The sequence below is a fragment of the Poecile atricapillus genome, chromosome 16 (assembly GCF_030490865.1).
Source record: "Poecile atricapillus isolate bPoeAtr1 chromosome 16, bPoeAtr1.hap1, whole genome shotgun sequence".
Classification (NCBI taxonomy): domain Eukaryota; kingdom Metazoa; phylum Chordata; class Aves; order Passeriformes; family Paridae; genus Poecile; species Poecile atricapillus.
In genome coordinates, this window is record NC_081264.1 from 1021362 (window position 1) to 1072173 (window position 50812).

Below are 50812 nucleotides of genomic sequence, written 5' to 3' on the forward strand. Positions count from 1 at the left end.
GCTGGAACAGCTGGCACAGGGGCTGAGCTGCACAGCTGGAACAGCTGGAACAGGGCTGAGCTGCACAGCTGGAACAGGGCTGAGCTGCACAGGGCTGAGCTGAACAGCTGGCACAGAGCTGCACAGCTGGAACAGAGCTGAGCTGCACAGGGCTGAGCTGCACAGCTGGAACAGCTGGAACAGGACTGAGCTGCACAGCTGGGACAGCTGGAACAGGGCTGCACAGCTGGCACAGGGCTGAGCTGCACTGCTGGCACAGGGCTGAGCTGCACAGCTGGAACAGCTGGAACAGGGCTGCACAGCTGGCACAGAGCTGAGCTGCACAGCTGGCACAGGGCTGAGCTGCACTGCTGGCACAGGGCTGAGCTGCACAGCTGGAACAGCTGGCACAGGGCTGAGCTGCACAGCTGGCACAGGGCTGAGCTGCACAGCTGGAACAGGGCTGAGCTGCACAGGGCTGAGCTGCACAGGGCTGAGCTGAACAGGGCTGAGCTGCACAGGGCTGAGCTGCACAGCTGGCACAGGGGCTGAGCTGCACAGCTGGCACAGCTGGCACAGAGCTGAGCTGCACAGCTGGCACAGGGGCTGAGCTGCACAGCTGGCACAGAGCTGAGCTGCACAGCTGGCACAGGGGCTGAGCTGCACAGCTGGCACAGAGCTGAGCTGCACAGCTGGCACAGAGCTGCACAGCTGGCACAGGGCTGAGCTGCACAGCTGGCACAGCTGGCACAGGGCTGAGCTGCACAGCTGGCACAGCTGGCAGGCTCTGGGTGCTCTGGGTATGTGCCAGCACAGTAACACTGCCTGTTGCGTTCGGCAGGAGAAATGCAGCACTCAATCTGAATGATCAGCAAGTCTCATTTATTGGTAATTCTAAAACCACTTATATAGCATCAATAATTAGGCTCATACATAGTGCAAAACCAAGCTCATTATTGGATATTTCATTTAAGGCCAACTCCACCTAATTCCACATTCCTGTGATCGTTCATCTATGCTGAATTCACATTCTTCTGATCACAGTGTTCTGTTCTCAGTTAACAGTTATCATCAAGGCCTTCCTGACTTTTGCAACATCTCACACCAACTGTACTCCATTGTCTATTTCTTTCCCAGCTAACTGCTGCATGGGAAAGTGACCTTTGCTCTCTAGCCATTCCTCTATAACTGCCCCTCTGCCCAGCCCTCTAAACAGGAGCCAAGGGAAAGCCAAACCTGGTGACATTTCCATCGTTACAGAGCTCCAGTGGCTGCCAGCTGCAGCCCTGCAAAGTCACTGCAGTCTCAGCACCAGACTCTGGTAGGTTTTCCTTTCACCTTCCCAGGAATGATGTTTCCTCACGTAGTCTTTGGCCCGTGTTGTAATTTCCTTTTCCATAATGGGGTCGTTCATTAAACTCTTGGACAGCATAACAAACTCCTAAAAGAGATGAAGAAAACAATCAGGTAAAATTTCTTTGAAAAAGTCCTAATGATACTGAAATAGCTGGTACCTGTCCAGCTGTGAGCCAATATATGAGGCTGTCCTAAGTCATTTTTCATGGTCAGGTACCATACTTTATTTATAAACAATCATCAATAAAGAATAATTTTATTACTTTACACAGCCCACCAACTAAGACATTAAAAATCAAAGACAATTCCAAGAGTGTTAAGACCAACAAGCAACACATTTAATGACAGAAAAATTTCCTGCCTACCCAATTGCTGGAAGCCCAGGCTGGTTATAAATTAATTGCCTGCTCTGCATGGAGGACAACTGGAATCAGGTGTTTGATCTCAGCTCAGTTAAACTTTTATCTCATTGCTACTGCGACACCTTCAGTGAATTTCATGGTAAGACTAAAAAAGTCCCAAGACAAACACAGTGTCAAGGTAAGAGCAGGTATAGAGCAGGGTTAGCTCAATAAACACCAAAAAAAGTCATATATTCCCTTTAACTTCACTGGCCAAAACACCAGAGCTCAAAGATCACAGCTGCTCCTCTGCCTGCTCCTCGGCCTCTCTCATTTACTTCTAGGCAAAAGAAATTGTGGACTTCAAACATGTGAAAGGAGATTTGATGTCTGAACTAATCTATTCTGAGCAGCTGGTCTAATTTTCTATCAAGAGACGACTTCCAATGCTTGAGCTTGGTTCCAAATGCGCTCAGAGCTGTGCAGAACAGCGCCCTGGCTCAGCTCAGACAAGCAGGCAGCTCTGGTGTCACAGGAAAATGGAGATAATGTGTAACCACACTGCTGGCAGTGAGGATCAGTGCTCAGGGGATGGACAGAGGATGGCAGGAGGAGACACGTTACTGACACAGGCTGTGAGCTGGGGAAGGGAATGGCACAGGTGAGAGCAGAGCTCAGACCAGCACTGGGTGAAGAAGACAGCTGGAGTTGGAAATGGAAATACAGAGTGTCTGAATGTCCCCACAGATATGGAATCCACACTCAGCACAGGATCAGCTCTCCTGCCAGCGAGGGCTGAGCACAGCACAGCCTGTGACTGACCCCTGGGACACAAATTCCCTGCTTGGACTGTCCTGGCAGGACAAAGCAGCAGGAAAATGAAGCAGCCACACACACAGGGCACTTCTGTCTGCAGGCAGGGGAGAGAAAAAGGACATTTCCATAGCCACAAATGAACAATAATCTGAGCTCTGGCCACCAGTTCTGTGTCCTGCTCCCCTCCCACAGCTGCCTGGGGCTGATTTAGCTGGGATTTCAGAATTCCCTTCCCTGGGAGATTCCTGGAGCAGGAGTGGGAGCACCCAGGCTGTGTCTGCCAGAGCCAGCCCAGCTCCACAGACAACACAGGGAAGGTGGGAAATCTCACCTGACTTCTGCTGCCTTCATCCAATTGCCTGGAAAATCACAGTAATAAATACTGTTCACACTGAGCTACATCCCCAACTTTAATTTTATGCTCCTGTGGAGGATTTTATTCAAAGTAATGTTTAAAAATAATTTATGTAAATTATCTAAGAGCAGAAGCAGCGATGTAACATTTCTTGACAGGTAGTCCTATTAGCATTCTTTTAAAATGTGGATATGGGGGACAAAAACTTGGAAACACGTAAATGATAGAAGAAATGAGATCCTTATTCACAGCAACAATACTTAAGGCTGAGGATAATTTCAGGAAAAAATGCCAAACTGAGTCCAAAGCATAAAATTCGAGAAAATGCAGGGGAGAGAGAAAAAGCAAATGGGAAAATGCCAGGAGATGGAGAGCAAGGACTTCTCAGCTTTATCCTGCTGCTTCTCCTAATCCAGTGTGACCACCCACGAGTCACTTGCAATCCCCCTGGAAGCCAGTGGGGAGATTCACTCTGACTTATCTGGGTTTTGCCTCGTGGCCTCGGAGCAGCTGGCTGTGCTTGTTTTCAGGTTGGGATGCTCAGCTTTACATAGCAATAACTTCATTTTTCAGGTGTCTCCCCTAACTACAAGTGACTTGCATTTCAGCTGTGGTTTTGTGGTGAGTCTGGGCTTGCAGCATGCAGACATTCAGAGCTCAGCTCGTTCAGAAAATCCAGCATTTCACTGGGCTGTTCCAGAAGCCTGTGATGATCTATAAAGTAATTACAGGGAGGTAACACCTCTCCAGAAGCTGTTCTGCCCTATTTGTGCAAGTGACATTTGCACAAATTTATATTATTTATATATCTGTTTTGTATATTATACAAATTTATATCTATTATTTGTATTATTTATACACTCCCATATTTTGTTGTAGATGGGAAGGAAGCTCCAGTTTTGGTGAAAGAGGGGTCAAATTCACAAGTTGCCTTCCAATTATAAAACCCAAGGGTGTGACTTTGAGCAGCCCAAATGAGGGAGGTGATATAAGGGTTATATAATGTATAAGATATAATATATAATAATATATATAATATATATAAGATATAATGCTGGCTCACAGCTCAGGGCCATCCCTGTTTCTAATAAACCTTTATTCCCTCACAGGAGTGGGTATAATTAATTTACAGGTGGCAGCAGAACACAATGAAAAAGTTGAGCAGTCACAACCCAGAAAAATTGGAGAAGATCATCTCCTGCACATCCAGAAGCTCCCTCACATCTGCCCTTTCCATGGGAAGGACTCCACCACAAACACAGGCATTTTCCTACTGCAACATCCATAATAATACAGTTTTCTCCTGGTAAATTGACCAATCATCCTTAAAGAGAATGTCAACTCCTCTGTATAGTACCGAGAATAAATCCTGTATAATATTTTGCAGAGACACAGGAACACAGGTATCCAGGAGATAAAGCTGGAAAATGAGTGCACTGAGGAAAAAAAGAATGAATAATTCCTCAATTACCACGAGAGCTGCACTGGTGCCACAGCTCACACATAATGAAAATAAGATGCATGGTTAATCTATTATTTATATAATGAAAGTCAGCCTGCAATTAAAGCATTTCACAGCAGCTTCAGCAGACAGAATGTGATCCTAAAGGGACAGATGTGACCCCAGGGGGACAGGCCAGGTGTGGAGGCAGTGCCAGGTACCTGGAGACAGAGCCCAGCTGGGCCTGGGTGCTCCCAGTGCTGCTGGGGACTGAACTGGGGCTGCTGGGGACTGAACTGGGACTGCTGGGGACTGAACTGGGACTGCTGGGGACTGAACTGGGGCTGCTGGGGACTGAACTGGGACTGCTGGGGACTGAACTGGGACTGCTGGGGACTGAACTGGGACTGCTGGGGACTGAACTGGGGGTGATGGGGACTGAACTGGGGGTGATGGGGACTGAACTGGGACTGCTGGGGACTGAACTGGGGTGATGGGGACTGAACTGGGACTGCTGGGGACTGAACTGGGGGTGATGGGGACTGAACTGGGGCTGCTGGGGACTGAACTGGGGGTGATGGGGACTGAACTGGGGGTGATGGGGACTGAACTGGGACTGCTGGGGACTGAACTGGGGGTGATGGGGACTGAACTGGGGTGATGGGCTCTGAACTGGGGCTGCTGGGGACTGAACTGGGACTGCTGGGGACTGAACTGGGGGTGATGGGGACTGAACTGGGGGTGATGGGCTCTGAACTGGGACTGCTGGGGACTGAACTGGGACTGCTGGGGACTGAACTGGGGGTGATGGGGACTGAACTGGGGGTGATGGGGACTGAACTGGGACTGCTGGGGACTGAACTGGGGTGATGGGGACTGAACTGGGGCTGCTGTGGACTGAACTGGGGTGATGGGCTCTGAACTGGGGCTGCTGGGGACTGAACTGGGACTGCTGGGGACTGAACTGGGACTGCTGGGGACTGAACTGGGACTGCTGGGCTCTGAACTGGGACTGCTGGGGACTGAACTGGGACTGCTGGGCTCTGAACTGGGACTGCTGGGGACTGAACTGGGGTGATGGGGACTGAACTGGGGCTGCTGGGGACTGAACTGGGACTGCTGGGGACTGAACTGGGACTGCTGGGGACTGAACTGGGACTGCTGGGGACTGAACTGGGGTGATGGGATCTGAACTGGGACTGCTGGGGACTGAACTGGGGTGATGGGCTCTGAACTGGGACTGCTGGGCTCTGAACTGGGATGATGGGCTCTGAACTGGGGGTGCTGGGCTCTGAACTGGGGTGATGAGTTCTGAACTGGGGATGCTCAGCTGGCCCTGTGTGCTCCCCAGTGCTGCTGGGGACTGAACTGGGACTGCTGGGGACTGAACTGGGGGTGATGGGGACTGAACTGGGGGTGATGGGCTCTGAACTGGGGGTGCTGGGCTCTGAACTGGGGGTGCTGGCACTCCACAGGCTCAGAACTGCTCTGCCCAGGGATGCTCAGAGCCCTGGGCTGTCCCTGTGGTGGGGAGGAAGGCTCTGTGTGGCACAGCAGAGGAGGAGGAAGGCTCTGTGTGGCACAGCAGAGGAGGAGGAAGGCTCTGTGTGGCACAGCAGAGGAGGAGGAAGGCTCTGTGTGGCACAGCAGAGGAGGAGGAAGGCTCTGTGTGGCACAGCAGAGGAGGAGGAAGGCTCTGTGTGGCACAGCAGAGGAGGAGGAAGGCTCTGCATGGCACAGCAGAGGAGGAGGAAGGCTCTGTGTGGCACAGCAGAGGAGGAGGAAGGCTCTGCGTGGCACAGCAGAGGAGGAGGAAGGCTCTGCATGGCACAGCAGAGGAGGAGGAAGGCTCTGTGTGGCACAGCAGAGGAGGAGGAAGGCTCTGTGTGGCACAGCAGAGGAGGAGGAAGGCTCTGTGTGGCACAGCAGAGGAGGAGGAAGGCTCTGTGTGGCACAGCAGAGGAGGAGGAAGGCTCTGCATGGCACAGCAGAGGAGGAGGAAGGCTCTGTGTGGCACAGCAGAGGAGGAGGAAGGCTCTGTGTGGCACAGCAGAGGAGGAGGAAGGCTCTGCATGGCACAGCAGAGGAGGAGGAAGGCTCTGTGTGGCACAGCAGAGGAGGAGGAAGGCTCTGCATGGCACAGCAGAGGAGGAGGAAGGCTCTGTGTGGCACAGCAGAGGAGGAGGAAGGCTCTGTGTGGCACAGCAGAGGAGGAGGAAGGCTCTGCGTGGCACAGCAGAGGAGGAGGAAGGCTCTGTGTGGCACAGCAGAGGAGGAGGAAGGCTCTGCGTGGCACAGCAGAGGAGGAGGAAGGCTCTGTGTGGCACAGCAGAGGAGGAGGAAGGCTCTGTGTGGCACAGCAGAGGAGGAGGAAGGCTCTGTGTGGCACAGCAGAGGAGGAGGAAGGCTCTGTGTGGCACAGCAGAGGAGGAGGAAGGCTCTGTGTGGCACAGCAGAGGAGGAGGAAGGCTCTGTGTGGCACAGCAGAGGAGGAGGAAGGCTCTGCATGGCACAGCAGAGGAGGAGGAAGGCTCTGTGTGGCACAGCAGAGGAGGAGGAAGGCTCTGTGTGGCACAGCAGAGGAGGAGGAAGGCTCTGTGTGGCACAGCAGAGGAGGAGGAAGGCTCTGTGTGGCACAGCAGAGGAGGAGGAAGGCTCTGCGTGGCACAGCAGAGGAGGAGGAAGGCTCTGCGTGGCACAGCAGAGGAGGAGGAAGGCTCTGTGTGGCACAGCAGAGGAGGAGGAAGGCTCTGTGTGGCACAGCAGAGGAGGAGGAAGGCTCTGTGTGGCACAGCAGAGGAGGAGGAAGGCTCTGTGTGGCACAGCAGAGGAGGAGGAAGGCTCTGCATGGCACAGCAGAGGAGGAAGGCTCTGTGTGGCACAGCAGAGGAAGAGGAAGGCTCTGTGTGGCACAGCAGAGGAGGAGGAAGGCTCTGTGTGGCACAGCAGAGGAGGAGGAAGGCTCTGTGTGGCACAGCAGAGGAGGAGGAAGGCTCTGTGTGGCACAGCAGAGGAGGAGGAAGGCTCTGTGTGGCACAGCAGAGGAGGAGGAAGGCTCTGCATGGCACAGCAGAGGAGGAGGAAGGCTCTGCATGGCACAGCAGAGGAGGAGGAAGGCTCTGTGTGGCACAGCAGAGGAGGAGGAAGGCTCTGTGTGGCACAGCAGAGGAGGAGGAAGGCTCTGCATGGCACAGCAGAGGAGGAAGGCTCTGTGTGGCACAGCAGAGGAAGAGGAAGGCTCTGTGTGGCACAGCAGAGGAGGAGGAGGAAGGCTCTGTGTGGCACAGCAGAGGAGGAGGAAGGCTCTGTGTAGCACAGCAGAGGAGGAGGAAGGCTCTGTGTGGCACAGCAGAGGAGGAGGAAGGCTCTGTGTGGCACAGCAGAGGAGGAGGAAGGCTCTGTGTGGCACAGCAGAGGAGGAGGAGGAAGGCTCTGCATGGCACAGCAGAGGAGGAGGAAGGCTCTGTGTGGCACAGGAGAGGAGGAGGAAGGCTCTGTGTGGCACAGCAGAGGAGGAGGAAGGCTCTGTGTGGCACAGCAGTGCTGCCCAGCTCAGCTCCCTCCACCTCTGTCCCTCTCTCAATGCCTTTGAGGTTTATTTAGTGCTTTTCTCTTTATTTAGGTCCTTCTGTGAGCTTTTGAAGGTACAATTTTCAAACTCAGCCTGCTGAATAACTCTTTGTGTCTTCCCTTTCAACACAGTTTTGCATTATTTATTGCCCCGTTTTTATCTCGTACTTTTTTTACTTCAGGTCCCATTAACTCAGTGTCAAATATTCCATAAACTTGCAAATTCAAGCAGCAGGATCAACCCATGATTTCAAAGTAATGTGCACAGTAATGTGCACAAATGATGGAGTGTCTGGAACAAAACGTTCCAGGGCTTTCACTCCCACATTAACCATTTCCATGGGACTGCTGGCTCCAGGGACTGCCAGGGCTTTTGTTATTCCCAGCCAAGTGCAAATGGTTAAGGATGGTTACGATTAAACACAACATTTCCCACTTTCCTGGAAGCCACACAAGCTCGCTTCCAGCAAGAATGAGAGAAGAAAGCCAACAGCCCTCACCATCTAAAACAATTCTCATTGCATAATGGTCAATTAATATCCCTCTAATTGGGCTTTCAAAGGACAGCAGGCACGACTGTCCAAAGATCAGAAAGAAAATGAGCAATTCTTTCTACTCCTGAGTGATTCTCCAGCCAGAATCCTCCAAACCCAGCAAGGAAAACTCCTTTTCTCACCCACCAAACTCTCCTCATCTCTGGTGCTCCAGATTCTTCCAGCCACAGACACTTTCCCAAGCACCTAGACACAGTTCTGATCTTTTTGTAGATTAAAGGCATTTTCCTCCCTAACCTGATGCACAGCAGAAAAGATATTTAAGACGTTGAAGTAATCAAAGTAAAAAAAAAAAAAAAACAACAAATCTCTTACCAGAACGTGTTTGCCAGAAACACAACAGGATGCATTAATCACACAGTGCACAAGGTAAATAAATAAAATACATTCTCTACTTTGCAAAATTATCAAATGGTGTATTCTAGTATGTGTTTTTAATCTTGAGTTGGGTAAAACTCTGAGGGAATCTTTTTCTGAGTCATTTTCCACGGCAGACATGCATATGTAACAGCAAAGCCCTAAGGCAGGAAAGTATGCTGAAATTAAATTTTCCAGCATTTAAATATGGGTAGTGTTCCCTCTCTCCCCACTCTTATTTAACTTCACTGAGACTTCATCCTAACACTTCACTTAATTTAATCATTAATTTCTCTGACTGAGCAATATCTTGCATCTAAAAATACTCCACATTAACACTGCTAGAAATTACAGAAAATGTGTCATCTGCAACTTGAGGCTCACTCTCTTTTGGTGAGCTCCAGCTTGTCTAACACAAGTTCCTATTTCAGTTATCACTTGAAGGGAAATCTGACACATCCAGAGCATCTCCTGCAGGGTTTGGTTATGGAACCTTCGAGCCCCAGAGCAACAAGTGGCTGTGAGCAGAAATATTCAGCAAGGCTGACACCTAGTACGAGCTCCCTGAACTACAAATGCAGCTCCAGCAAGGGAGAGCCAAGGGCCCAGAGACAGAAAATGAACCTCAAGGTCTGTGCCTTTCTTACCTGGGGAGTTGAAAAGAGCAGTCCTGTTTCCTTGTGTTTTATTATTGCTGCGTTGCCAGGAATGTTCCTTGCCAGCACTGGAATATCTAAATCCATTGCCTAGAGGAATGCAAAAAAGGGAAACAGCACTTTCTAAGGATTCATGGATTCAGGAATCTGAGGATTCATGGGTTTTTGAGGTGCTAACGATGACAATTTTAACAAGAAAAGCAGAAACAGCAGCCCAAAGTTCTTTCCCACCCCTCCAGTTTTTTAATTGAAAAACACCATTCCCCAGAGAGCTCTGCCAAGGCACTTCCCAAAACAGATCTCAGCTCTGAGGTGTGCAAACCCTGGGCTCTCACGGGTCCTGATCTGAAGCTTTAATTACCACTGATGAATTGGGAAGTCTGGAGATGCACTGACTGTAAAAGCAGAAATATTCCTATTGTGCAATTATCCCAGCGAGGAAGAAATTCACTCCCCCAAATCTTCAGTCTGTTTCACACTGATTCCCTGTCACTCCAGAGTCAATGCATTTTTAATTGCTGTCATTACAATCCTGCATGAGGAGCAATTTTGCTTCAGTTCACATAGCAAGGAAACAAAATTCCAAGGAGAAAACCACGATTTTTTATAGTTTGGACAAAACTGAAGATACAAATACCTGGGCTGATAATGGACAGGACCAATCATACTTTGAACAGGAAAGGACTGCTGGGACTTAGCAACGTGTTTTAATAATTTAAAATACCCAAGAAAGGCACAGTTCAAATCATGCAGGTGTATTAGTGTGACCACTGCATTTCCATAGCCCTGGCACACATCTGCTTTGCAGAGCTAAAAATATCAACCCTTGTGACAGAACCTGTCCTGCACTTTGGATCAGAAACTGCCAGATTATCTGGGGTAATTCAGACAGATTAATGAAGTGAACACAAACCAGAATAAATTAGAAATATAGAAACTACAGACTAGACTTCTGCATTTGTCTAAGCTGATGAGATGGAGCTTTTTTAGAAGAAGTTTTTAAAAAGCCACTTTGGTGAAATAAAACTCAGTCTTTGGTCACCCACAGATCGTTGTGTCACTTGCTGTGACCTCACTGAAATCTGTTTTCCAAAGGAAGAGCTCCAAAAGCCTTTGATGAGTTCTGTCCCATCAGTACAGACAGAATTCACCTCTCATCCCCCTGCCAGGACCTGCAGCCCCAGGGAGCTGCTCTTGGCTCCAGGCACCCCACCAGTCGAGCACCCAGTTTATATTTCATTTTCTGCCATTTCCAAACTTTAAAGGAAAAGAAATTTGTTCTGTCTCAGACTTGGAGGGTGGGAAGTGCTACAGAAAATCTTCAGCCCCCCAAAGGCATAGGTACCACTGAATTATAGCTGCTGAAAGACACACCAGATGGCCAAATGCTTCAGATGCAGGGCTGCTGTTACACCACTGGCCTTAAACAAATGGATTGGGCTGTAAATAATTACTGCACAAAGTGCCTTCCAATTTAATTTAGATACTTAGTCTATTTTCAAGCAGTAAAAAGAATCATTTGCGTTGTTGAAAATATGTATAATTTACTGACCCGGGTTCCAGGAATAATAGCATAAAACAACATTTCAGTCCATTGGCCATCTGTTTTCTTACATTATTTTGACTGCAAATGTGTTTTACTGCTATTGCAAGAGGATGCAGGGTGGAAATTGAAGCTGTGGGAACGTTACCCAATAACATCTCTACCCAGCAATACAGGGCTGAGAGAGCAAATGCAGGGTTTATTTACCACTCTGTCTTCTGGACTGTCCCTCATCTTCTTCCTTCTTCTAGCCCATGCATCTTCTTGGTGCCTCTCCAATTTTATTGCTTTACAGCATCCCTTCATCTTTATTTTTTTTAATTTTATTTTTATATTTGCTGTGGCTTTTATTCCCAACTGCTGGGCCTGTGTTTCACGTGTTGGCCAGGACTGGATTGTGCCAGTAGAGTCTGTCCAACTTCCTTTCCTACAATTTTTGTTTTTAATTGGCTTCTTTTTGGTAAAAGCGTAAGAATGTAATGATTTTCACAACTGGGACGTTTCTGAGAGCACAGAAAAAGGGCTGCAATGAGATGGTTCTGTCCAAACCTTGTTTTTGGGGACAGGGGGAACACAGAAACCTTTCCAGTGGTGCCTTTCCCACCATCACGTGCCCAGCAACGTGCAGAGCTGCTGAGCTCTCAGAGGAAGAGATGCATTTTTAATGTTTGCTGGAATGTTTTGTTTTCTCCTCTTCAAATGCCAAACACAACCAGATCAGTTACAGTCAGATCTGAGATCTCAGAACCAGTGACACAGTCATTAGTGATGGCTCCCAGCTCTCCCGTACCTTGAGGCAGGTTCAGCCAGATGTGATTATATATTTATCTCAATTATCTGTTGTGTATTTATCTCACTCTGAAATGCTGTTTACAGATTCATGACCTTGTTAAATGTCGAACTTTGAGGACAATGAGAGCTGCATTTCCAAACTCCAGCGTGTTTTCTCCAGCCTGGAACCAGAAGGTTTTTATGCAGTTTTACTGTGGAAGGAGATCTCAGCAGATTTCCCTTCCTGCTGCTGGCCATGCCAGGAAAGAACCTCCCTGTCCTGGGCTGCCCCTTCCTGCGAGGGAGAGGGGTTTAATCAGCACGGATCAAATCCCACTGTGCAAACACAGCCCCCAAACCCTGTGGAATCCACACCCAGTGTCCCGAGCCTGCACACCTGGGTGAGCAGGGACACCTGAGCTTACACACCTGAGCCTGCACACCTGTGTGAGCAGGGACACCTGAGCCTGTACACCTGTGTGAGCTTACACACCTGAGCTTACACACCTGAGCTTGTACACCTGAGCTTACACACCTGAGCCTGCACACCTGAGCCTGTACACCTGAGCTTACACATCTGAGCTTACACACCTGAGCCTGTACACCTGAGCTTACACATCTGAGCTTACACACCTGAGCCTGTACACCTGAGCTTACACATCTGAGCTTACACACCTGAGCCTGTATACCTGAGCTTACACACCTGAGCTTACACACCTGAGCCTGCACACCTGTGTGAGCAGGGACACCTGAGCTTACACACCTGAGCTTACACACCTGAGCCTGTACACCTGTGTGAGCTTACACACCTGAGCTTACACACCTGAGCTTCAACACCTGAGCTTACACACCTGAGCCTGTACACCTGTGTGAGCTTACACACCTGAGCTTACACACCTGAGCTTAAACACCTGAGCTTACACACCTGAGCCTGTACACCTGTGTGAGCTTACACACCTGAGCTTACACACCTGAGCTTAAACACCTGAGCTTACACACCTGTCTGAGCTTACACACCTGAGCTTACACACCTGAGCCTGTACACCTGTCTGATCCTGTACACCTGAGCCTGTACACCTGTGTGAGCTTACACACCTGTGTGAGCTTCAACACCTGAGCTTACACACCTGAGCTTACACACCTGAGCTTACACACCTGAGCCTGTACACCTGTGTGAGCTTACACACCTGAGCCTGTACACCTGTGTGAGCAGGGACACCTGAGCTTACACACCTGAGCTTGTACACCTGAGCCTGTACACCTGTGTGAGCTTATACACCTGAGCTTACACACCTGAGCCTGCACACCTGTGTGAGCAGGGACACCTGAGCTTACACACCTGAGCCTGCACACCTGTGTGAGCAGGGACACCTGAGCTTACACACCTGAGCTTACACACCTGAGCCTGTACACCTGTGTGAGCAGGGACACCTGAGCTTACACACCTGTGTGAGCTTACACACCTGAGCTTACACACCTGAGCTTACACACCTGAGCCTGCACACCTGAGCTTACACACCTGAGCTTACACACCTGTCTGAGCTTACACACCTGTCTGAGCTTACACACCTGAGCCTGTACACCTGAGCCTGTACACCTGAGCATACACACCTGAGCCTGCACACCTGTCTGAGCTTTCACACCCATCTGTGCTTGCACACCTGTCTGATCCTGCACACCCACCTGATCCTGCACACGGGCACTGCTGCTGCAGGTGCTGGGTCTCCTCAGAGCCCTCCTGCTTTGCTCCTGTCTCTCACTCCCTGACACCCCAGGAATCCATCAGGTTGATTTCTGGCCAGCTGTTCTGTAGCAGCCCCGAGGGGACCGTGGGGGTGACAGAAATCTTCCCCTGGGGGTGACAGAAATCTCCCCCTGGGGGTGACAGAAATCTCCCCCTGGGGCCGTGCCCTGCTCCCTCCATCCCTGGCCTGACACAGGCAGGAATTGCTGGAGCAGAGCGGTGCTGCCCTGGAGGAGCAGCTGCCTCCCCCTCTGGGCAGTGGATTTGGGGATGGAAACACACTTCTGCTGTCTCACCATCGCCTGCCCTTCCCACATCTCCTCATGCTCACTCAGTCCTTGCTCCTGAGGACTTGGAGATGTGTGGAAATGCTGGAAATGCAACTCATTAGAAACAGAAGTGGGAGGTTCATTAATACAAATGGTGGAAATAATTTCTGTGATCTTCTGAGATCTTCTGAGATCACAAACCAACATTCAGCACCCCCCAAAACAAATGGAATCATGAAAGGCATTTCCCCAAAAAACTTCCACTTCAAGTACATTTATTTTTTCCTGAGAAAGCGCTTGATATTAAGCAGTGTCCTACTTTGACAGGTATGAAATAAAACTGGTTATTAATTTTCAATACTGATGGGAAAAGGATTAACTGAGCATGTCATTCTTTCATTAATCATTTCAGAATTAAATAACCAAATACAGCTCTTAGATTGCTTTTTGAAAGGATGTAAAAATAAATGAAAGTCCATTCTAGCAACATTATAAGGAAGTGGGTGTTGAATCAAGCCTAGTGACAACCCCAGTAAATCAGAATGATTTCTACATCTCAGGTCTACCATTCTATCCTTTAAAAATAAATAGAGAAAGCATAAAAACCTGTCAGTTCAAGGGAAGAAAACCTTAATTGCTAACACTTGCAAAAAAGAACTATTTTAGTTTTATCTTCAGTAGCTTTGAAATAGAGTGTTTGCACCCATTCCCAGTGCCAGAAGGTGATTTCAGACTGGGGGTGACCCCTCTGAATAAGCTGGAAACTGGAATTACCTCCAGGATGGCAGCAGACATCCCCTCTGAGGTGGAGCTGTTCACCACGGCAAAGCATCTCCTGAGAGCGGCGTGCAGCTCCTGCTGGGGCAGCTCCTGCAGCACGTGCACCCCAGGGAGCCTGGAGAACAACACAACCCTCCTGAGGCAGCAGGAAAGGAACCCTGACAAGCCCCAGAACTGATGGAATTCTTCCCTCTGGAGGGGGAGGCACTGGAAGTGCCCAGAGCCGCTCTGGATGTTCCATCCCTGGCCATGTCCGAGCTGGATGGGGCTGGGAGCTGTCCCTGCCCATGGCTGGGAGGGTGGAACTGGGTGATCCTCCCAAAAAAACCCTTCCACAATTCTGTGAATAGTAAATCTAACTAAATCAGAGTAAATCAGATGTGATTTAGCACAGAGCATGAACAAACTGGTTATTCTGGTATTTTAAATGTTTGGAATAGCTGGTCTGGGACTGCTCCGTGCCAAATCATCCCATCAGATTTGTCAGACACACAGAGCTGTGCAGGGACACTCATTTGTACAGACACAAACACAGAATTTTACAAGGGGCAGCCAACTGCTTTCATTCAGCACACAGAAGCTTTAACATCAACTTCTTACCTTTTAACTTCCTCCTTAACTTCACTGCTAAAAAGGGGATCAACCTAGAAAGGAGCACACACAGAGCTTCAGCACTGCAGCTTATGTTTGAAACACACAGAAATAAAAGTTCAGCACATTTTTTAGCTGAAATACTTCAAATGCTGAGCTTTAAGATGATAGCACAGATCTGTTACTTGGCTGTCTCAAAGCTGGTGTGACTCTGAGTGAGGGGCACTGAGGGACTGTCCCTTTATTGGAGTAAAATGTGCCTCAGTGAGCTCAGGAAACAACCTGGACAGAAACTGAGACACTCACGTGGATGCTGTGCTCTGGCAGAAAGAGTTGTTGGAAATCCAGTAAACACAAAATTCCCAACCCCAGTAAATCATACACATGGAATTCCCAATCCCAGTAAATCATACACATGGAATTCCCAATCCCAGTAAATCATAAACACAAAATTCCCAACCCTAGTAAATCATAAACACAAAATTCCCAACCCCAGTAAATCATAAACACAGAATTCCCAACTCCAGTAAATCACACACATGGAATTCCCAATCCCAGTAAATCATAAACACAAAATTCCCAACCCTAGTAAATAATAAACACAGAATTCCCAACTCCAGTAAATAACAAAAACAAAATTCCCAACCCCAGTAAATCATAAACATAAAATTCCCAATCCCAGTAAATCATACACATGGAATTCCCAATCCCAGTAAATCATAAACACAAAATTCCCAACCCCAGTAAATCATAAACACAAAATTCCCAACTCCAGTAAATCATAAACACAAAATTCCCAACCCCAGTAAATCATAAACACAGAATTCCCAACTCCAGTAAATCACACACATGGAATTCCCAATCCCAGTAAATCATAAACACAAAATTCCCAACCCTAGTAAATAATAAACACAGAATTCCCAACTCCAGTAAATAACAAAAACAAAATTCCCAACCCCAGTAAATCATAAACATAAAATTCCCAATCCCAGTAAATCATACACATGGAATTCCCAATCCCAGTAAATCATAAACACAAAATTCCCAACCCCAGTAAATCATAAACACAAAATTCCCAACTCCAGTAAATCATAAACACAAAATTCCCAACTCCAGTAAATAATAAACACAGAATTCCCAGCCCCAGTAAATAACACAGAATTCCCAACCCCAGTAAATAACAAGCACAGAATTCCCAATCCCAGTAAATAACAAACACAAAATTCCCAACTCCAGTAAATAACAAACACAGAATTCCCAATCCCAGTAAATAACACAGAATTCCCAGCCCCAGTAAATAACAAGCACAGAATTCCCAATCCCAGTAAATCATAAACACAAAATTCCCAACTCCAGTAAATAACAAACCCAGAATTCCCAATCCCAGTAAATAACAAGCACAAAATTCCCAACCCCAGTAAATAACAAACACAGAATTCCCAGCCCCAGTAAATAACAAGCACAGAATTCCCAACTCCAGTAAATAACACAGAATTCCCAGCCCCAGTATTTGCCATGCCCACATGCAGGCACGCTGCAGTTATTAAATGCTGTCTAAGCTGGGTGATTTACTCCAGTAGGTTTATTTACAAAGCTCAGCTCTCTCTGCTGTTTTCATTTAGCATGATTAAAAGAACTTGAAAATCCTTAGCTAGACATGAAGAACAGAACTCAACTTCTTTTATTAAAGCTGACTGACTGTTTTAGATTGATACATGATAGCTTGAAGGGAATAACGTGACTTTTTAGTGTATATTAATATTTTGGGTTTGGTTGTTGGGTTTTGTTTCAGATTATGAAACAGAGAACACTCCCAAATTGTCTCTGATGGGGCAGTGTTCTGTGCTGCCCACTATTTATTATTTATTATTTATTATTTATTATTTATTATTTATTATTTAGCCCAATAATGGCTAAAAACACCCCAAAAAGAGCTGGGAGAGCTCACCCAGAGGCTGAAAGCTTTAAACAAAACTTGAAAGTTTTGTGGCCTTAACTTTTTTATAAAGTTTCATAAGCTCCTATTCTTGGAATACGGAGCTGCTGAAAATTAGCTGCTGCTCCAAATTTCATTACAGAAATGAACAAAAGGAAAACTCTTAGTGGAGAGAAATGGTGAAAGTTTTACATAACACAGACCTCAACCCTGCAACATTACCTCGATTGCACCATTTGAGACAATCATGCAGAGAAAATACAGGCAATAATATATAATCTTATGGCAGCAAATAGATCATCTCATGGAGGTAAAGCAGAAAATAGAGTGTGGGCCTTTGTTCTTCCTTTTCTTAATTAATATACTCTTACTGCACAGGCTTTTAATATTCACAATAAAAATTACATGCTTCATAGATGGTGGCACTGATTTTCTTAAGATTTCTGTGCTTTGAGAAGCAACATGAATAAGAAGAGTACAGCTAAATACCAATAGAGCTGAGATGTATTTTTTTTTTTCTTTAGCAATATTTTAGTTCCATGAGAGAAATATGCTTTAAGATGTTTTAAGGAGGTTCAGCCCCTGATCCAGCCTGTGTGCTGCCACGGGGTTATTTCTGCTCTGTAAAGACATTAGCTTATAAAAAAGTGAAGCAAATTTAAGAGGATGACTAAAATGTTTAAAATCCTCACTGGAGGCAGCGAGTGCATCTTTGGATTCCAAGGCACAGCTTCATTCTACCTGCTCTAGATTTGCCTTCCACACCAGGTCACTTCCAAATGATTTTGTGTATTAGCGTGGAAAAAAAAACCCAAATAAAATAAAAAACGTAAAAAAACAGCTTTTAACAAAAAAATCCTATGTCCCAAAATTCACAAAGAATAAAACTGAATGAGAAAAGAGAGAAATTGTTATTTTCCTGTTGAGAGTCTGTTTGGTTTTTGTATAAAGCAAGTTTTCAGGCTGGTGTGGAGGTGAATGAGAGATGGGACTGATGCAGAGGGATCACATTACCCAGATGGAACAGGGCAGCTTTTATTTTATTTTATTTTAGTGCCCTTCAAGCAGCAGTGAGAGTTTATTTCACATGACCCAGCTGCCTCCTCAGACCTTTCCCACTGCTTGAACCCAGGCTCCAGGCTGCCTTTCCCAGCCCTGAGCTGCAGGATCCACGTGGAGAACACGGATTTGCACTGAGTTTTGTAGCTTTAGCTACACAGGCAGCACACAGAAGCAGAGGAATCAGGACAGAGGCACCAACCTGAAGATTATTTTGAGATGGGGATGTATAAAAAACCTGTTTATCCAGGCTTTGGTGCACTGAGGCTCTAGGTGGAAAAGGAGCTGGGCTGGTTTTGTCAGCTGGAGCTGTGTCCTTGCTGGCAGGTGTCAGACAGAGCCTGAGCATCATTTTGCACCTGCTGGCAGCTGTTAATTGTGCACAAAGCCAGGACTGAAACCAGACTCCAGGAATGGCATCAAAGCCCAGATGGAATGGAACAAGGAGCCAGGGCTCCACGTGAACCAAAGATGTAAGGACAGGGATAATGAGCATCTGAGGCAGCTTCACAGCACCCAAAATCCTCATTAGCAAAGCCTCTGCAAGAAAATTCTCCTGCCTTTCAAAACATTTGATGGGCTCATTTCTAAGCCATCCCCATTGAAACAGGCATTGCTAAAAGTACAGCTTCGAGGAGTTTGTGAGCATCTAACATCCCACAGGTGTGACAGCAGTAGCCAGGAGTAGAATCCAAGTATTTTGATGGCTTTTGATGGTTTTTGATGTTTTTTCTCCTCAGAAGTCCTTTCTGGAGTGGGAGGAAGTGAGGGAACAGAGCTGGGCTGCCTCAGTGTCCCCTCCTGGGCTGCTCTTGGAGCTGCTCCCCCTGCAGTGCAGGAGCTCTTCCATGGACAGTTCTCAGCTTGGGAACTCTGGAATCACTTCCACACCTCAGTGGGAGCTGGGAACAGCCTTTTCAGGCTCTAGGTTTGTACCTCATCTCCTTAACAGAAATCCCCTGACCTAGGTGCAGTTTGGAACACAGCAGTGGTATCTCAGATGCAGGTAAATGGAAATGTTTAAAAATAAAAATTACTTACTGCAGGTCCAATAATGCCCAGATGGACACTGGGATCCTTTCTGTGCCAATCTGAAACAGAAGAGGAACAACCATTTTATTAATAAAAATTATTACATTTTAAAATCAGTATAAATAGCTCCATGATTAAAGAAGAATCAGACAAATATTGTATTGCTACTTAAAAGACTGAACATGCACCAGATTCCATGCTCAGCCCTCTCATTACCCCTCAGAATTCAAATATTAGCATATCTGAAAGTTAGCATTTAGCCTTTCTGCTTCATGCAATCTCTTCTGACTCAAGGGTTATTTAACTAAGCTCAGATATTAATTTTGAATCACTCAAGAGAACAATGCTCTGTATAATGCAGTGACTCTGGCCACTAAGCCAAAATTGAATATTTTCCTGTGTAAAGGAACACGTGGAAGTGACTGCAGCCATCACAATCACTGCTCAGTAAAATGCTCAAGAGAAACCTGCTGCTCTGAATCCCAGCAGGCAGCAATGCAGTCCTGCATTTGTCACCCAGCATCACAGGGTTTAAAGGGTTAAAAAAGTCCATGGAATCCTGCTGAGCCTTTTACAGACACAAACAGAGCCTGACAAAATATTCCCTTCTCTGACCGTGAGGAAACTTCAGCCCAGCCTGAGCACCCAGCCACAACAATGGGTGGTAAAATTTGTTTGCAGCTTCAATGGCATTAATTAGCACACATGCAAATCAAGCCAACAGCCACGGGACAGCAAGATAAAAAGTTATTTTGAAGCCAGTGATCTTTTCTTTTGTCTTCCATCAATATTGCATGTAACAGCAAAACAGTTTTCTCAGCAAGTGAAACCATCAAATGCTGCTTTGATTGGAATGCTCTGTTATTCCCAGCAGGATGGAAAAGATGTGGCACAGGAATAATGTCTTGAGCAGATCAATGGTTGCTGAAGAACTTCTTTTTTCAAATGTAAATATTCAGTGACGTTTCCTGCAATGAATAAAAGAGCTCCTGCCAAACTTGGAGACGTTAAAAGAATGCACAGAGAGTGACAAAACAAGAATATTCAAATGGCCACTCCTTACCTGAGAAAACTTCTACTAAATACAGAGGGTCCTTGACTCTTCGGAGCCCACACACCAGAAGGAACAGATGTAAACTGTCAGTGTCTGTGGGAATGTCTGCAACAAATAATTGTAAAAGTAATTCATTAATGCTGATAAAAAAGCTGAACAGTCCAAGTGGTTCTGTGAATGAGCAGGTACTGTGGTAAAAGCAGTAAAAGAGTGGATTATGAAAAATTGTCATTATTCCTTGTTTCTTGCATCAACCCTCAGGCTGAGGATTTAAATAATTTTATATTTATGTTTATTTCCAGAGGCAGTGAATGTGCAGGACTTGCAGTAAAATCTGGTGTTCTTGGACACCAGAACCAGCTGTGAGGGCCCTGAGCAGCTCTGGGTGGCTCTCAGTGCTTTTAATCCTAACAAGAATAACTTTGCACCCATCTAATAACTCCCCACCCATTTCCAGGTGTGGGATTTGGTTATTCAGGCTTAGAGCTCTCCATCTGACACTTTCTGTAAAGATCAGGAAATGCCCCACAGTTCTCAATCCCTGTGTGCCAGCACTGCTACAGAATAAAATACAAGTTCCATTATTTATTTTACACTTATTGCTAAAACACAGATGAAAAATAACTCAGGGGGGGAAAAAGCCTCAGCATGGGAACTTTTAACATTGAAAATCTCTTCCACATCCACAGCAACAACTCATTCTGCAGGCTTCCATGGAAAAAGGAGGATCCTGCATCCCCTGGGCTCTGTGGCAGGACCATTAACTCAGGACATTCTGTCCAGGGCTCACCTCGAGATGAGCTTTGCTAAAACCTGCTTGTGATAAAACACAACCCAAAACCTGCAGACTGAACTCAAACAACAAGGTGAGTTAATAAACACTGCAGGGTTTGGAGTGTTCACGTTTGATTTGCTGCACTGAACCAATGGGTTTGGTGTCCTTCACTTCAGCCCCTTCTGCAGCTCCTGGATTGCCCAACACTGCTCTGTTGCAGGGTCAGAAATGTGATTTTAAAGTTTAAAAGCAGCTCAGGAACGTTGAAATTCTCCCTGTCACAGGGTTCATTACTGAGTCTGTTTCATTCAACTTAAAACAACCCTGAGTTGTCACAAGGGGCTGCAGCAGATATGGTAAATAACATTTCACTGCTTATTGGACCAAGAAATAATTGGCAGTTTATAATACACAAACATTTGGCTTGGAAAAGCCATTCTTGTGGTGCAGTGGGCCATTAACACTGTCTGGTCTCAGACATGCAGCAGTGCTCTGCACACAAAACAAACTATTAAAAAGCATTACCAAAATTCAGACTTCACTGCTGCTGTCCCATGGGGCACAAACACCCATTTGGAATTATGGGCTCCCCTTACTGATGCTGAGCTCTGGCTATTTGGAAACAAAACGTGGAGTTAGTGCTGAAAGTCACACAGGAGGAGGAAACCAGGTTTTCCTCTTCTCACATGGAGACCACAGAATTACTGCACTCTCAAAATAAATGCCCTTTTTATGTTTTATCAGCTTTTTGTTTCTATCTTACAGCTTTCAGTCTTTTATTAGGTGAGGGTTTAAAGCCCTAACAGCTCTGTGCAGCCCTGGCTGCCATTCTGCTCCCTGAGCCCAAAGAGAAAGAGGGAGCTGCTCCCATTCAGACATTTCCATTCTAAGGCACCTGTCCCAAAATCTCATCAATTACAGCCCAATTGCCTCACTGTGGAATGACCTAAGGTAATTCTCATTAATGCAAACAGCTCACCTAGCTGAGCTGAGGATGTTCTGTGTGCTCTGAACCAGCAGCTGTGGCTGCAGACTGCATCCCACATGGATCTAAACTGGGCAGGAAGGGCTGCTCCAACAGGATTTGTCTCTGTGCAGTGGATGAGGATCTGCTGTAGATTTATTTCATTGGATCATTTATTTATTTCAGTGGATCTCAGCCATCCCCCAGCTCATTTCACAGCAGCCTTTCCCCCTGGATCCCCTCAGAGCTCTGTGTGCCCTGTGAGACCGAGCTCCAGCAGCTCCTGTGTGCTCTGCTCACTCTCTGCCCAGCCCTGGAATGATGCTGAAATTCCCTCCTGGTGCTCTCTGCAGCCCTGCTGGGAAAATCCCACCCAACAAACACCACTTGTCCCTAAAAGCAACAATTTCAGGAGGCTCTGTGCTCTCTGAGAGCATCTGAAGAGCAAAGGCTGCCCTCCCAGCCCCAGCCACAGAGCTGCCCTTTGGAAAAGACATTTTTACTTTTTCCTTCAGCTCAAACAAGACTTTAGTATGTGAGTTTTTGCTATCATTCTGCCTTTTGCAGATGTAATAAGATGCTACCAGCCCGTGTGATTGTGAAATGGAAACACATCAGCGTGGCACAATCAAGTGATTTTCTCTTTCAGTACATTCCCTGTGCCACAATCTTGTTTGAATGACAGGCAAACACCCAAATAACAAAAAAATCCTTGAGTCTCTTTCTCCCCATTTCTGCTAGTGATACAAAAGCAAAGATTTCCAGCAGCACGCTGTGCTTTCATTATCTCTTCCCTCACGTATCTTCCTGTTTGCCTGACAAAGAAACACAAAATGGAAAGATTTGTACATAAACCCTGGCAATTAAAAAATAAAATTAAATAAAGACTGCATGGCACGTGTTTTCCAGCCATCCCTCAAGATCCACTCTACACTGAACACAAGTGAAGCCCAGGCACTGTAACCAACATCCCTGTCAGTGTCAGAAGAATTGTTTGGAGTCAGAGTGTGGCTGTGAACAAAAGCTGTCAGGGTTTGTCTGTGACCCTGCTCTGCTCTCTCAGCTTTCCCTGGGACAAACAGCTGGCACAGCCAGGAGCAGGGATGGACAGGAGTGAGAGTGGTCACTGCAGTGTCCCCAGGAGCAGGGATGGACAGGGAATGGTCACTGCAGTGTCCCCAGGAGCAGGGATGGACAGGGAATGGTCACTGCAGTGTCCCCAGGAGCAGGGATGGACAGGGAATGGTCACTGCAGTGTCCCCAGGAGCAGGGATGGACAGGAGTGAGAGTGGTCACTGCAGTGTCCCCAGGAGCAGGGATGGACAGGGAATGGTCACTGCTGTGTCCCCAGGAGCAGGGATGGACAGGGAATGGTCACTGCTGTGTCCCCAGGAGCAGGGATGGACAGGGAATGGTCACTGCAGTGTCCCCAGGAGCAGGGATGGACAGGGAATGGTCACTGCAGTGTCCCCAGGAGCAGGGATGGACAGGGAATGGTCACTGCAGTGTCCCCAGGAGCAGGGATGGACACAGATGAGCTGCAGGAGCTGGGGCACAGCCCTGCTGAGCCAAGGGATACTGCAGTGCAAAACAGGAGAGCATTGCCACGGGAGAACTGGCATTGCCACAGGGGAACTGGCATTGCCACAGGGGAACTGGCATTGCCACAGGAGAACTGGCATTGCCACAGGAGAACTGGCATTGCCACAGGAGAACCGGCATTGCCACAAGGGAACTGGCATTGCCACAGGAGAACTGGCATTGCCACAGGAGAACTGGCATTGCCACAAGGGAGAACTGGCATTGCCACAGGGGAACTGGCATTGCCACAAGGGAACTGGCATTGCCACAGGAGAACTGGCATTGCCACAGGAGAACTGGCATTGCCACAAGGGAACTGGCATTGCCACAAGGGAGAACTGGCATTGCCACAAGGGAACTGGCATTGCCACAGGAGAACTGGCATTGCCACAGGAGAACTGGCATTGCCACAGGAGAACTGGCATTGCCACAGGAGAACTGGCATTGCCACAGGAGAACTGGCATTGCCACAGGAGAACTGGCATTGCCACAGGAGAACTGGCATTGCCACAGGGGAACTGGCATTGCCACAGGGGAACTGGCATTGCCACAGGAGAACTGGCATTGCCACAAGGGAACTGGCATTGCCACAGGAGAACTGGCATTGCCACAGGAGAACTGGCATTGCCACAGGGGAACTGGCATTGCCACAAGGGAACTGGCATTGCCACAAGGGAACTGGCATTGCCACAAGGGAACTGGCATTGCCACAGGAGAACTGGCATTGCCACAGGAGAACTGGCATTGCCACAGGGGAACTGGCATTGCCACAAGGGAACTGGCATTGCCACAAGGGAACTGGCATTGCCACAGGAGAACTGGCATTGCCACAGGGGAACTGGCATTGCCACAGGGGAACTGGCATTGCCACAGGGGAACTGGCATTGCCACAGGAGAACTGGCATTGCCACAGGAGAACTGGCATTGCCACGGGAGAACTGGCATTGCCACAGGAGAGAACTGGCATTGCCACAAGGGAACTGGCATTGCCACAAGGGAGAACTGGCATTGCCACAGGAGAACTGGCATTGCCACAGGGGAACTGGCATTGCCACAAGGGAGAACTGGCATTGCCACAAGGGAGAACTGGCATTGCCACAGGAGAACTGGCATTGCCACAGGGGAACTGGCATTGCCACAAGGGAGAACTGGCATTGCCACAAGGGAGAACTGGCATTGCCACAAAGGAGAACTGGCATTGCCACAAGGGAGAACTGGCATTGCCACAAGGGAACTGGCATTGCCACAAGGGAACTGGCATTGCCACAAGGGAGAACTGGCATTGCCACAAGGGAGAACTGGCATTGCCACAGGAGAACTGGCATTGCCACAGGAGAGAACTGGCATTGCCACAGGAGAACTGGCATTGCCACAAGGGAACTGGCATTGCCACAAGGGAACTGGCATTGCCACAGGAGAACTGGCATTGCCACAGGAGAACTGGCATTGCCACAAGGGAACTGGCATTGCCACAAGGGAACTGGCATTGCCACAAGGGAACTGGCATTGCCACAGGGGAACTGGCATTGCCACAGGGGAACTGGCATTGCCACAGGAGAACTGGCATTGCCACAAGGGAACTGGCATTGCCACAGGAGAACTGGCATTGCCACAGGGGAACTGGCATTGCCACAAGGGAGAACTGGCATTGCCACAAAGGAGAACTGGCATTGCCACAGGGGAACTGGCATTGCCACAGGAGAACTGGCATTGCCACAGGGGAACTGGCATTGCCACAGGAGAACTGGCATTGCCACAAAGGAACTGGCATTGCCACAGGAGAACTGGCATTGCCACAGGGGAACTGGCATTGCCACAGGAGAACTGGCATTGCCACAGGAGAACTGGCATTGCCACAGGAGAACTGGCATTGCCACAGGAGAACTGGCATTGCCACAAGGGAGAACTGGCATTGCCACAGGAGAACTGGCATTGCCACAGGGGAACTGGCATTGCCACAAGGGAACTGGCATTGCCACAAGGGAGAACTGGCATTGCCACAAGGGAACTGGCATTGCCACAGGAGAACTGGCATTGCCACAAGGGAGAACTGGCATTGCCACAAGGGAACTGGCATTGCCACAAGGGAACTGGCATTGCCACAGGGGAACTGGCATTGCCACAAGGGAACTGGCATTGCCACAAGGGAACTGGCATTGCCACAGGGGAACTGGCATTGCCACAGGAGAACTGGCATTGCCACAGGAGAACTGGCATTGCCACAGGGGAACTGGCATTGCCACAAGGGAACTGGCATTGCCACAAGGGAACTGGCATTGCCACAGGAGAGAACTGGCATTGCCACAGGAGAACTGGCATTGCCACAGGAGAACTGGCATTGCCACAGGGGAACTGGCATTGCCACAGGAGAACTGGCATTGCCACAAGGGAACTGGCATTGCCACAGGGGAACTGGCATTGCCACAAGGGAACTGGCATTGCCACAAGGGAACTGGCATTGCCACGGGAGAACTGGCATTGCCACAGGAGAACTGGCATTGCCACAGGAGAACTGGCATTGCCACAGGGGAACTGGCATTGCCACAAGGGAACTGGCATTGCCACAGGAGAACTGGCATTGCCACAGGAGAACTGGCATTGCCACGGGAGAACTGGCATTGCCACAAGGGAACTGGCATTGCCACAGGAGAACTGGCATTGCCACAGGAGAACTGGCATTGCCACAAGGGAGAACTGGCATTGCCACAGGAGAACTGGCATTGCCACAAGGGAACTGGCATTGCCACAGGAGAACTGGCATTGCCACAGGAGAACTGGCATTGCCACAAGGGAACTGGCATTGCCACAGGAGAACTGGCATTGCCACAGGGGAACTGGCATTGCCACAGGAGAACTGGCATTGCCACAGGAGAACTGGCATTGCCACAAGGGAACTGGCATTGCCACAAGGGAGAACTGGCATTGCCACAAGGGAACTGGCATTGCCACAAGGGAACTGCTCATCACATTAACCATTTCACTGCTGCCACAGGAACACAACCCTGGGAGCACTCGGGGAGGAAAAGCTCTCCGAGGTGCCAGGTCCAGCCATCACCCCACGGCCACCAGCCACATCTGCTCATCCTCCCAATCCCTCCAGGGATTCCAAACCACCACTGCCCTGGGCAGCTGTGCCAGCTGTGCCACCCCTCAGGGTGCAGAAATTCTCCCAATTTCCACTCTAACCCTGCCCTGGCACCACCTGAGGCCGTTTCCTCCTCGCTGCAGAGAGCAGGGCTGTGACACACTGAGAGTTTACACCTGGGCCATGATAAAATCCTGCACAGCACCACACCAACACAGACAGCAAACACAAAAACCTGAATAATTTCTGAAGCTTCAGCAGGGACCTCGTTTTTCTAAGAAAGGCAGGAATAAGTACAAGTGTTATCTAAAGAGATTTTGAAAGTGTAGATTCATTTAACTCCATCCCTCCAGGTACTATCAGGAAAAAAAATGCAGCAGTCTTAGGTGCACAATAAAAATAAATGTATTACTGCAAATCTTTAATCTTACTGAAAGCTGCAGGCCTGGAAGTGAATGAGTAATACCAAGCATTAGCTTGCTCAGAGGTAAAGAAGAAGATTTAAAAATTAATTTTCCAACCCCTGATTTCAAGTTCACTGTTGTGCTCTACAGACCTTTAGAGAACAACACCAAGTCCACATTATTTGGGCTTATTCATCCATTTCTGCTTTTGTTCAGAAACAAAATGTAAGCCACGATGAGATGGGGAGGGGAAATCACCTTATTTTCTTTTCTGGTCACTTTGAACCACAGCAGGTCTTTTCATTTATCCATTTCTATTTCATTTATCCACCTCCTGAGCACCTGAAAGCATTGACTGCTCTCCTCAAGAGGGACATCCATAGGTTTATAGATGAGATTTCAGTCTTTTAAGACAGCGATTTTATTTTCTTGAGCATGAAAATGGATAAATTTGTCCAACTGTGGCACAAACCTTTGACAATCCAAATCTTTCAATTCATAGCTTGAGTTTTCCTCCCTGCACACTGAGGAAATGCCTTCCCTTGGTCCCTGTGGTCCCTTGGCTCTGGAGTTTGGGTTTGTGTTTGTGCTGGCTCAGCCCAAGGTGCTCAGGCTGGGGTGGAGGGTCCTGCTGCAGCTCCCCTGCTCATCCTGACTCCAAACAGGGCTCAAATCCCTGCTGGCACACAAACTCCAGCAGAGACCCAGCCAGCCTTGATTTCAGCAATGCACCTGCAGATCCCAAACATTCCTGCATGAAAGGTTCTGCATTTCACTGCACAAAGCAGCTGGCTCCTCACAAGGGGCACTGCAGGCAGTAATTTATCCCAAGTGCTCACAGCCAGCAGTGAGGATCTGCTGATGTTTGTGGAGGCAGAGAAGGTCAATGAACCTGGAAACCTCCAGGGACAGGCCACTAATCCAGGAAAACCAGACTGCAAAATTCTCAATCAATTCTTCTCCCATTTCTCATTATTTTTAACAGATCAGACAACCAAAAAGCTCTGTGTTTCCAGATCAGTTTGGAAACTCAGTTTTTTGCTGCCATCATACAATTTTTACCGTGGGCAGCTCTCTGAGTGCACAAACTTTTACTGTTTAGTTTTTCTTATCCAGGTCCCTCTTTCCAGCTGAGCTTTAAAGAAAACCTAATGCCTCTGTAAAACCCTGCCTGTGTCATGACAGGTTATGTAAACTTCAGCAGAAATTACATGAGAGCTGAAAAATCAAACTACAAAAGCATCCAGCATCTTTTGGTGTGCAATAAGCACGTGAGCCTGTGGCTGCAGGCCACCTCCCAGGAAAGCAGCTCTGAGTCCTGGCTGCTGGCTGAACACACATTTCTCAGTGAATCCTGCAGACTTTGTTAGTTATCTGCATCTTCTCATCACATGGTGTTTATTAGGGTCTGTATCTTCCAAGCTCCAGCCCCATTCCGGTGAAATCAAAAGGAGCTTTGTATCCTGGAATGATGACATCAAGTCTGTGATCACAAACAGCTCTGCCCCAGCCCTGAGCTGTTAGAGGAGATCAGTCTCAGGTTTCTCATTTATTTAAACTGTCTTGTCATTTTCTGTCAGTCAATTCACAGCAAAGGCTGAACCCTCGCTGACTCTCTCAAGTCTATAGATAGGGCTTCTAAAATTGCTTTAACCAAGCTGATTGTGCTCTATATAGATCCCTGCAATGTAAGGTCAGAGAAAAACAGTTTGATCATCTGGTGTGATCTCCAGGCTGACACAGGCAGCAAAACTTCCTGAAATAGGCTGGGTTACCCAAGAGGCTGAAAATGTTGTGTTCCTGGAGCCTGTGCTGAGATCTGCACTCGCTTCAGCCTTTTGGTTTGGCTGCTGCTGCTCACAGTCTCTCATCCACAGAAGGCAAACTGTGAAGTTGACTGTTAACCACAATGCAGATGAACTCTAAAAGGCCCCTGGTTTTTAAGATTCAGCCAGTAAATGTTGGTTAGCCAGCCCCTGGAGCTACTGCAGCTACAGCAACAACCCCACGCCATCACCTCCACAACTCTCAGCTCTGCTGCTGAGACTATGAAAAAACACTAATTCCAGGATTTCTGCACTGAGATTGTACTGCACCCATAATAATAATAACAACAAAAACCTTTCACAGCACTGCTTCCATTTGTGTTATTCGATTTATTACTATTATACTCTATTCCTGTGTAATTCTGTTTACATTAGCACCCAAGCTATCAAATGGGATGCACAGAAAAAGCTGGGATTCCTTAGTTTGGTTTAGCACCAATCAAATTTGGGGGCTGGAAGTCTCCCACCATAAAATGCATTTGGTGCATTCTGCCACTCACTTAAAGCTCCCATTAAATTCTTTTTGAAGCTGTTACATTGATTTAAAGAGGCTGTTTATGTACTGGTGTCATATCCAAAGTGAGCAAATGTTTCCTCTGACCAAAAAGAAAATCAGTACAAAGAATATTGGTAGGAAGTCTGTTCTGTGGGAGAAAGTCAGGAAGCATTCTGAAGATTCTGTTTCATTGAGAGGATAACCTGACACCCTGACCACTGAGGGTGTGTGACAGCAATGCCTGGAGTGCATTAAAACCTGCACTGCAGGGCGTGGCTCCTGTGCAGCCTGAATTTATCAAACATTCAGGGGTTCTGCTAAAAACACAGCCAGGGCTTAACTGGAGAAATATTTCTCCCCCCAAAAAATCATTAATGCCTTCAGACATGGAACAATCCTAATGAAAAAAGCCTTAAAAAGAAGATGAGAAATGCCAGGAGCTGAAGGAGACCGGGCAGCTTGGTGTGCATTAAAGCTCAGGCTCTTTCCAAGCACACATCGTGCAAGGCCACACTGCCAAAACCTTCTGAGCAAAACTGCCTCCTGCTTCTCACAGTTTCCTTCTGATTGCTCCATGCTCAGTAGAATTTTAAACACTTTGGAACTGCAAATGCCCAGAAAAAAAAAAGCAATTCGCTGGGAACTCCTAATGAGTCCCTGGACAGCACAAAGGTACAGCCAAAAAGCCTGATTCCATGTGCAGGATTAAAAGAAGTGGAAATTGTAGGCTGCCACCAGAGATGGACATGGGCACAGGGAAGAGAAGGCAAATGAGATGAAACAGTCATAAAAACAATACTGAATAATCTGGTGCCAGTTTTCAAGTTATTATTTAATAAGGCACAGATGTTAGAGTCACATTTTAGTTTGCTTTTCGTGTACATTATGAATTATTTTGCACTTTTGCATTAGTGCACATTAGGCAAAAAACTGTTTCTAATATATTAGAAATTCACTTTAGGGGGAGCTTCCCCCTCCTCAATCTGTTGACTACTCATTTAATCACAAAATGGTTGGACAAGAGATCAAATCAACACTCAGGCTGTGCTAGCAAGTGACAAATCATTTCACTTCAGAAAATTATTAATCTTAGTGGCACTGTGCTTGTGGGCTGTGATTTACTGAGAACAAAATAACCTCACAATGCTCAATTTCAAATTGACACTGGCTTTGACTAATGGCACGCATTTCCTGATGTGATAATGCCATTGACTGCTGAGGATTCATTTGCAGCAGAGGGAACAGCTGCAGTATCAGAGACCAGGCTGATGGATGTAAAACTGAACCGTTTTTACCGGGGTAAAATGCCTATAAATCATTCTTTTGGGAGAGATGAAGTGATTGCAGCATTGCCATGATCAGGTGACTCGGAATTGGGTCCCCTGCCCCACCTGCCACAGGTGCCAGCAGAGCCAGGCTGTGGCACATCACCAGATCATCCAGCACCAGCACAAAGTTCTGCTCATGAGGAGGAACCTGTCCTCTCCTGTCCCACCTGCCACAGGTGCCAGCAGAGCCAGGCTGTGGCACATCACCAGATAATCCAGCACCAGCACAAAGTTCTGCTCAGGAGGAGGAACCTGTCCTCTCCTCCTGTCCCACCTGCCACAGGTGCCAGCAGAGCCATCACCAGATCATCCAACAGCAGCACAGAGTTCTGCTCAGCAGGAGGAACCTGTCCTCTCCTCCTGCTCCACCTGCCACAGGTGCCAGCAGAGCCAGGCTCTGCTCATCACCAGATAACCCAGCACCAGCACAAAGTTCTGCTCAGCAGGAGGAACCTGTCCTCTCCTCCTGTCACACTTGCCACAGGTGCCAGCAGAGCCAGGCTGTGGCTCATCACCAGATCATCCAGCACCAGCACACGGCTCTGCTCAGCAGGAGGAACCTGTCCTCTCCTGTCCCACCTGCCACAGGTTCCAGCAGAGCCATCACCAGATCATCCAGCACCAGCACAAGGTTCTGCTCATGAGGAGGAACCTGTCCTCTCCTCCTGTCCCACCTGCCACAGGTGCCAGCAGAGCCATCACCAGATAACCCAGCACCAGCACACGGCTCTGCTCAGCAGGAGGAACCTGTCCTCTCCTCCTGCCCCCCACTGCAGCTTGTGACACTCACAGCGTGCTCAGAGCTGCTGCTGTGCCCTGAATGAACCTCTGGGGACACTGGGGACACCCTGGGGACACCCTGGGGACACACCTGGGGACACACCTGGGGACACTCCAGGGGACACCCTGGGGACACCCTGGGGACACCCTGGGCACTTGGTGAGCCAAACTCACCTGACTGACATTCTGCCATCTTCCAGATCATTAAAACACTTTTTTACATAATTAATTAAACTCTGATTCTGTGTTGCTTTCATCCTTTCCACCTCTTAGGAATAAACACAGGGGAAAAAATGAGTTTTACCTGCATTTTGTAGAAATCTGTACCAGTCAAATGTTTCACTGGGTGTAGTCTTAATTCCTGTGTGAAAAAATAAAAGAGACTCCCATGTTTAATGTCCCCTGGATGGCTGAGCTGTGCTTCCTGAAGGAATAAAATAAAAATAAAAATAAAATAAAAAAATAAAATAAAATAAAAATAAAATAAAAATAAAAAAATAAAATAAAAAAAAATAAAATAAATAAAAATAAAATAATAACATAATAACATAAAATAAATAAAAAATAACATAATAAAATAAATAAAAAATAACATAATAAAATAAATAAAAAATAAAAAATAAAATAAATAAAAATTAAATAAAATAAATAAAAAATAATAAATAAATAATAAAATAATAAAATAAATAAAAATAAAATAATAAAATAAATAAAAATAAAATAATAGAATAATAAATAAAATAAAATAATAAAACAATAAAATAAAATAATAAAATAAAATAATAAAATAAAATAATAAAATAAAATAAAAAAATAAAATAAAATCTCCACACACAGCTACCAAAACATGAAACACAGAAATCAAATGTGTTCACACACAGCTACCAACATGTAAAACACAGAAATCAAATGTCTTTATCACTGTTTCAAAGCTCTCACCTTGACTCTGGACATATATTTTCTTCCTAGCATCTGGCTTTAAAGAGAAAGAGAAGAAAAATAACTTTCAGAGTTCACCATAAAACCATTGATCTTCCAAAAAAAACCCAAAACACAATAAAGAGTAACAAAACACATCAGAGTGATTTTCTTTTGACTATCAAAAATCAAAACAAGCTACTAGCTACATTAAGTAACTCCAGAAGCCAACAATGTAATTTACATTTCCTATGTCCATTTACTGTACCAATGAATCAATTTTGCAATTAACACAATTACCAATTTAGTTCAATTACCTTTTTTAGTTTGTCTCTGTAACCTTTCTCATGACCATTATCCTATTTTCCTGGAATAAAACAAATTTCAACTGTCTAGCTGAAAATCAGCTCTAGTCCCCAAAAAGCTGTTGGTGTTGAAAGACCGGTTTTGAAAATCCAGTTTACATTTATCCATAATACAATTTATAAATGCACCAGTTTCAGAAACTGCTGTCAAATATATAGACTTGCCTAGACAGGAAAACTGCTGCCTGGTAGTTATTGCAGAACATTCACAAATAAAAATTGCAAAATAAATTACTTTAAAATAGCTGTAGTAAAAGAGGTAATTACTACACTTCCAAAATCACTCCTGAAGTGCTGCTCTGCTAGTTATTTAATTTGGGTGATTAAAGAAGCAATTTCCTATTTCAATATCTTTCTATTACTCCAACTGTGGATTTGTGGAATACTTGTTTTTTAAATGAAAAGAAAATCAATTCAGAAACAAACTTCCAAGCTTGAACCAGTCAGCTCAGAAAACAGGAAGCCACAGAAGTGATTTTTTTTTTTTGTAACTTGCAGAGATTTTGGTTTTCCCCCTCGTTCCTTTGTGGCTGCCCCTCAGTCCCCGGCCCCAGCACAGCAGTTCCTAAAAATGAGCTGGGAAAAGAAAGTGGAAGAAAAGAGGTGACTTGAAAAGTCATCTCCAGGCAGCTCACAGATGGGAAGGAGGTGGTTTGTGAGAATCAGAGTGAACAATGTCACCAAAACCACCCCAAAAAAGCAGCGAATCCACATGGGAATGATCTGGGGGAGAGGCAGCCCTGTGCTCCAGCGGGAGCCTGGGGACATCCCAGGAAGTTTATCTTCCTTGGGCTTTTGTGTTCAAAGGATTTAAAAACAATAAAAATGGTTTAAGGCATCGTTACATGATTCCATCACACTTCCCTGACCAATATTTGAATTACACAAAGCATGGAGCCCAAAGGGCTCAGGGGGTCAATCCAACCCTGGCAGGGCTTGGATCAGCAGGGAGGAAACAGGAATACTGGGGGACAGAGATGTACTCACACTCCAGATCCATTTTCTCTTCTTTCTGCCTCATTTTAAACGGGCTTGAGGAGAATGGCAAATGGAATTTTGTGCTGCAAACACTGGCTTAGGTAATTCTTCTGCACTGGTTTTAAATAAAACACTGACCACGAGCACAAGATCTTCTACAGGGCTTCAAACTCAGGTGGAATTCAGATTGTTACAAGGGCTGGACTACATGTTTGATAATTCAGGGTAATTTAGCCAATGTAATAGAAAAGAATTTGTTGGAAGAGGCAGTTTGAGTACAGTGCAACTGCTTACATGTTTATAATTTAAATTCTTAACTGGCTATCTTAACTAACTACATCAGAGGAATAAGGCAACTCCCAGCAGTGTGGGTAAAAATCATTAATATCCCACGAGCTGTGTAAGGGAGGATGAGCTCCTGTTCCTCACTGCAAATTTGTGACATTGGCTCTCAGCCTTTACACAGAGCCCCAGCAGAACAGGAACTCCAACCCTCAGCATTGCAGCAGCTGGGATTCCAGTTTAGGATGGGACAGATTTGCCTTCAATTCCCCACCTGCCACAGACCTCCAAAACACTGAATTGGTCTCACAGGCCCTGAGCACAAAGGTGTTTAAATAAAATCCAAGTCTGGTACTTAAAAGCATTTGAGGTGCTGATTTTAAAATTATTTCAAAGCTCAATTTTGTTTCTTCTCCTTACACTCTGTCACTTTTGTCCTTTTTTTTTTGCTTAATATCTCTAACAGAAGCTGTGCCCTTTCACATTTACCCATTGTGAAGTTCATTGCAGTAACTCTTAAAATCAAATTACATTTGTAAAATAAAATACCAAATCCCATGTCTGCTCATGTATCCTTTTAATGCACATAGATTTTAAAAATCAATTTATGTTGAAATAAGGTATTGTATATCCTAGGGCTGTGTTGTGCAAGCTCCACTCTCGGTGATTATTTTTTAGGCAAGAGTGCATTAATGATTATACCTTGATGCAGATCAGAACTGAAGGGGTACCAAGCATTTTGTTCCACCTTGCATTAATTGTTCAGCTTCAGCTGATTTTCCTGCCAACAGCTCGCTGCAAGAGGAGCTCCTGCCTTGCTGCCTTCATCCCAAATGGTTCCTGCTCACCCCTCCCTGCATTTCAGCAAATCCAATTCACCTCAAGAAGTTCGTTCTGTTCCCAGAGTTGACAAAACAAGTATTTTCAAATTACACTTCCAAATTCTTTATTATAACTAATGCTGTCTGAAGGAATTTTGTAAATGTGAAATTTAGTAAGTGATGCAAAAAGAAATTTGGCATCAGGGGAGACTGGGTAACAAGGAATGATTTGTTTTAAATGTGACAGAGAAACATTTCCTGAACTGTTCTGCTCTCTCTCCTAACTCTGAGCAGCTTTCAGTGCCAGACTGAAGCCCATCAACATGAAAAAGGAAAAGCAGGAATGGGAAGAGTGAAGGTTACTGCAATTCTCCAGCCCTGTTTGGGAGATCTGCTCCCAGCTCAAAACTTACCCACTCTGCTGCTGCCAGCTCCTTCATTTCCACAGAGAAAGCCACTGCAAACCTGGGGAAACCGACAAAAATAGTTGGGATCATCTGCTTAAAGTGTTCTAACATAAAAAAAAAGTACTTCAGATAAAATCTTGATAAGAACTAAGATCAGAGGCTTATAAACCTGATCCCAGATGAAAGACAGAAAGCTGGCTTTCCTCTTGCTTCAGCAGAAAATCGTGCTTAAACCCACGGCAGCTCCCCAGGCTTTGCAGCTCTGAGCTCCTGGGAAGGTGAAGTGAGGATTTGTCTGAGCAAGAGAAGCCCCAGAGAACGGGGACAGTTCAGCCAGGTCACTGCACACAGCTGCAGCAGGAACCTGAGCTCCTGCCCCACTGCACAGCCCTTCTGACACCACAACAGAGCCCAGGAGGGAGCTGAGCTGCTCTCCTCCCATGCTCTGACAATTCCAGTGCCACAGAGATCAATGCAAATGAAGATTTTAAACCTTTCCCCATGTCCTGCCCTTGTTTCTCACAGCTGTCAGTGAGTAACAGAGCTGGGACTCTTGGGACAATGTGTGTCCAGGGCTGTCCCTGTGCAGAGCACAGCGACAAAAGGAACAGTTCCAGTTCTGGGAGTCCCATCACAGCACAAGAGGAACAGTTCCAGTTCTGGGAGTCCCATCACAGCCACCAAATGAACAATTTCCAGCTCTGGGAGTCCCATCACAGCACTGAGAGGAACAGTTCCAGCTCTGGGAGTCCCATCACAGCCACCAAAAGGAACAATTCCAGTTCTGGGAGTCCCATCACAGCCACCAAAAGGAACAGTTCCAGCTCTGGGAGTCCCATCACAGCCAACAAATGAACAATTCCAGTTCTGGGAGTCCCATCACAGCACAAGAGGAACAGTTCCAGCTCTGGGAGTCCCATCACAGCCACCAAAAGGAACAGTTCCAGTTCTGGGAGTCCCATCACAGCCACCAAAAGGAACAGTTCCAGTTCTGGGAGTCCCATCACAGCACAAGAGGAACAGTTCCAGCTCTGGGAGTCCCATCACAGCCAACAAATGAACAATTCCAGTTCTGGGAGTCCCATCACAGCCAACAAAAAGAACAATTCCCAGTTCTGGGAGTCCCATCACAGCCAACAAAAGGCTGACTTCACACACCTGATAAAGGAGTTATTCCAGCTGGGGCCTTGGTGTAAGAGCAGGAAGGCTGTGAGATGTTTTCATCAGTTAATAAAGATCCCCTGTTCAGAGGGGATCTCAAGAACAGGCTGGATTTTAATGTAGTTTTTAAGTTGTAATGGAACACAACAAAAATGTGCTTTGGATGCTCTCAAATGGAATTTCAGTGTTGGCTGGACCCTCAAATGGGGCCATTTCTGGAGACCCTCAGTCCTGTGGAAAAGGATGTTTGGATGGCTCTTCACTCTGCCTGGCCAAACTCCTTTCTTTAATTCCTTCTGGAGACACTGAATGTAAAACATTGCACTGATGATTCAGTGCTGCTTTTTCATGTAATTTCTGAAATGTTTCTGTCCTGGGCCACCCCTCTGACACCTTAAAGGCTCGAGATAAAGCACCACAGTCACATCCAGGACAGAGCTTCTCCACTGGAGGGGTTATGTCATAATTTGGGGGCATGAAATCACAATAATTCATTAGAATTCCCATAAATTATAATTATAACCCCTACTTTTGTTTGCCAAACAAACTGTATTCCCCTACATTTGTTTTGTAGGATCTGTTTTATGGCACTCCAATGAATTTCATACACACAACTTGACAGCTTTAAGGTTATTAAAGCCTTTGCAAATGCTTGTTTTGTCAAGTTGCACATGCTCCCTTCCCAGATTTTGTAATTATCCTTTCAATACATCACATTAACAAGCATAAAAAGATGTTGCTTCTAAGTCTACAAAATACTGTTCAATTGGAAAAAAAAAAAAAAAAATACCCTAGAGGAGTACAAGCACCATTTAGAGGAATTTGATTAAAAATGAAACACTCATAAAGCTAAAAAGTGTTCAATAGTTTGTTTTATGGAATGTGGTGGGATATTGTACTGGACAAGTAATCTACAATTCATGATGCTTTCTGCTTAGAGCCCTGCAATCAATAAAGAAAAGAAAATCAATGTTTCTTTTAATAACTCTGCAATGAATAACAGCAGTGATGCTGCTGGAGAAGAGGCACATTCAGAATAACTTCTAGAAAACTGAGACACTTTTCCTGTAGCAGGGAAAATATTGTAAACTGCATAAGGATGGAGTGATACATTGTGAAATACCACAGATAATTCAAGCTATTAAGGTACACCTCAGGTTCCCAACTCAATATCATTAAAAGCATTCAGTAAAGCAGAGTTTTTGTATTAGCTGTATTTGTGACAGATGATATTTTAAACAGAGATGGAACAAATGGACACACTCAGAGATTGTTTTTATATATTTCTCACTTTGCCCAGTGCTGAAATTTATCTGACACATTAGACAGCTTCTTGTTTTCCTTCAGACCTGTTTCAAGAATAAATTCTGATTATTTGATAACAAAAGCAAACAAGTACATAAATTTTACCCTGAGTGGGACCCTTAAGCTGCTTTCAACTCACACAGACAGGAGAACATGCCCTAATGATTTTCCAATGAGCAGTGATTAAGAGCTGCCTTTAAAACCTGTTGGCTTCCCACATTTTATAGGGGATTACAGAGAGAGCAGCAGAGCTCTGCCAGTGTTCAGTGAGCCAATAACAGCTGGAAAACAGAGTGGTGTCAGCAAGGATGAAACAGGAGAGAGATTCTGCTGCAGGTTCTGCCTGAGCCAAAACCCACCCTGATCCTTTCCACAAGAATCCTCCCCCAGCACGGCCTCAAACACCGCTCCAGTCAACAAACCTTTGGGTCAGGGAGGAGAAAACCTCTTTTCTGGGGATGTCAAAACTATCAAAAATGCTCAGAAGTCTTTTGGATAATTTCCTCTGGTTTGTGATCAGTTCTACATTTGATATCTGTCACTAGAACTTTCCAGACTTTAAAACACCCTGAAAATTCTCCCTTGTCATTTCACCTGAACACTGAGAGAATTTGCTTCAAGGCTTTGTTTCAGTCTCTGCCTCTTTGCTCATGGATCCAGGGAAAGGACCACGATAGGGGGAGAAAAAATAAAAGGAAAAAAAAAAATCTGTTTGTACTTGAGGGATGTGCTTTTCAGCCAGGCTTTCTGTCCATGAGCTGTGTGAGGAACAGAGCAAACACAACACAGACTGCACACAGACGCTTTTCTGATCCAAATTAATCTGATCCCCATCACTGAATCACAAACTAATCACAAACTAATCACCCCAAAAACACCCCCAAAAACACCCCCAAAAACACCCCCAAAAATCACCCAAAAATCACAAACTAATCACAAACTAATCACAAACTAATCACAAACTAATCACAAACTAATCACAAACTAATCACAAACTAATCACAAACTAATCACAAACTAATCACCCCAAAAACACCCCCAAAACACCCCCAAAACACCCCCAAAACACCCCCAAAACACCCCCAAAACACCCCCAAAACACCCCCAAAAACACCCCCAAAAACACCCCAAAAATCACCCCAAAAATCACCCAAAAATCACCCAAAAATCACCCAAAAATCACAAACTAATCACCCCAAAAACACCCCCAAAACACCCCCAAAACACCCCCAAAAAACAGCCCAAAAACCACCCCAAAAATCACCCAAAAATCACCCAAAAAATCACCCAAAAAATCACCCAAAAAATCACCCAAAAAATCACCCAAAAAATCACCCAAAAATCACCCAAAAATATGTAAAGATCATGAGGATTTCAACAAGTCCAGCCTTCCTCTGCTGCCCTACACATCTTCCAGTGATTCCAAGTGTTTCTGGAAAACTTCCTAAAAGATCTGCCACACAAAAATGCAATTTCCTGCGATAAATCTTTCCCCTGTGCTCTTACCTGGCTTCCTGCAGCACTGCTCCCATTACCTGGCACTTCTCTCTGCATTTGATGTCTTCATTGACATCTGTCCCACCGAAGATGATTCCAAAGGGAATTCTGCTCCCTGCAAAGCAATGACTGCAATGAGAATTTCCCCAGCGTGTCCATGTACAGGCCAGGAGTGAAAAAGCACATTGATAATACTGAACCACCTCTGTGGGCAGAACTCTTGGAAAAGGAAACCTGGAGAAACTTCAATTTTTATTTTTTTTAGCACTGAACCCCCCCCCCCCAGAGTAACTCTGAACTTTCACAGGACACCAAACCAAACGGGAAACAAATGTTGATAAGGATAGAACACCTACCATAGATTTTACATTTGCATTTGAAAGTTAAGTGAGCTGTAAGACCAGGATTTATTAGCATTGCTAATTCCCTCATTACTAAATGAGAGAGCAAGCAAAAAGAATGAAAGACTAATTACCATGCTGGCTACTTGGAGAATTTCCTTGGCATTTGTTGATATTCCACTCTAATGTTTGCAGGTGAAGGGAATTAATGTGCACTATCAAAACACCACTGCCTCTAATCTTCAAGAGACAGACTGTCTGCAATACATTATAAAATATGTATCACCTCTTTAATAAATTTAAAAAGTAAATAATTCTTGTGTCATCTTTTACGTGTGTTGATCATGTAAACAGAATTTCCAGGATGAGGCCAAACAGATCAATAGTGTGGCAGCAATGGCAGAGTGAGGGTAATCATTAAATTTCTAAATCTCCCAGGAATCCCTCTGAATCCTCTCAAACACTTCTTTCCTCCCAAAACTCTGCTGAGATGATCACAGTCAAAGGGTAAAAGCTATTGCAATCTGACTGTTACTGTCCTGGCTTTCAGATTTTGGTTTATTTTTCTTTCAGTCACTGCAGATACTTTTTAGAACAGTGTAACTGATTTATATAAATATTTATTTAAATCAGTGTAACTGATTTATTTAAATGCCTGAGCTTTTGTAAAGTTTTCAGGTCACTCCAAAAGCTACAGCAGCAGCATTTAGGCATTGCCATTCAAGTTCAACTCAAATAAAATTTCATTCCAATAAACAGTTAAAATTCAACTTTATCTTCTGTTCCTCAGGAAAAATCCCCAAAAAACCCAAAAAGATGGTTCTCAGACTTTCCATAAAGCTCTTCCAAAACAACCCAAGGTCTTGTCAAGAAACCAATCCTCTCTCTATTCCAACAAGCCTTAATTGATATGTCAGCAGAGCTCATTTTGCAGACTAATTCCAGATTTGTATTCTAGGTCCCTGCTGAAATCAGAGCCCCTCTGGAACAAAGGAAACCCAGGCAGAGCAGACATGATAATTCAGGCTTTCTGCAAAGCCACCACAACAAACTGAAGTGTCCAAACCAGCAGAGCAGAGCTCACCCTGAGATCCGAGGGAAATATGGAATTATGTCTTTGTTGCAGTGAATGGATTTATACAACCCAGAGGTGCTCTCAGAAAAGGATGCACGTTTGCAATTTCAGTAGGTGACAGTGGCTGTAATTTTGAGAGCCAGTGCTGCTGCTGTATCATTAATGGCAGGCTAAAATTTTGTTCTACGTGGCTAGAGAGAATAGAAAATTTTATTATTTGTCTGATAACATCCTGTCTCCTATAGTTTAGCTGACAGGAATGTTATTTCATGTCGAAAAACCCTGACTCATTTTTGAGCAAAAAAAATCAAATTAGCCTCCCTGCTTTCTTCCATTTGACCCCAGCTCTACTTAGCCAAGCCATTTTCCTCTGAAAGAACACATTTGCTGAAAGGATCCTGATGTTAAGGTAATGCTCTTATCCTGATGTACTTAAAGTACTTAATTATCAAAAGCACTATGTGGTTTAAAAGTACATTTATTTAGTTCTCTCTGCATCAGATCTCCCACTGAGAGTGATTTTTAGCATTTCTGAACATTTGCTGGAGTGGATAAACAGAGTAAGGATATTCTGTGTGGGTTTATGCATTTACAGCCATTTATAACAGCCAGGATTCGTTCTCTTCCCTTGCAGGACTCTTTTAAGAGGTATTTTTATCACAAGCAGAAGGAGGATTACCTTGCAGCAGTCTGCCTGCTTTATAGAGGTGAATGGCCAGGGCTGCATCAAACTCATCTGTGGAGGTCAGATTTGCTATTTCAGCTGGACTCCCATACGTGAAAGCATCTTTTAGAACACAGGTGTGACCTGCAGCATGGAGATGATCCCTTCATTATTGGAAAAAACAGAAGAAGAATGCAGAATTACTATTCATGGCAGAGGCACACCATGAATGCAGATGAAGTAAATGAATCAAAATATTTTCCCTTAAACTTTGCTCTGATTTTCAACTTGATGCCATTTTTGTTCAAGCAGCCAGGAGCTTTTTCCAAGGCTGGGATTTTTCCTGGAAGGTTTTTGTCACCTGTGGAGCCACAGGCACGGCCCCAAGCCTGAAAAGCAGAATTAATGAAGGATGAATTAATTAACCCAGGACCCTGAGTGCAATTCATGATGCTGAAACCCTCTTTTAGCAGTGAGTGTGTCACACTTTGCTCTCAGAGATTCTCAGACCTTCCCTTCTGCAGAAAGGACACCCAAGTGAAGAAAGCACAAATATGTCCAGCTGCTCAATGCTACAAAAATACAGAACATAAAAACTGATGCAGCAAGAAGGGCAGAGTTGTTTGATCAGGGGATTAATTGCTTCTTGCCTTAGCTCGCCCATTTATAAACCACAGGATAACTGAAATATAAGCAAGAAACTACACAGAAGTAATTACACAAATACCTTCACAGCCTGCTTTAAAAATCTCAGCTCCAAAAAGAAAAATCAACAAATCCAAGGACAGGTTGGTAAGTCATTTACCCATTCCTCTGTGGAAACAGTGGTTCCTCAAATTAAAACATTGTGCAAAGGCTGCCAAAGCCAAGGAACTGATTGATTTAATAAACTTAAATTTTTAATTTAATTTAAATGAAAGACAGCTTTGCTCCTCTCCCTGAAACCAACATCAGTTATCAATGTTCCCAAGAACATCAGCCAAAACACATCCAGGAGAAAATCTGTGTCTGCCCTTCCCTGCTTATTCCAGATCATTGCAGCTGATTTATTTCTCATCGTCTATTAACTGTTCTGGCATTAAAATCCTGCTAATTCACTGACTTCCTGGATAATGCTGGCTTTCATTTCCTGATTATTTCATAGCCTCCCAAGAAATGTCATTTTCTGTCCTGCAGAAGTTAGTCATTACTGCAGAAATTGGTGCTGAAAGTGCTGTAAAGTGTCTGGAGGACATTTAGGATCAGCACCACATCAGCCAGAGCTCCACTGGCACAACACATGGTGCTGGATTTCTTCCTCATCCCAAAAAGAAACTCCTTTTAACTCCGCTGATCAGAACAAGAGCAATAAATTGTGAGAAACACCAATAAATAACAGAACACAGCCCCATTTTAAGCTCCTTATTTACCCTGCTGAGCAATTATTACCACCAGCAGCCCCATGAACTGGCTCTCAAAAGAGGTTCTCAATTTGTATCTAAATGATGATGCCCAAATGTCCCAGCTGTGGAGAGAAAATCTCCTGGGCAAACTCGTGCCTGCATCCCAGAATTTCACAGGTGCTCATTAAACAGTCTAAAAGGGTTTTTTTCCCCCATCAGGATTCCAATTACCATAAATCACTATCATGTACAAGCAATATGTTTGCATATTACAATTAATTTGAAAAGAACTCTCTCAGGACATCAGGAATGGAGAAACTCAGCATGGAATTCCAATCAAAAGTGGTTATTTTTTTTTAAATGTACCAGGGATGACTTCTCCTCCACGCTTTCCACCGCTCCCAATCCCCCTGGGGAATGACAGCACTAAATAGAGAGGGACTCCCTCAAGTGTTCCAAGGCTCAGAAATTATGCATTACCTCTAGTATTTATTTTTATTTTTTTACAGATTTTTATTCTACTCAGGAGCGCATAAAAAATCTGTGTGCATCTTTAGAAGGAAAAATAAGCAAATATTTCCAGAATAATTCAAATTCCCAGGTTTAAAGAGGCCTTGATCCCCTAAACATTCCATTGAGTTTGATATCATTAATCACAAGGTTCACATTATGCACATATGGAAATACAAGGGTGTAGAAGCTGAGTTACCGGGTATTTAAGTTCTGAAATTTACATTTTTTTTACATTACAATTTTACATTATTTTCTTTTCTAAATGGCTTTCTCTATTTCTAATCATTCTAACCAAAAAAAGCAGACTGTGATTTTCACACACACGCTGCTACCAAGGAGCACAATTAGAAGTTCTTGCAGGAGATGTTTTTTTGTGTCCATGAAGTCCCAGATGTCCCTGAGTGAAGCCAGCACACAGGAGACACATTATCCATATCTTTTCTCCTCCCAAATTCCTTGTCACACTGTTCTGCCATTCCATAAACAAATATTTTCTGAATGAGAAATAAAAATCAGCCCAGCTGCTGCTGTCTGGGAATTACAGACAATGCTGAAGTGCCCAATTTCAAGGCTCTGTTTCTATCCCAGCACAGGAGATAAATTCCCACCTTTCCAAACAAACAGCGATTATTCCTTGGATTGAGAATTTCCCTTGCCCCATTTCTCCCTTCTGCTGAAACTCTCATGGAAGCCAATGCCACAAAGTGGGGAAAATAAAGATTTCTAAAATGGAGCTGAGCTGTCAGATCCCAGATTTTGGGTGTTTTTCCAGGCAGAAAGCATCAGGGAGAACTTCAGCCACTCAGTAAATGTGAAAGAGCGTTTTTAGAAGTACATGATACTGCTCACTGCTTACACTCTGATATTTATACACACCTGAATACTGGACAAATATCCTCATTTTAGCATTCAGGAAATTAATTTCTCTTTTGTTTGGTATATTTTTTATATTCTTTGGCAATCACAAAGCTTGGAAGTGGAATTTCTAAGCGTGTTCTCTGTCTCTGTGCTGTGTGCAGGGAGATCCTGCTGAAAGGTACAGCCCTTTTCTGTTTCCACTCTGAGATTCCCATACAAAAACCATTTTTCCCTAACACATCTATAAAATACCAAGCAACGTTTTACAATGTTTTGTTTTTTATTCCCTACATAATTGATGACCACTGCTCACTTTTCCTGGCCAGCATTCCTCCCTCCCTCAGCAGGAATCTGCAGTTCTCAGGTTTTCATAAGGAAACAGTTTTACAAACACAGCCTGGCTGAGGAGAAGGCACAGGAGTTAAAATTGTGATTATTCCTAAGGTATTATGGCTGTGAAACTTGCTCAGTTTTCTGTGATGTCTTCCTTTCAGAAACATTTATGTTCTAAATTTCAACTGACACCGATCTCATGGAATTACTTGCAGACAAAGAATGTTTGATTTCCAAAAAGTTCCTGGTAGGTGGATACACTGACACTTCTTGAATGGCACAAAATAGGCTTCATCCAAAAATATTAATTATCTCTTTCCCTCAGCTGTCTGCTCTGCACAGCAGCTGTGCACAACTCCTGGTAAATGTACATGGCACAATTCAGAGCCTGTTAAGGGAGCAGAGTTCATTCCACTGCCTCTGAGACACCCAGCCACACCTGGATACTCACAATTCCCACTGAGGCTCTGAGCTCAAACCCTGCTTCATTTGCTATTCTCTTCATAAATTATCTTCTACTTTTCCTAATTGTTAAAACAACACAACCTTCATTTTATTTTCCTCTCAATCTTCTCCTTGAAGCAACACAGACAAATTGCATTGGTGTGAGTCAACTGTGACTAAAATTCACTGTGAATCACAGAAGTTAAAGATGTGAGCCAAGATGGGGAGCAGCTCCTCCTGTCTCTGCTCTCAAATCTGAGCTGAGCTCCAAGGACCAAAGAACTCTGCAAAGTTTAAACCTGTGCTATAAATACAGATTCTTGTACTGCAAACCATGGCTGCAGATGAACACCTGTCCTGCAGGTTCCTGCTCTGGGAATGGCCCTGCAGAGCCAGCAGGGACCTCCAGAACCTGAACAGGGACCTCCAAAACCTGAGCAGGGACCTCCAGAACCCGAGCAGGGACCTCCAGAACCTCCAGAACCTGAACAGGGACCTCCAGAACCTCCAGAACCTGAGCAGGGACCTCCAGAACCTGAGCAGGGACCTCCAGAACCTGAGCAGGGACCTCCAGAACCTGAGCAGGGACCTCCAGAACCTGAGCAGGGACCTCCAGAACCTGAGCAGGGACCTGAGCAGGGACCTCCAGAACCTCCAGAACCTGAGCAGGGACCTCCAGAACCTGAGCAGGGACCTCCAGAACCCGAGCAGGGACCTCCAGAACCCGAGCAGGGACCTCCAGAACCTCCAGAACCTGAACAGGGACCTCCAGAAGCCCCAGAACTTGAGCAGGGACCTCCAGAACCCGAGCAGGGACCTCCAGAACCCGAGCAGGGACCTCCAGAACCCGAGCAGGGACCTCCAGAACCCGAGCAGAAGCAGCAGGGAGCTGCAGAACCTCCAGAAGCCCAGCAGAAGCAGCAGGGAGCTGCAGAAGCAGCAGGGAGCTGCAGGAGCCCAGCAGAAGCAGCAGGGAGCTGCAGGAACTGCAGGAGCCCAGCAGGGAGCTGCAGGGAGCTGCAGGAGCCCAGCAGAAGCAGCAGGGAGCTGCAGGAGCCCAGCAGAAGCAGCAGGGAGCTGCAGGAGCCCAGCAGGGAGCTGCAGGGAGCTGCAGGAGCCCAGCAGAAGCAGCAGGGAGCTGCAGGAGCCCAGCAGAAGCAGCAGGGAGCTGCAGGAGCCCAGCAGAAGCAGCAGGGAGCTGCAGGAGCCCAGCAGGGAGCTGCAGGAGCCCAGCAGGGAGCTGCAGGAGCCCAGCAGGGAGCTGCAGGAGCCCAGCAGGGAGCTGCAGGAGCCCAGCAGAAGCAGCAGGGAGCTGCAGGAGCTCCCACACCTGCCCTGAGGACAGGAGGACCCCTGCCCTGGGAGTGCTCTCCTGGGGGATGTAACACTGGCACACAGGGCAAGGTGAAGCAGCAGAAACCCCTGGATCACTGAATTACTGCAGTAAATGTCTCAGCTCAAACCCAGCTGTCCAGAGGAATGATAAGTGAAGCTGAATTTGTGGTTTTAATTCTCTCACAGTTGATTTCCTGGAGATTTACAGAAAGGCTGTCTCAACTGGCCAGTTAAGGAGAGCCAAAACAATCTCTCCCTCTCCAGAAAACATTTACATATTGGCAAAACAGTTAATCTAAATCTTTCTAATTAACCTATTAATTCCAGATTTCTATTCCTCCTTACTGCATAAAAGATCAACAAAACATTTCAAGGGGCAGGGAAGAATAATTTATTTTCCTCCTTGACACCCTTTTGATCTCATTTCTGAGGCTGAACAAAGACTTTTGCTTATTGCTGTATTCTTTATTCACTGCTCCTGTTTTTTAAGGTGATTAAAGACTATGCACACCCATAGGAGTAAAGCCCACAGCACATTCATTACACCACTTGTTTTAGCAAGTTGATTTTTAGCCAAATTAGATCCTGGTGCCTTTGTCACCACTTACTTTAAACTCAGGAAATGAATATCTTATTTATGAAAAGATGAAGCAGTTATTGGAAGAGTTGTAATATCATAAACAGAGCATACACTGTGATATTAAGCCATAAAATTAATCCATGCTGGCAAGTGTTCAACCCAGAGACAACGTCATTGTTTCATTTATATTTAACCAAAAGTTCAATATTTAAAAAAATTGAACAAATAATTTCCTAAGCACAGGCACAGATACAACTGAAGGCAAATATTAACTGCAATATGTACTTTATGTGTATTAACACACATGATACAGAGTTTGCCACGTGCACACAACCTCAGTGTGGCAGATTAGTGTTAAAAGTGACACATAAAGGTTTTGGGGTGATTTTTAATGGCATAAAGTCTTTAAAAAAATCAGTATGGGATAGAAATAGCTGCACAGGATGGTTTTAGTGATGACCTAGCCTTTTAGTCAGGAATATGGACTTAAGGAGCTAGCTAATACTCTTGACTTTTTCCCTGATCAGAATTGTTTCCTTTCCCTGAAGGCTCACTTACATTATTCCAATAAATAACATTTACAGCAGGTGATAAAACAGGAATTAAACATGACACAAGTTACCCTCAAACACCATTTCTGCTAGAATCCTTTACCCAGCTTTATTGTGAATGTCAATTAAGTTTATCTCTCATTATTTTCTTTCTGTTCGAAGGTCTTTGTGCACGAGAAAGCAGCACCCACTTTGCATGAGGAATTCCCACTCTTGGCCTGAGGAATTCCCACTCTTGGCCTGAGGAATTCCCACTCTTGGCCTGAGGAATTCCCAGGACTCTGCAGTGGGTGGCTGAGCTCCCACAGCTGCAAAGCACTGCATTAACGTGTTATTATTATGTGTAATTATTATTAATTACGTGTTAAACCATCTGCCAGCTGAGCTGCTGGAGCTCACCAAGCCTGTGCCCCTTCATCCCAAAACTATTATTTTATATATTTTTTATTTTATATATATTTTATATATTATATATATTTTATGTATATTTTATATATTTATAAATATATATAATATATTTATATATATTTATGTATTCTTATATATATATTTATATATATATTATATCCATCATCACATGCCACAGCTTCAGCCACCAAAATTGCTGCCTGCCATGGTTCAGGTGAAGGCACCTTGCTCATCCTCCCTCAGTACAGTGTGCTCACACACCACTGTCAGTGTCATTAAAATAAAATCTTATTATTGACATAATATGTGAACGTTTGTTTTTCTGGCTTATTCAGACTTATTTTAACTAGAAACAATGCAAAAGCTGATTTTCCACTAGGTCAGCTCTGAACAGCTCCAGTCTAAATGTGTGTCTGACTTCCCTCAAAGTGGAATTGGAAGGAGGTAAGTATTTAATTTGTAAAGGTAAATAACCTTAGAGAGGAAAACTGAGCAGTGATGTCCCCAGGAATAAATAGTTTTGTATTATCCAAAGCAAAGGGTAAGATCCGAAAGGAAATGGAGAGTGCCACAGGAGCTCTGCTGAAATGTACAGGCATAAAAATACATACATATATCTCAAAATTTTAGTAACAATCATTGTTTTGAAATACCAAAACCTTCATCTTTCTCTGCCCTTGGTATGGCACAAACAGTGTGAAAACTTCAATGTCTGAGGATGTTTCCATGCATAACATTACACGGGAGAGAATACCCAGCTCAAGGGCAGGGAAAACTCGCATAGCAGAATATCCCAAGAGATTCATCCGAAGAAAAACAACTGAACTGCGGACGACTTTTAGATCAGATGAAACCAAATCGTTATTTCGGGCCTCAAGAGGACAAAACCATTGGGAAATTCATTCATTTTTATAGCGACTTATTTTTTTTTTTTATAGCTGACACGCACAGGGAAGCCCCAGCAGCACCGCTCTCAGCCAACATCCTTTTCCCACGTCACAGGGAGCGTTCAATGGGACATCGGGAATGTTTTTGAGGCTGTTAGCCCGGGCCATTCCCAGCGCTGCGGCCGCGGGAGCTCCGCGCTGCCCGTGCCGGCCGGGATCAGCCGAACCGGGATCAACCGTGCTGGGCATCGGCTCCGGAATCGGGATCAACCGAGCTGGGATCGGCTCCGGAACCGGGATCAGCCGTGCCGGGGATCGGCTCCGGAACCGGGCTCAGCCGTGATGGGATCGGCTCCGGAACCGGGCTCAGCCGTGATGGGATCGGCTCCGGAACCGGGATCAGCCGTGCCCGGAGCGGCTCCCGAACCGGGATCAGCCGTGCCCGGAGAGGCTCCCGAACCGGGATCAGCCGTGCCCGGAGCGGCTCCCGAACCGGGATCAGCCGTGCCCGGAGCGGCTCCCGAACCGGGATCAGCCGTGCCCGGAGCGGCTCCCGAACCGGGATCAGCCGTGCCCGGAGCGGCTCCCGAACCGGGATCAGCCGTGCCCGGAGAGGCTCCGGAACCGGGCTCAGCCGTGCCCGGAGCGGCTCCCGAACCGGGCTCAGCCGTGCCCGGAGCGGCTCCCGAACCGGGCTCAGCCGTGCCGGGGAACGGGCTCAGTCCTGCCGGGAATCGGCGGCTCCGGAGCCGGGCTCAGCCCTGCCGGGGATCGGCTCAGCCCTGCCGGGGATCGGCTCAGCCCTGCCCGGGAGGAGCGGCCCCGGAGCCGGGCTCAGCCCTGCCGGGGATCGGCTCAGCCCTGCCGGGGATCGGCTCAGCCCTGCCGGGGATCGGGCTCAGCCCTGCCGGGGATCGGGCTCAGCCCTGCCGGGGATCGGGCTCAGCCCTGCCGGGGATCGGGCTCAGCCCTGCCGGGGATCGGCTCAGCCCTGCCGGGGAGGAGCAGCCCCGGAGCCGGGCTCAGCCCTGCCCGGGAGCGGCCCCGCCGTGCCCCGGCCCTCACACCCCCCCGGCCGGCCGGAGCCGCCTCCTTTCACCGGCAGCGCCTGGAGCCGGGCCCCCGGGCCCTGCCCGCCGGGGCAGCCTCCCCACACGGAGCGCACCCTTCCTTCCCCGCGCTCGGAGCGCTCCCTTCCCCCGGCACTGACCGGATCCTGGCGGCCGTGGTGGCGTTGCCGGTGCGTGCCCGCAGACACGCCAGCAGCAGCAGCCTCATCGCGGCCGCTCCGCTCCGCTCCGCCCGCCTCACCTGGCCCGGGCCCGGAAAGCGCGGCCCCCGGCCCTGCGCCACCCGGCTGCGCGGGGATGGGCCAGCCCTGCCCGAGGACACCTGGCTACCGAGCCCGGAGCTCTGCGAGCCTTCCCACACCTCTAGACAGCGCTGTGTGTTCTCGTTACTCAGCCATAGAGATGATGCGCTCACACGGTGGCCAGGGAAACATTCATTCAGAGGCCTCCGAGGAGAGCATCGCAGCCTCCCGTGAGCTGCCCCGTGCTCGCTGCGGGAATACCGTTAGGGAAAACCCAAATGTGGGCAAGATGCCAACCCCCAGAACAGCCAGAGGAATGTGCTAGTCCAAAGAACAAAGCAGTGCGATGGTCAAAGACCATCCAACATCAGGAAGGCCATAACGAAGCTGAGCCAAAGGTGTGTGAGAGCAAGGGGAAGGTCTGGCAAGAAACCACAGCAGCAGAGAGAATCCAAAAATGCAAAACAGAGAAGAGAAAAAGAACAAACCTGAGCTCTGGATGAAGCAAAGCATCTCCCAAAGCAGCAAGGCAGTGTTCAGGATCAAAGGGGTGAACCCCAATGAGTGAGGAACACAGAGGAGCTGAGAGGGGCAGCAGGAAGGTGAGGGGCTGGTTAGGGAGTGCCTTGGGACATTAACAGGAAACAGGTGGCTGATGGTAGATACACCTGAACGTGATCCAACATCTTGTAACGCTATTGAGAACAGGTGTGGGACATTGGTGGTGATGAGAAGGGGGCTGATTGGACAGAAAACTCACTTATTTTATTATAACCTAGTTTGATTGCATGATGTAATTCAACACAGGGTCACACAGATGCCAGCTTCCCCAAAGGCTGGAGAAGACAGGGAAAAGTGGTCTCCAAAAACTGCAGTGCCTTGTTATTATAGCCTAAATTACTCTTCAAATTTCAGTGTCAGGTAGACAGAGAAAAAAAATATGTAGAAAAAA

At 46.2% G+C, this 50812-nt stretch overlaps 1 protein-coding gene across 4 annotated transcripts; it reads right to left on the bottom strand.

The window, feature by feature from the left end:
* Positions 1–481: 481 nt before the first annotated feature.
* Positions 482–49850, bottom strand: GLT1D1 (glycosyltransferase 1 domain containing 1). Of its 4 annotated transcripts, XR_009278991.1 has the most exons (14): positions 49759–49833; positions 41273–41421; positions 39187–39292; positions 35221–35272; positions 32383–32419; positions 31748–31804; positions 20214–20309; positions 19160–19209; positions 15133–15176; positions 14527–14647; positions 9417–9515; positions 1172–1420; positions 679–804; positions 482–527 (listed from the first exon to the last, which is right to left on the bottom strand). XR_009278991.1 is itself a non-coding variant. In XM_058851870.1 (12 exons), the coding sequence occupies exons 1-12, from the start codon at positions 49824–49826 to the stop codon at positions 1274–1276; spliced, it is 1026 nt and encodes a 341-aa protein (XP_058707853.1). In that variant the 5' UTR covers positions 49827–49850; the 3' UTR covers positions 866–1273. The 4 variants fall into 4 exon arrangements, 2 of the variants coding, with proteins under 2 accessions (XP_058707853.1, XP_058707855.1); XR_009278990.1 differs by lacking the exon at positions 482–527 and having other exon boundaries at positions 534–804; XM_058851870.1 differs by lacking the exons at positions 482–527; positions 679–804 and having other exon boundaries at positions 866–1420; positions 49759–49850.
* Positions 49851–50812: the final 962 nt, after the last annotated feature.

Excerpts from the sequence above, each read along its gene's own strand:
- GLT1D1 (XM_058851870.1), bottom strand. The coding sequence starts at position 49,826 with ATGAGGCTGCTGCTGCTGGCGTGTCTGCGGGCACGCACCGGCAACGCC. Across the intron at positions 35,273-39,186 it reads GCAGTGCTGCAGGAAGCCAG|GTTTGCAGTGGCTTTCTCTG; the intron begins GTAAGAGCACAG and ends CGGTTTCCCCAG. Across the intron at positions 19,210-20,213 it reads TTTAGTAGAAGTTTTCTCAG|ATTGGCACAGAAAGGATCCC; the intron begins GTAAGGAGTGGC and ends CTTCTGTTTCAG.